The 72,089-nt window shown below is 45.8% G+C and overlaps 1 protein-coding gene across 1 annotated transcript; it reads right to left on the bottom strand.

Moving 5' to 3' along the window:
• Positions 1-19,172: 19,172 nt before the first annotated feature.
• Positions 19,173-33,707, bottom strand: LOC100276950 (F1N21.17). The gene is made up of 2 exons (NM_001150638.2): positions 33,014-33,707; positions 19,173-19,434 (listed from the first exon to the last, which is right to left on the bottom strand). The coding sequence occupies exon 1, from the start codon at positions 33,305-33,307 to the stop codon at positions 33,026-33,028; it is 282 nt and encodes a 93-aa protein (NP_001144110.1). The 5' UTR covers positions 33,308-33,707; the 3' UTR covers positions 19,173-19,434; positions 33,014-33,025.
• Between the last annotated feature and the right edge of the window lie 38,382 nt (positions 33,708-72,089).

Raw genomic sequence — 72,089 nt, forward strand, 5'->3', positions numbered from 1 at the left:
TGCCCTCCTCCTCAAGGAAGCCTTCAATTTGAGAGTTCTTGAACTCCGTCCCGTTGTCGCTTCTAATTTTCTTGATCCTTAAGCCGAATTCATTTTGAGCCCGTCTCAAGAATCCTTTTAAGGTCTCTTGGGTTTGAGATTTTTCCTGCAAAAAGAATACCCAAGTGAAGCGAGAGTAATCATCCACTATTACAAGACAATACTTACTCCTGCCGATGCTTATGTAAGCAATCGGGCCGAATAGATCCATGTGGAGTAGCTCAAGCGGCCTGTCGGTCGTCATGATGTTCTTGTGTGGATGATGGGCACCAATTTGCTTTCCTGCTTGGCATGCGCTACAAACCCTGTCTTTCTCAAAATGAACATTGGTTAGTCCTAAAATGTGCTCTCCCTTTAGAAGCTTATGAAGATTCTTCATCCCAACATGGGCTAGTCGGCGGTGCCAGAGCCAACCCATGTTAGTCTTAGCAATTCAGCAAGTGTCGAGTTCAGCTTTATCAAAATCTACCAAGTATAGCTGACCCTCCAACACTCCCTTAAATGCTATTGAATCATCACTTCTTCTAAAGACAGTGACACCTACATCAGTGAAAAGACAGTTGTAACCCATTTTGCATAATTGAGATACAGAAAGCAAATTGTAATCTAATGAATCTACAAGAAAAACATTGGAAATAGAATGGTCAGGAGATATAGCAATTTTACCCAATCCTTTGACCAAACCTTGGTTTCCATCCCCGAATGTGATCGCTCGTTGGGGATCTTGGTTTTTCTCGTAGGAGGAGAACATTTTCTTCTCCCCAGTCATGTGGTTTGTGCACCCGCTATCGATGATCCAACTTGAGCCCCCGGATGCATAAACCTACAAAACAAATTTAGTTCTTGACTTTAGGTACCCAAACGGTTTTGGGTCCTTTGGCATTAGAAACAAGAACTTTGGGTACCCAAACACAAGTCTTGGAGCCCTTGTGTTTGCCCCCAACAAACTTGGCAACTACCTTGCCGGATTTGTTAGTAAGCACATATGATGCATCAAAAGTTTTGAATGAAATGTCATGATCATTTGATGCACCTGGAGTTTTCTTCTTAGGCAACTTTGCACGGGTTGGTTGCCTAGAACTAGATGTCTCACCCTTATACATAAAAGCATAATTAGGGCCAGAGTGAGACTTCCTAGAATGAATTCTCCTAATTTTGCTCTCGGGATAACCGGCAGGGTACAAAATGTAACCCTCGTTATCCTGAGGCATGGGAGCCTTGCCCTTAACAAAATTAGACAATCTTTTAGGAGGGGCACTAAGTTTGACATTGTCTCCCCTTTGGAAACCAATGCCATCCTTGATGCCAGGGTGTCTCCCATTATAGAGCATACTTCTAGCAAATTTAAACTTTTCATTTTCTAAGTTATGCTCGGCAATTTTAGCATCTAATTTTGCTATATGATCATTTTGTTGTTTAATTAAAGCCATGTGATCATGAATAGCATTAACATCAACATCTTTACATCTAGTACAAATAGAAGTGTGCTCAACGGTAGATGTAGAGGGTTTGCAAGATTTTAATTCTACAACCTTAGCATGCAATATATCATTTTTAGTTCTAAGGTCGGAAATAGTAGTATTGCAAACATCTAATTCTTTAGCCTTAGCGATCAATTTTTCATTTTCCTTCCTAAGGCTAACAACAGATATGTTTAATTCTTCAATCTTAGCAAGTAAATCATCATTATCATTTCTAAGATTGGGAATTGAAACATTACAAGCAATAGAATCAACCCTAGCTAATAAATTAGCATTCTCATTTCTAAGGTTGTCTATAGTCTCATGGCACGTGCTTAGCTCACTAGATAATTTCTCACATTTTTCAACTTCTAGAGCATAAGCATTTTTAACTTTAACATGTTTTTTGTTTTCCTTGATTAGGAAGTCCTCTTGGGAGTCCAAGAGATCATCCTTCTCATGAATGGCACTAATCAATTCATTTAACTTTTCTTTTTGTTGCATGTTTAAGTTAGCAAAAAGAGTGCGCAAGTTATCTTCCTCATCACTAGCATTTTCATCACTAGAGGATTCATATCTAGTGGAGGATTTAGATTTAACCTTCTTCTTTTTGTCGTCTTTTGCCATGAGGCACTTGTGGCCGACGTTGGGGAAGAGAAGTCCCTTGGTGACGGCGATGTTGGCGGCGTCCTCGTCGTCGGAGGAGTCGCTAGAGCTTTCGTCGGAGTCCCACTCCCGACAAACATGGGCATCGCCGCCCCTCTTCTTGTAGTATTTCTTCTTCTCCTTTCTTCTCCCCTTCTTGTCGTCGCCCCTGTCACTGTCACTAGATATAGGACATTTTGCAATAAAATGACCGGGCTTACCACATTTGTAACACACTTTCTTGGAGCGGGGTTTGTAGTCCTTCCCCCTCCTTTGTTTGAGGATTTGGCGGAAGCTTTTGATGACGAGCGACATTTCCTCATTGTCTAGCTTGGAGGCATCGATTGGTTGTCTACTTGGTGTAGACTCATCCTTCTTCTCCTCCGTCGCCTTGAATGCAACCGGTTGAGCTTCGGACGTGGAGGGACCGTCAAGCTCGTTGATCTTCCGTGAGCCCTTAATCATAAATTCAAAGCTCACAAAATTCCCGATTACTTCCTCGGGAGTCATTAGTGTATATCTTGGGTTGCCACGAATTAATTGAACTTGAGTGGGGTTAAGGAAAATAAGAGATCTTAGAATAACCTTAACCACCTCGTGGTCATCCCACTTTTTGCTCCCGAGGTTGCGCACTTGGTTTACCAAGGTTTTGAGCCGGTTGTACATGTCTTGTGGCTCCTCCCCTTGGCGTAGACGGAAGTGACCGAGCTCCCCCTCGATCGTTTCCCGTTTGGTGATCTTGGTGAGTTCATCACCCTCGTGCGCGGTTTTGAGCACGTCCCAAACTTCCTTGGCGCTCTTCAATCCTTGCACCTTGTTATACTCCTCCCTACTTAGAGAGGCAAGGAGTATTGTTGTGGCTTGGGAGTTGAAGTGCTCGATTTAGGTCACCTCGTCCTCATCATAATCCTCATCTCCTACGGATGGTACCTATGCTCCAAACTCAACAACATTCCATATACTTTTGTGGAGTGAGGTTAGATGAAATTTCATTAAATCACTCCACCTAGCATAATCTTCACCGTCAAAGGTTGGTGGTTTGCCTAATGGAACGGAAAGTAATGGAGTATGTCTAGAAGTACGAGGATAATGTAAGGGGATCTTACTAAACTTATTACGCTCATGGCGCTTAGAAGTTATGGAGGGCGCGTCGAAGCCGGAGGTAGAAGGTGATGAAGTGTCGGTCTCGTAGTAGACCACCTTCCTCAAAATAATCACAACTACAAGTCGGGTTAGTGTTAGAAATATAATCAAGTCCGCGAGAGAGGGTGCAAAACAAATCGCAAGCAAATAAGAGGTGTGACACGCGGATTTGTTTTACCGAGGTTCGGTTCTTGCAAACCTACTCCCCATTGAGGTGGTCACAAAGACCGGGTCTTTTTCAACCCTTTCCCTCTCTCAATCAGTCGCTCGGACCGAGTGAGCTTTCTCTTCTCAATCACTTGGAACACAAAGTTCCTACAAGGACCACCACAAGATTGGTGTCTCTTGCCTCAATTACAAGTGAGTTTGATCGCAATAAAGAATCAAGAAAGAAGAAAGCAATCCAAGCGCAAGAGCTCGAAAGAACACAAGCAAATCTCTCTCACTAGTCACTAAAGCTTTGTGTGGAATTTGGGAGAGGATTTGATCTCTTGAGTGTGTCTAGAATTGAATGCCTAGCTCTTGTAAGTGGTTGGAAGTGTGAAAACTTGGACGCCTTGAATGTGGGGTGGTTGGGGGTATTTATAGCCCCAACCACCAAACTAGCCGTTTGGTGGGGCTGACTGTCGTATGGTGCACCGGACAGTCCGGTGCACACCGGACATGTCCGGTGCGCCAGCCACGTCACCAAAGCCGTTGGGATTCGACCATTGGAGCTCTGCCTTCTGGGCCCGCCTCGATGTCCGGTGGCACACCGGACATGCACTGTAGAGTGTCCGGTGCGCCAGCATGGGCGTGCCTGACTTCTGCGCGCGCTGGCGCGCATTCAATGCGCTGCAGGTAGCCGTTGGCGCCGAAGTATCCGTTGCTTCGATGGCACACCGGATAGTCCGGTGTACATCGGACATGTCCGGTGAATTATAGCGGACTAGCCGTTGTGAATTCCCGAAGCTGGCGAGTTCCTGAGGCGCCGTTCCTTGGAGCACCGGACACTGTCCGGTGTACACCGGACAGTCCGGTGAATTATAGCGGAGCGCCTCTGGATTTTCCCGAAGGTGACGAGTTCGACTTGGAGTCCTCTGGTGCACCGGACACTGTCCGGTGGTGCACCGGACAGTCCGGTGCGCCAGACCAGAGGTGCCTTCGGTTGACCCTTCGCTCTTTTGTTGAACCCAATACTTTGTCTTTTTATTGGCTAAGTGTGAACCTTTGGCACCTGTATAACTTATACACTAGAGCAAACTAGTTAGTTCAATTATTTGTGTTGGACAATTCAACCACCAAAATCAATTAGGAAATAGGTGTGAGCCTAATTCCCTTTCACCGATCCTGCCCCTGGCTCCGTTACTCCCACGGGACTTGACATCTACCCTGGGCGTCGTCTTCTATCTCTCGCTCTCTGTGTTTGTTCGAGTTCATCATTTCCCCAACGCGCTTCCCTTCCCTTCTCTCGTCAGAGATCTCCTTGCGCCGAGGGCGGATCATGCGCCGCCGCTGCTGGTGAGATCTCCTATCGTTTTCCACTTGTTACCTCTATAACCATAGGGTTTACAGCCATGGAATTCGGCATGGAATCTGTCGCTGAGCTTTGTGCCTAGAAGTTCTCCGCGGTCGTTGAAGCAGCTCGTGACACCATCAATGCTTCTACTGCCGCCTGTGTGATAGCTGGTGATCTCTGCGCCACATCATCAGTAGGCAACCATGTGGTTTTGATGCTTGATGTTCTTGAATCCGCTGTGGAGGCGGAAAAATGTGCTATGTGTTCGTATCAACATGCCAGTGTAGCCATCGTTTGTGCTCAGGAGACATTGGCCAAATACTCTCAGGTTTGTGTTCTGAAAACTTAACTGAATGAGATGGTGCTTTGTGAGGCAATTTGGGCCATAAACATGCAATGTGAATCAATCTGGTGTCTTGTGATGCAATTTGGGGCGTAATGATATAGTATGGTGCCTTCTGATATTTGTGTCATGTGGTTTGTAGCAGTCCTGTGATGGATTTTTGATAACCTGAGTGTTGTTTTAATGTTGTGACACCTGTTCTTGAGATTTGTAGCAGCCCTGTGATGTAGCAGCCCTGTTCTTAAGGCTTGTGATACATGTGAGATAGTTCATAGTTGCTTTGCCCTATGATGCTTTCTTTGAAAATATTGAACTGTATGCTACACTTGATGTTTTTTGTCAAAAATAGTTGAGGGTTGTTCTTTGCTGTGGAAAGTGATTCTATTGAGGCCAGTGATGTTACTGAGGCTAGTTATGGTGTATATGGTTGTTTGTTGCTGATTCCTTGAAAATATTCAATTGTATGGTACACTTGATGTTTTTTGTCCAAAAAACTGAGGGTTGTTCTTTTCAGTGGTAAGTGATTGTAGTGAGGCCAGCGATGGTACTGAGGCTAGTGATGGTGCATATGGCTATTTGTTGCCAGTGCATAGTGTCTGTTCTTTGTTGTGGCACTTGATGTTATTGTCCAAAAATGTTGAGGCCTGATATATGCCAGCTGCAGGTTTCCACATACAAATACACAAAACGTATTAGTTGTTCCCTATGGAATGTATGATGATATTTATGTATTTTTTTGCATATGAACAAAAAACTTACAGATGCACTCGACTATGTTGTCTCAGATGCAAGCTACAGCTAAGAAACTACAAGATATTGCCTCTTTCTGCTTCACAGATGAGGATGTTGTAGATGGTTTCATGATGACGCAAGTTGCTCGGTCAATGGATGAATTAGCTAAAATTCTAGACATCACTTCAAGCCAGTTTTCGATGATGGACCCTGCTGCTGTATTAGAAGCTGGGTATGGAAGTGAAGACAGTGGAGTGTGGGAGGACGTATTCCGTGTCCGTGAAATTATGAATCAGCCTTTAGAAGCAAAGACCCTTGGTGAGCACTGTGCTAAATGGGGACTTAGCTTCAATGAGATCTGGGATAGATCTATGTAATATCGTCATGTGTAGTTCTTTTGTGTTCACTAACTTGGACAAGTATTGTAATGCATGTGTTGGATATTGTCGGATCTTGCTATTGTAATACATGACATTTTATATTCACGTAATGAACTATCTGTTGGGTATTGTGAGTTCTCAAATTGTATGATGTTAGTATGATGGTGTTTGTGCAATATCTGGGATATCTCTTGTTTTCTATCTGTTGGCTATTGTCAGTTTTCAAAGAGAGTATGGCAATTGTTAGTTCTCACATAATAGCTGGAGACATAGAACACAATACCATAATGCCATACAGATAGAACACAAGTTCATGACACATCCACAAGTTCATGACACAAAGACCATAATGTCATACAAATGGCATACACCACACAAGTTCATCACATTGCTCAAACATTCTTCTTCCTAGGTGTGATCTTTTTAACTAGAACTCGAACTACACGTTCTTCTAGTGGCGAAGGTCTTTCAACAACAGCTACATCAGCTTGTGTCATTATGAGATGTGCTTGACTCTCTTTGACAACCTGTTGTGATGACTCAGGTACATCTTTCAGGAACCAGCCTTTAGTAGAATTTTTCCTAGGCCTTCTCTTCCTGTTTTGCAGAAATTAGCACATAGAGTAAATAACAAAAAATATCACAAATAATAACACAAGACATTCATTACCTTTTCTTTGTGCCACTAAATGGAGATTTAGAGCTTGCTTTCCTATGCCCTAATTCAACACAGTTTGGACACTTGAACTTTCCCCGAATGCTTTTCTTCCCATTCTCATTGTTAGTTTTCTTTTTACCACTGCCTCCCTCAAGGCATCCTTTGATCCTATTTTTCCTCTGTCGACCCACAACACGTTTCCCAATTGGAGCACCCACTTCTTTTGAAAAAGGAACTTCTGGCCAAAACGATTTGTCACCGATTGGCTGGACCACCCTTGAGTACGTTGTGGTGAACATAGCTACCGAGTAGTACTTGTCGACAAAATCCTCCATCCTGACATCCCTAAATTCCTGAGCTGTTATCAAGCACAGGGCATGGATACATGGTTTGCCCCGTGTGCTGCCACTCTTTGCACGAACATTCTCGTAGTTGAGCATTGACAATGTGCTTCGAATGCACATCATTGTTATCCCTTACCTCTGCAATGTAGTTGTTAGCTTTCTGTACTACTAAATGACCTAAACCTCATGTCCTGGCATGTAGGATATGCAGAACCGACGGTAAAATTCGTCCTTGCAACTTTTGTGCAATCCTCCTCCTCCTCTGAAATAGCTCCATAATTTCATCCCTTATCCTGTCAGCCAAGTCACAAACAGGCAGATCCTTCCAATCCTTAATCCAATTGTTGAAAACCTCAGCAATGGTGTTGGTTACGTAGTCGCACTTGATGTCTGTATTGAAGCCACTTTGGTACCAAAGACTGTCGTGATGCTCATTTAGCCAAGTGTTGACCTTTGGTATTTCTTGGATGCTTCTAAAGTAGTGGTCGGAGACCTCTCTCCTATACGCTCTAGCGGCTGTATACATGTACTTAGACCCACCAAACTGCTTTATGTAGTTATGTATGAGATGTTTGAAGCACTCCATTTTATCAGCATATGGGAAAACATTGTTCATAGCATTTTTAAGACCTTTGCAAGCATCTGAACACAAAGCTAACAAAGGCAGATCCCCCACAACCTTGTGCAACTGATGAAAGAACCATGCCCAGTTTTCTGTATTTTCTGCCTTAAAAATTCATATGCAATTGGATACATCCAATTCTGCCCATCAACACCTATGGCACAACAAAGGTGACCATTCCACCTTCCATTAAGAGTTGTCGAGTCAACACTAAGGTATGGTCGGCAGCCACCCTTGAAACCAGCAATGCATGGACCAAGTGCACAAAAGAATTGACTGAAGAAAGGACGACCCTCATCCATTTTTACATCAAGCTCAATGACACTATCCGGTGACTTTTGCATAACTGCTTCTCTCCAAGGCCACAGAAGCGGAAAGCTCTCTTCCCAACTACCAAATAATTCCTTCAGAGCTTTCTCTTTATCGTGCCAAACTGTGACATATGCAATGGTACAACCAAAAGTGTCCCGCAATGTAGTTTGTAGCTCCTTAGCACCCATATGAGGCTTCTTCATTAGTAATGGAAGCGCACGTGTCGTAACCCAAGCTCATGTAGGTGTAGCCGTCTTTCGTCTACCACTGGAGGTACAAGTATGTTTGTCATTCAAGACAATCACCTGAAAAATTAGGAAAAGTGTCTATTAGATTATAACCAAAATAATTAGTTTGATATTAAATAAACAACAAGATTCTGGGCTTACTTGAATTGTTGGAGCCCCTTTCATCTCTAGTCTAGCATGAATGCTCCAGGGGCAATCAGGCCCTTTACAATACCCTCTAAATCTAGTCTTGTTGGTAGCCTCAATTCCAAGCTCAAATTCTTTATTTATGGCGTATTGTCTAATTGCGAGTCTAAAGTGGTGCATTGTTGCATATAAGCTACCAGGCTCCATTACTGGATTGTTCATATCATATATCGTCCTAGTCTCATCAAGCACTAAATCTGAACATGGAATGGCTGCTCCCAATTCATCTTCACATAGAATGTTATTTCCAAAACGGGGAGCACTAGAATCATCTTCTCTTCTGTCATCTTCAGTAGCTAGTCCAAGCTGAAAGTAGAATCCTTATTCACTAGTAACATCATTTCTTCCTTCATTGCTGGTCATTTCTTCTACTATTATTAAATCCCAATCGATATCATGCATAGCATGTGCACTCCCCTAATAAACAAAATAGTTGTAATATCATATATAACTACTAAATTGCATACAAACAAATCAAACTAACTAACCAGTGTAGTGTGTGTCTCAAGATCATCATGTCCAATACAAGTCAATGCCCACTCTTGCTCTTCGACAATGCATGCATTCGTTTCATCCATGGGGAACTGCCTCATCATTCATACTATTATTCAAACTAAAGTGCACAAACCAACAACTAAATGGGGGGCTCGGCTCCTAGCAGTCAAATGTGCAACAGGTATGGTTCAACGAGATCTGGACACTGGTGTCGACCCTGCAAGAACCGGCCATACAAAACGAGCTCAATGGTGGATGTACAGGAGATTTGAATGAACCGGCCATGGATTTTACCTTGAGAACCGAGGAGAGCAGTGTCCATGGCGTCCATGACGCAGGACATCCACTCTGATGAGATCTCCAATCTCCTACCTTCACGGGCGAGATCTGCGGCGAGAGAAGGGAAGGTCGTTGGGGAAACAAACTCGAATGAACACACATAGAGAGGTAGAAGACGGCGCCCATGGGAGATAGAAGACGACACCCAGGGAGTAACGCAGCGAACGGAGCCAGGGACAGGACCGGCACGGGAAATATGCTAATGACAATCAGGATAGTCTGATGCCATTTCTTTAGTTCATGAGTGATTATAATGCCACCGTTGCAATTGCTTGGACGGCGGTGCCAATAGTGTGAAGCCCGCTAAAGAGAGTGCCATGGTTGCAAAAATCTTGTCGGAGGATGGTCTGCCTGCAGCCTGCGTGGCTAATACCTGATGCGGTGAACCGGTGACGATCTCAATCAGGACGGAGATCAAGCCCAACCAGGCCCAACATCGTACTGTTAGACGTGGGCCAGGCCTTAGTCGCCTTTCTTTCTTTTAGGGGCAATTGCGCTAGTACCTATGGGTCGGGTTTGGGTAGAAAACTCGTCCGTGATCGCACCTGTAAAATCTACCTAAATATTCCCACGATCACAACCACGGATGCAATTATAAACTCACACCCAAACCCGTCAGGTTATGGGTCACCCGTGGGTTTTACACAGTATATACTTTTAAACAATAATTCAGTTATAAACAATTAAGTACCAATAATAATAGGGTTATATTTATGGATTTTAAGCCTTCTCAAGTTAAGCAGCAACAAAACATTTCATAAATCATTAATCAAGTTACTTAATCAAAATAATTACTATTATATATTAATCATTTTGCATGAAATAAAAAATGAACCAAATTTTGAATCAGGTATGGGTCATCCACAGGTTGAAATAGAAACTCGTACCCACACCCGTGAAACATTAGGACGGGTGTGGGTTACACATGCAAATCAAAATATTCACCCGTACCTATACATCAACGAGTCAGGTAGCCGTCGGTTTGGGTTTATGGGTTAATTTGTCATCCCTACTAGCTAGTACCCCTGTTTTGGGTTGTAACTGTAGATTTGTCCCTGATTTTGACTGTGTTTGTCCCTATTTTTCGAAAACAAAGCTGTTGTATGCCTCTACAACGTTAGTTGTACTTAACGATTGATAAAAAAGACCAGAAACAACTGTAGCATAGCCCCGGTTTTTTATTGTAATTGCAGTTTTGCCCCCATTTTTTGGCTTTACATGTTATTATGACAATCCCAATTATTTCTATAACAATTTAAATTATTTTTTAGAATAATTCGATTTTTTTCAAAATATTTTGTTGAATTATTGTATGTGCATGCAAATCATCTGCATACATGTTGGCTTGGTGGGGTCCTGCATCTACTATTCACCTCGTTCAAACATGTGCCATGCATCCTGCATCTGTGCTGGGTCGCACTGGACACTGGAGTGTGATTAGACTCACAGGGCCCACCAAATTTTCAGGGCTACTTTGCAATTTATGGTGACTTTTGGTTAGTTTTCTAAACCAGCTTCGGTATAACACCATAACATATTTCTAAAAATCTATAGAGCATTCTACTCCATACTTTCTAGATTACTACCATCCATATTACTAAATTATCATGCTCTTACCCTACAATATTAGCGAAGAATGGATGAAGGTGCCCTCGGCTGAAAGCCCATGCGAAGAAGCTTGGGCTAGATGAGCGAGCAGTGAAGAGGCAAGTCACGAAGGTATAAACCGGCTTCGGCATAGAAAAGGCTTTGTATATAACACGACGAAGGAATAGAGCTCCAAAACTTGTGCAATAAAATAGAAAAAGGAAAGACAATGATGCCATTGTCGTTTTTGTAAATCGTGTGTAAACCTTATGGCATTCTTGTAATTTTATATGAAGTTAAACAACTTCCTTATAAATATGTAAACCTTATGGCATTCTTGTAATTTTAAATGAAGTTAAACAACTTCCTTATAAATATGTAAACAATGTCATACATAAATTCACCTTTCGAGGGCCCTAAGCTTCGTTTTCCTTAGCCTTCCAAGTATCTTTGAGTCGGTTTTCAGCTATAAAGCCGAAGGTACGATTGTATATTTATCTTATAAGCTGAAAAATGAAATGAAAAATACTAAGACATGGTGCAAAAGACTTGTTTGTATGTCAAATTTATATATGCTAAGACATGGTTCCCGTGTAAACCCTAACGATTGTATACTAAGACATGGTGCAAAAGAGCATGGTATGAATGCCTAAGAGATTTTCTTATCACTAATGGCTTCAAAGGCGGTAAAGCCGATTCTACTCTCTTTACTAAAACTGTTGCAAAAGACTTGTTTGTATGTCAAATTTATGTTGATTATATTATATTTGGGTCTACTAACAAGTCTACTTGTGAAGAGTTTAGTAGGATCATGATACAGAAATTTGAGATGTCAATGATGGGGGAGTTAAAGTATTTCCTAGGATTTCAAATCAAGCAACTCCAAGATGGCACCTTCATCAGCCAAACAAAGTACATTCAAGACATACTTAAGAAGTTTGGGATGAAGGATGGCAAACCCATCAAGACACCCATGGGAACAGATGGACATCTCGACCTCGACACGGGAGGTAAATCCGTAGATCAAAAGGTATATGGTCGATGATAGGATCTTTACTCTACTTATGTGCATCTCGACCGGATGTTTTACTTTCTGTATGCATGTGTGCAAGATTTCAGGCCGATCCTAAGGAAGTTCACCTTAGAGCCGTGAAGAGAATCATGAGGTATTTAGTTTACACTCCTAAGTTTTGGCTTTGGTACCCCAAGGGATCCACTTTTGATTTATTAGGATATTCCGATGTCGATTCGGCAGGGTGTAAAATTCATAGAAAGAGCACATCAGGGACTTGTTAGTTTCTGGTAAGATCCCTCGTGTCATGGGCTTCAAAGAAACAAAACTCAGTACCTCTTTCCACCGCCGAAGCCAAGTACATTGTCGCAGGCCATTGTTATGCACAATTACTTTGGATGAGGCAAACCCTCAGGGACTATGGCTACAAATTGAGCGAAGTCCCTCTCCTATGTGATAATGAGAGTGCAATCCGCATGGCGGATAATCCCATTGAACACAACCGCACTAAACACATAGATATTCGGTATCACTTTCTGAGAGATCACCAACAAAGGGGGATATCGAAATAGCTTATGTAAACACCAAGAATCAACTAGCCGATATCTTTACCAAGCCTTTAGATGAGAAAACTTTTAGCAAACTTAGAAATGAGCTAAATATACTTGATTCTCGGAATTTTGATTGAAACATTGCACACATAGCTTATTTATATACCTTTGATCATATCTCTTTCATTTTGGTACAAATGCATATTTCTTATTATTCTTGTACCAAGGCTACGACTAATATGTTTTCAAGTGTATTTCTCCACTAAGTCGTAGATTGAAAGGGAAATGGAGTCTTCGGCAAAGAACAAGGCTTCCACTTCACAACTCTGACGGTATCATCTACCCTTTGTCGTTGTTCCTCCACTCTCAATTAGTATAGTCATTCACTCTTATTTACTTGTGCCAATGGGGAGAAAGTATTAAAGGGCTCCAACGTTCTCCGTTTTTTGCGATTAATGCAAAGGGGGAGAAAATATTAAGCCCAAAGCAAAAGGACCGCACCACCATTTCAAAATTTGCGAACTAAAGTTTTAATCGATTGTATCTAACTGATGGAAATTTCTTCAACTGGTATCATTAAAAGTCAATCTTTGAATTAGTATTTCATTTTGTATCTCAAAACCCTCTTGAAAGCTAAGAGGAGAATTTCATTCAGGGGGAGTTTTGTTTAGTCAAAGGAAAAACATTTGAAACAGGGGGGAAACTTCAAATCTTGAAAATGCTTCTTGCAATTTTATTCATATACATTTGACTATTTGCAAAAATACTTTGAAAAGATTTTCCAAAAAGAATTTGCAAAAACAAAACAAGGGGTGGAAAGGTGGTCCAAAATATTAAATAAAAGAAAAAGCAAGCCATTCAAATTTAGTGAGATATTAAATTAGTTTGATTCCAAGTAACCTATGCACATTCCTAAATGCAAACTAGTTACATTTCTGCACTTATTATTTGCTTTGGTTTGTGTTGGCATCAAACACCAAAAAGGGGGAGATTAAAAGGGAAATGGGGTTAACCTTTTCCTATAATTAATTTTGGTGGTTGAATGTCCAACACAAACATATGGACTAACTAGTTTGCTCTAGAACTCATGTATTACAGGTGCATAAGGTTCAACACAAACCAATAAATATTCAAGTTAGGGACCCAATTCAAAAGGAGCAAAAATGACTTGAGTGTGATGTGGACTGGCGCACCGGACTGTCCGGTGTGCCACCGAACAGTGTCCGGTGCACTAGGGCCGTACAGGAGCCAAGCAGCCACTCTCGAGAAAACGCAGGCGGCCTCCGCTATAATTCACCGGACTGTCCGGTGTGCCACCGGACTGTCCAGTGAGCCAATGGGCAACGACTATCCAGCGCGCAACAGTCGACTCTGACAGCAGCTACAGTGTCACGACAGAAGTCAGAACAACGAGTCAGAGGGGCACCAGACTATCCAGTGCCACAAGAAGACAAAGGCACCAACGATCAACTGCTCCAGAATCCTAACGGTTGGGTGACATGGTGGCGCACCTGACTGTTCGGTGAGCCCATCGATAGCAGCCTCCCCAACGGCTATGGAAGTGGTTGGGGGCTATAAATACCCCCAACCACCTCATTCATAACCACCCAAGCATTCCAAACGTTACATTCAATACAAGAGCAAAAGACTCCACTCCAAGACACATCAAATAGATTGGATCCTCTCCAAGCCGCCAAATCAACTCAATTCCATTAGGGACTTGAGAGAGGGTTTTCTTGTGTTCTTCATTGATCTTGTTGCTTGGCTTGGCCTTTCTTTTCTTTCTCTTACTCTCAAGTGCTTTGTAAGCGAGGCAAGAGACACCAAGTGTGTGGTGGTCCTTGCGGGGTCTTAGTGACCCGTGAGATTAAGGAAGAAGGTTCACTCGGTCTAAGTGACCATTTGAGAGAGGGAAAGGGTTGAAATAGAGCCGGTCTTTGTGACCTCCTCAACAGGGACTAGGTTCTTTGGAACCGAACCTCGGTAAAAACAAATCACCATGTTCATCCGCTTGATTCTCATTTGATTTGTTTTCCCCTCTCTCCCGGACTTGATTTTAGTTCTAACGCTAACCCCGACTTATAGTGTGTTTAAAGTTGTAAATTTCAGATTACGCCTATTCACCCCCCCCCCCCCCCCTCTAGGCAACTTTCAACCACTCAACTCCCTATTGCAATGACGGTGAAAATAAGAGGGGGAGAAGTATGGACACAAATTGGGATTAAAATGCTTGCAAACAGCTGAAGGGTAGACCTTCTGAGATAGTAAATGCAGACCAACAATTTGTTGGTAACCAACCTAGCGTTGGTGGACACCTAGAGGATATGTGTTATCCCATGAATGGAAGACATTCATAACCTAGCTCAGTACACACTGATGAGGCTGGGTTATCTGAATCCCTTGATTCTCGTTTTGGGATTTCACGAGGAATCATAAGGGTGCATAAGAAAATGACTTTATGTCAACTAGAGAATTGTGTTATTTGAAAGCTACAAGTGTCGACACATACATCTCAGCAATTGTATATGCGCTGCAAGTGATCCAAAAGACTATGGCCATAGCAGAGCACGAGTATGCTCAAACTGGATCTTGTTGAGTGATACAATGTTGCAGAGATAGCCTTGCTCACCGGAAAGAAGTGTTGAATTATTTCCACTTCATGGTATCTTACTATGGATACAACTATACAAGTTTGTTTTCATGGACTTGGAAACAATGAGGTGGTGAGAAAGCATGGCTAGTAGCAAATGGGTTTATACGCAAACCCAAGCATTATTTGTGAGTAGTAAAATTCCGATACAATAATATGGGCAGTAAATCATCTATCTGTGCATTTGATAGATGTAGTGACAACATATACATATGTAGTCACTGTATTATAGTATTTGTGTAGTCTTGAAGGATTCCAAATACCTAATCACCAATCACAAATTTGTAATACTTGGAAAGTCTTTGTGACTTAGAGCATCCCGGTCAAATATGGTACAATCGACCTAGTGAATCCTTCCTTCCGAAGGGATACACGAAGAATGGTATGTTTAGTGTAAATATGTGCATCATATTTCTAAACATACATTTCTTATCAACCGAGTTCAAGATAGAGGATATGAATTGAAAGAGATTTTCAATTCAAAATAAACTCTCTTGAGTATCTTGGATACAAAGTTGTCTATATCCAATATATATTGAAGAAATTTAATATGAGGGAATCATTATTATTTGATTCTTTCGGATCATGAGATGTGCTATTGTATATTGCAAGAGCATCCGACCGGATATTGCTTTGCAATGATTTGCTAGCTAACAGCACATGAGATCGAGTTATGTTCTCTATGAGTACTCATGATCTGGTTACAGTTGGATATACTGATCTTGGATATCTATAGAAGATCCCTAGGTACAAGATCAATGACATACTTCAAATAAGTTGGACCTATTGTTTGATAAATGTCGATCAACAGAAATTAATAGTCACTTATACTAATCATTCTATAGCACACTTCGTGGGATAGTACAGAATGATATACTACATACTGGGGGTATGTGGTGGTCATGATTTTAATATCACTAACCTTATTATCTATGAAGATAATTACATTTTGTGTTGTTTAGATGAAAAACAAGTTACGAACTAAGTCTCTACCTTACTCCACATTTTTAAATGTGTTTGAGAGCAGGTATGAGATGACTTAGTGATTTGCAAAGATCAGGGGGAGTTTCCTCTTGATCGGAAGAACTTGTTTCTACATCATGTTATACTCTTTTCTTTACATGAGTTTTTCCCTATTTGGGTTTCTCATTCAAAGTTTTTAATGAGGCAACATCAACACAAGGCATATGTCCTACCATCTATTTTTCCCATAGCGGTTTTCAAGGATGATACATTATGACATAGATGTTGTTATATTTGAACTAGGTTATGAGTATCCCTATAGTTCAAATGGATCAACAATAGAGTATGACTACTCTCCTTATTTTTGCTGTTGGGTTTTTAAGGACACTCAGCTGATATGTTGATTTCTCAGATTTTCTGACAAAATTACTTTGGAGAAATACCTGAGTTATATGTCTCATCATTTGTTTTCCCCACAGGGTATTTTTGAGATGATGACTTTAGACATATTATTGTTCTTTAGACGAGAGGTCCATAGGAGAACAATATCGTACCATGGTTCAATTGAATCACCGACCATTATCTATAAGGATAATTGAGCTTGTGTTGTTCAGATGGAAACATGTCATATCAGGAGCAGCATTAATAAACATATTGCTCCTAAATTGTTTTATCCTCATGAACTTCAGGAAAATGGAGATATAAACATCTTGCAAACAAAGTCTTGTGATAATCTTGCTGATTTATTCACAAAATCTCTTGCAAGGATCAGAGTAGGTAATTCTCCGTGATATTTAACCTGTTTTAGACCATCATATTACACTCTTTTTCTTTGTATGGGTTTTGCCTTGCTGAGGTATTCAGATCCAGAATTTTTAACGAGGTAATATCAACTAAGCTATATGCCTCATCATTGATTTTCTCCACGTGGTTTTTTTAGGAATGATGATTACAGACATAATTTTCTTTTGGATGTCAGTATGACTTCTACTCATGATCCAAAAGCATTGTGTACTCGTTATTTTTTCCACAGGGTTTTTAAGGAGATAATATCTTGATAAACAACTGACAGATGATTAAATAAAGTTGGATTGATCAAGGTGGAGTGTTACAAAATATTGTATACTGTATATGTGACCAGGGCCGTTCCTGACTTTTGAGGGGCCCGGGACAAGATTATAAACACAGGCCCCAACACCATAAAAACTATTTTTTACTATTATATATATCAACTAATCATACTTGATGTACCACAGAAAGACTTGAGCAGTAAAAAATAGAAGTAAGATTATTACCTCAAATATATTGTAGAGATCAACTTAAAAATGTCTTCTAACATTTCTAGATGCAAAATCATCAATGATGGCTTCAATATTGACATCATCTAATAATTTCTTCTCAATACATAAAATTGCTAGCCCGTCTAACCTTCCTTGAGACATTGTAGACCTTCAATAATTCTTCAATAACTTAAGCTTTGAGAAGCTCCTTTCAGCTGATGCCACAGTTATTAGTATAGTAAATAATATCTGATAAGCAACAAATATATTGAGATAGCAATCCATTCTCCTAACAAACTCAAAAATATATTGTTATAGTAAATAATATCTGTTTCTATCCTATATTCTTATTGGACTTTGTGTGCGGTGTGGCCCCTGGGAGATTGGGGCCCAGGTCGACCGCCCCTCCCGCCCTACCTCAGGCACGGCCCTGTATGTGACCAATCCAAGGTGTGCGACAGATTCTCCTTAAGGGATACTCCCCTTAGGGATACTCCCTTAGGGATGCACCTTTTCATATGTATATAAACAAAATCTCTCCTACAATAAAGATAACTGTCATTCTCTCATATCTCGTTACCACTGACTACAACACTTTTTAAGTGTTTCTAAAACAGAACTAGGAAAAACTCACGACATATGACCTCATGCAAATGTATCAATCTATATGAGCAAAAGAGGCACTATAGATTGTTTAAACAAAAGGATTTGGCCCCTCTTGAATCTTGATAGTACGGCCATATAACCTATGAAACCGGTCAATCTTTCTCCTCTAATTATCTTTTGTTCGATAGAAAAGAATCAACCGTCATAAGGGGATACTTCATTGCATTCTTCATTAGGGATATCATTCTTAAACAGTTTATCCTACCCTTATATTTCTTCACACTAACACCAAACATGGAGTCTCCAACATTCGCATGACAAGACTGGACCGGATGCGCATCCAATCACGCTGCGCATGCTCACCACTGGATCTCTGTACCGACTCGAGGGATGCCCAACGGGGGCCTCTCATGGTCATGGAGATGGGAGCCAACAATGCACCAAACCGGCGCTCCTATTGGAGAGTTGCAAATACCATCTACTAGTACTCTTGGCTCTCTGGCCTCGCAGGGGTATCTCGTTCTTTTCCATCGGGTCCGATAGTAACCGTGTGCAGTGATACATACGGTGATACTGAAACGCAGGTCTGTCCAGTGCTTGTACTCCAATGGTTTATCAGAATCCACACATAAACATGGACCACAAGCTGGACGACCCATGACCAAGGTTTTAAATAGCCGGCTATAACGGCCGATATATCCCGATATATTCTTTTTAGCAGCGAAAAGTTAAGTCGTTTAACCCGATATATCTAGCTATATCGCAATATATCCCGATATTTACAGTTTTTAGAAGTTTAGGGATAAATTCATTTTCCCGCTATTTAAAACACTGCCCATGACTCAGCCGCCTCCGGACTCACCTGATCATTGGCCCTTCACAAAAACTGAAATCTGCAACCATGGGGACTGGTATCCAAAATAGCAAGGGAAATGGGTAGTACTACTCAGTAAAGGTCACTGAAGCAATTCATAGGGGCTGTTTGTTTGAGATTATAATCTGCTCATATTATATAATCTAACTTATTTAAGTTAGATTATATAATATAAGCAGATTATAATTCCAAACAAACACTCACATAGTACAGAGCAAAACCGAGCACAGAACCACCTTTGGATCCACGACCATACATCAAAAACTGCTGATTATTGGAAACATTTCATAATACAAAGACAACAACTTGAGAATAGAAGTACACAACTTATACTTCCATGCCAAACTGGAACAGGAAATAGGGTAGTTTGGTGACAACATTTTCCAGACAGAAGAGGATGGAACCACAATCAGTTTGAGGGGAAAGAGTTTCTTATTGATGCCCAAGTAGACCTTCTGGGCAAAGATCTGTAGGGAAATAAAGAAACCATCAGGCCATCTGGAAATTCAAAATAAAGGAATTTGAGGAGCACACATGTACGTCAGATTCTTGATAAAAACATATGTTTTGCATGTTCACGCTGACTAGTTAATAAAAAGATTGTAGGCGGCTTCCAGTCTGTTAGGCACGATAAAGAGATACCATGAATGGCTGAACAGGATATTCCATAATTAGCCTAGGAACAACAAGGAAAAGGTCCATTTTACTACTTCAAACTATTCACTTTGCTTTTTTGAACCCCTATACGAAATATAGGCCCCACTCACCCCATCCCCCCAAGGTGGTGTTCGGTTTCTCTTGCAACCAAGGAGAATGGGAGGGGTTGATGGGGACTAAATCCCAAACAAGTCAAAATCCTCCTAATCCCCTCCAATCCCCATCAACTCCATGGTTTAGGAATGAAACAAAAAGTTCTAAAAAAACTTTCCAGGCCAGATTAAATATGGTATCTGTAATGATCTCGACTTCTGAGGTTGTATGAGTGGGTAGTAGGGCGAGGCCTTGAGGATTGAAGGCGAGAGGGAGCCGTGCGCCAGCACGGCTGAGACAAAATGTGGCAAGGAGCAATACTCTTCTTAGATTGATCTTTGCTAATCCTCCTAGGTACAAACTAAGGACTTTATATAGTCCAGTACAGGCGCACATAAACTGCTGCTGCCCCTATTTATTCTCTAACAAACTCCTACTATTTTTCCTTTGATATCTAATCTAAACAAACTTATCCTTATCCCTCTAATCTTGATCTCCTAGCGTGGCCTGGCCTATGGGCTGCTTGGGCCGCCTTTCATATGTTTTACCCACCATAACATCTCTCCCCTCCTCCGAGAACAGCTCGTCCTCGAGCTGAAAATGGGGGTAGGAAGACGTGAACTGTTGCAATGGCGTGGCCGCGCTGAGGGAAGTACAGGTCTTCGTCTTGTGTGCGCTGTTGTAGGGGTGGGCCGTGTTGCAGGCCGAGGTGGCCTTCGCGCTGCATGAGCGCGATCTCTTGTTCGAGCTCCTGAGCCTTCTGCTCTTCGTCGCGTATCATCTGTCGCACCTTAGCTTGTGCAGACACACGTTGGCGCTTGGCCTCAAGGATCTCTTTTTGCTTCTGGAGGTTGCGGTTCTTGATGCGCAAGGCGCGCAGCTGTAGCTGCTCCTCCGCTGAGACGCTGATGACTTCGTCGTCCTCGATGACGTTCGCGCCCTCCGGTGGAGCGAAGCCTGGGGGAAGTTGCGGTTGTCCTCCAGAGCTGCAGGTGCGGAGACTGCCTTCGGAAGTGGGTTGTTCATTGCGCTGCCTCTTGCTGAGTGCGTCGTCTTCGGTGGCCTCTTGGTGCGTGGTGTCGACGAGGGCCTTGCCCTTTTTCTCGGCCAGCAGTGCTGCCTTCGCAGCCTCGTCAGCCTTCGAGCTAGCTCTCTTGGGTGCCATCGCGGGTGGTTTTTCCGTAGCACGAACGGTAGGCGCCAAATGTTGGAACTTGCTCTCCTGGGCAAGTTGATCCAACGGGGGAGAGAAAGTAACGTAGACAGGGTTTTAACTTGAGATGGCAATAGCTCTGTTAATCTAGCCTCTCAAGGGCACTGTGCGGGGGTATTTATAGGTACCTGAGTGCCCAGCGTCCTGAGTTAAGGACGCATGTGCCCTCAGGCGCCTAGGTTATCCCCGGAATATTCTCATAAAGCAGGGTTACAGATTGTAATTACAGGGAAACCTTTACAAATTAGGCCCGTAATGCGCGGCGGCCACGCAGGGCCTGTTACAATGGGCCGGATCACGCGTGGGCCTCCATGCTTGACGAGGCCGCGGGATGGGACGACCTTGTCATGGGCCTTCGTCCAGCGACGCGTGGGGCGAAGGGTAAGTCTGCCAGTCGTCTTGTCTTCGTTGGTGCGGCGTGGCTGGCGAAGGCATCGAGCGAAGGGTGGCGTCTTCGCCTTCACCCCAACACTTCTATCGGCCGTGTTCCACTCCATTGTACCTGAACATGCCAGACACCTCGTTGTATTCTTGCTTTGAGCACCTTCTCTGGTGAGGGCAGCAGTCGACCATTCTCCATTGCTGGAAGAGCAGGAGGTAGCACTGGTGGGACGCCTCTATATGGTTTGAGGAGACCAACGTGAAAGACGTCATGGATGCGTGCTCCCGTTGGGAGTTCCAGGCGGTAGGCGACCTCACTGATTCGTTCCGTGATACGGAAGGGTCTAGCATCGCGAGGTCCCAACTTGCCTTTGGGTCGGCGCACCAGGGACTGAGCTTGACGGTTGAGCAGACGGAGCCAAACCCAGTCGTCCACTGAGAACTCCAAGTCTCGATGATGTGCATCATAGAATCGCCGAGCATGTTCTTGTGCTTGCAGCAGCCTGTCTCGAACTTCACTAAGGAATAGATCACGTTCACTAAGCATTTCATCAACTGTCTGGTTTGCTGTTGAGCCCGGCTGGTAGGTAAGCACTGGAGGAGGATCCCTGCCATAAACTACTCGAAATGGGGTAGTGTGCAATGCTGAGTGATAAGCTGTGTTGTAGCAGTATTCTGCCCATGGTAGCCACTCAACCCATGCCCGTGGACAGTCTCCTGTGATGCACCGGAGGTACATTGCGATGGTTTTATTAACAACTTCTGATTGTCCATCTGTTTGTGGATGGAAGGTTGTACTCATCCGAAGTTTGACACCTGATAGTTTGAACAGTTCTCCAAACGTTCCCAGTGAAGACGGGGTCACGGTCACTGACAATAGACTGGGGAAAACCGTGAAGGCGAACCACCCCTTCAAAGAAAGCTCGGGCTACACTTGTTGCTGTATAGGGGTGGCTTAACGCAATGAAGTGCGAGTATTTGGAAAATCGATCTACTATTGTCAAGATAACTGATTTTCCATGCACCTTTGGAAGCCCTTCTATGAAGTCCATGGATATGTCTGACCAAATCTGGGAGGGTACCTCAAGAGGTTGCAGCAGCCCGGCTGGGTGGAGAGCTTCGATTTTGTTTTGTTGGCAGACTGAACATGCCCTAACCTAATCCCTTACCAAGGCTCTATCTTTGGGAACAAAAAAATCGGCCCGTAGTCGGTGTAATGTTTTCTGGATTCCACCATGACCAGCCGAGTGGGCTGTACCGAGTATGGCCGGCAGTAGGGATGAATTTGGCGGCACAAAGATTTGTTGGCCATGCAGAATGAGCCCATCGACCATCCGCCATGGTTCAATGAGGGTGCCGTCTTTGATCTGAGTACAAATGCGTTGACAGTCTTGGTTAGAGGTGCACTCCTGACGCAACTCTTCATACAAATGGAAGGTGGGGCTAGACAACGTGGCGATCATGCCGTCGTGACAAGGCATCTGCCACTGTGTTGAATCGGCCTGCTCTGTATTCCACGACAAAGTCAAACCCAAATAGTTTGTTGATCCACTGATGCTGAGGCACTGTTGACAATCTCTGGTCGAGCATGAATTTTAGACTGAAGTGATATGTGCGCACTGTGAATCGACGACCCCAGAGATATGGTCGCCAGTGACGAACTGCCTGAACGAGACCAATGAGTTCACGCTCATAAGCTGCGAGCTTGACATGACGGGCTGCAAACGGTCTACTAAAGAATGCCAGGGGCCCAGATCCTTGATGCAGGACCGCCCCAAATCCAGAACCAGAAGCATCACAGTCCACAATGAACATTTGATCAAAGTTGGGCAGCTGCAACACTGGGGCTGTAGAAAGAGCCTTTTTGAGTTCCTGGAATGCCGTGTCAGCAGCCAAACCCCACTTGAAACCTTCTTTCTTCAGTAGTGCTATTAATGGTGCTGCAATAGACCCAAAATCTTTGATGAATTTTCTGTAGTAGCCTGCCAATCCCAAGAAGCCACATAATCCACGTGTTGATTGGGGAACCGGCCATGAGGAGACCGCTTCCAATTTGCTATTGTCCATGGCTACCCCGTCTGCTGAAATCACATGACCCAAGTAAGCAACTGAGGTGGCTCCAAAGGAACACTTGGACTGTTTGACAAAAAGCTGGTTACTGCGCAATGTTTCGAGTACCGCCTTGACATGTCGAAGGTGTTCAGACCAGGATGCACTGTAGATGAGGATATCATCAAAAAATACCAATACACAACGACGGAGGTACGACCCCAGGACTTCATTCATAAGGGCTTGGAAGGTTGATGGCGCATTTGAAAGTCCAAATGGCATGACCAGGAATTCAAAATGGCCGTGGTGTGTCCGAAAAGCTGTCTTATGAATATCATCCGAATGAACCCGTACCTGATGGTATCCTGAGCGCAGATCTAGTTTGGTGAAGAACTTGGCCCCGTTGAGTTCATCAAGGAGCTCATCAACTACTGGTATAGGGTACTTGTCTTTCACTGTGCGCTCATTAAGGGCTCTGTAGTCAATGCAGAAGCGCCAAGAATTATCTGCCTTCTTAACCAATAGGACTGGAGCGGAGAAGGCTGATGTACTATGTCGGATTGTTCCCTGTTTCAGCATTGCTGCACACTGCGCCTCCAGTTCATCTTTCTGCAGCTGAGGGTATCTATAAGGACGTACCGCCACTGGTGCTGTGCCTGGCATTAGGTGGATGCGGTGGTCACATGGTCGTGTTGGAGGGAGACCCGTTGGGGATGAGAAAACATCATCAAATTGCTAGACTAGGGAGTCCATCATTGGTGTCGGGTTTGATGTTGAAACACGTGCTGAAAGTGGCCTGTGCATCATGCTGCGAGTAGAATTCAACACTTTCCACAAAACTTGGTAACCATTCTTCCAGAACGCCATGCTCATGTTGGCTAAGTCCCAAAGGATGGGACCAAGAGTGCGTAGGAACTGAACCCCTAAGATGATGTCAAAGGAATCCAGTGGAATAGCATAAGCATCCATGGTGAAAATATCTGGACCCACACATAGTCTGAGACTGTTGGCAAGGCCATGACAGTCGATCTTGTCGCCATTTGCTACAGCTACCCGACCTCGGCTTGAGCAGACTTCCAATTGCAATGACAAGGCTGTGTTGAGGTTGACAAAATTGTGTGTGGAGCCTGTATCCAGTAATGCAGTGAGCAATTTATCATTTATTTTTACTTGAATCTGCATGGTGTCCTCTGATCTGATGCCTGTCAGAGCATGTAGAGAGATAACTGGTTCTGGCTCCTCATCAACTTCCTCTGTGGCAGTATCCTCTTCGAAGTCAGCTACTTCCAAATAGAATAACCGGGGGCACCGATGGCCGCGAAGGCGCGAACATATTGTTCATCACAGTTGTAACAAAGCCCTAGCTTTCGGCGTTCTGCCATCTCTCCAGATGTGAGCTTCTTGAATGGTCGCTGCTGCGCTGCATTGCCTGTGGCTGGCACTGTTGGCTGTGTTGCTGGGATTGGAACTGATGGTCGTTGGGGCGGTCTCACTGGCTTGGTGGGTGCTGCTATGACGTTGCCATCAAGCACTTGAGAACGTCGTTCATATGCGCGTGCCAAGCTTAATGCGTGATTAAGGTCCCGTGGTGCCATCAACTCGACATCAATTTTGATGCGTTCTGGGAGGCCTGCAGTGAATAGCTGGACTTTTTGTTCCTGGGTGAGGGGCGTCGTGTGGTCAAGAAGGTCCCAAAACCTTTCCTGGTAGTCTTCTACGGTTGTCCGTGTTAGCATGCTGTATAGGCCCATGGGCCTTTAGGGTGTTCAGTTGGCCCAGGAGGGTGGTCGGCTGCAACCCTAGAGCAGTGGCGGCTGCAGCCCCTCTCCCCTTTTTGGTAGTATTGGATCTGATTGGCAAGGTGTCCCTAGATTAGCACTTTCCTGATTCTCTAGATTAGCACTTTCCTATTTCTGGGACATCCTTGCCTATATGTACTGAGCCTTGGGCTCCCTCAATAATTAATCCAATAATCATTTCCCAGCCATCCTCTTTCATGGTATCACGAGACCGGGACTAGTCCTTTCCCTCTCACTCTTCCGCTGCACCTCTGCGCATCCTCCCTGCGCGCCGGTATGGTTGGGACACCTCCACTCTCCCTCGTCGATCCTGCCGACCCCCACCGCCAAGACGACGATCCACCCCCGCAGCCCGACGCCGAGGCTCGCCGCGCCCTCCGCGAGGCCGCCCTGGCCGTCGCCCAGGCCGCCGAGCAGGACGCCGCCAACGCCTCCAACGAGCGCGACGCCGCCGCAGAGCGCGTCCGCGCTGCCCTTGCTCGGGCGGCCAAGGCCCGGGCCGACGCCGCCGCCGCCGCAGATCCCGCCGACCAGCAACGCGCGGACGGCGAGATGAGCGTCCCCCACGCCATGCTTCTCCACGAGGCCGCTGCTATCCTCAATCTCCACGCCCAGGCAGTCTCCGTGCAGAACGCACGCAACCTGGTGCCGACGGTACTCGACACCGCTGGCAACTACCCCCGTTGGCGCGAGCAATTCCTCCTCGCCGTCACCAAGTACTCGCTTCTGGACCACGTCCGCAGCGACTCCATCTCAGCCCTCGCTGACTGGACTCGGATGGACGCCGTCGTCAAGTCATGGCTCTACAGCACTGTCTCCGCTGACCTCGCCGACGCCGTGATCGACCACCGCGCATCCGCCCGTGAGGCCTGGCTCGCCATCGAGGACCACTTCCTTGGCAACCAGGAGACTCGCGCCCTCCACCTCGACGCTCAATTTCGCGCCTTTGCTCAAGGAGACCTCTCCATCACCGAGTATTGCAAGCGCTTCAAGAAGATGGCCGACGACCTCGCTGACCTCAACGAACACGTCACTGACCGCACCTTGGTCCTCAACGTGCTTCGTGGGCTCAACGAGCGCTACAAGGACATCGGCGTCCATCTCCGGCGCGGGCGCCCGTTCCCCTCCTTCGCCGCCGTCCGCAACGAACTCCTCCTCGAGGAAATCAACATGGTACACCACCCTGTTGTCCCCTCCACTGCTCTTGTCGCCACTGGTTCTTCTCGCCAGCCTGCAGCGACCAACAGTGGCTCTCCGCGGATCGGCGGTGGCGGCCCCAAGCCAAAGCACAAGAAAAAGAAGGACCGCAGGGCTGGCAGCACCCCTGCTCAAGGCCCCAGCGCTCCCTCAGCTCACTCTTCCGCCCCTGGAGCTCCTGCTGGGTCCGGCGCGACCTGGCCCTCCGTCTACAATCCGTGGACCGGGTCCATTCAAATGTGGCCCGGCACCCGGACCCCTCCACTGTCCCCGCTTCCCCAGGGACGCGCCGGCCCTCAACAGCAGGCCCTGCAGCAAGCTCTGCTGGCCCAGCAGATGCATCTTCCTCAGCAGACTTACCCGCCCTCCGTCCAGCAGGCCTTCCAGCCGCAGCAGCTGGCACCACTGCAATACCAGCCTATGGTTGGCACTTCGGTTTGGGACCAAAACTCGCTGGCCTCTACATTCAGCACCATGACGCTCACTCCACCGGTGAACAACGACTGGTACCTTGACACCAGTGCTTCCTCTCACATGACCTCTCATGACGGTACCCTCTCTCACTCCTCCCCTCCTCGATTTCCTTCTCCCACATCAATTGTTGTCGGTAATGGTTCCCTCCTGCCCGTCACTGCCACCGGCAAGGCGCAACTTGGTCCTCTTATTTTAAATAATGTTCTTGTTTCACCTCCTCTTATCAAGAACCTTATTTCTGTTCGACAATTTACTATCGATAACCATTGCTCTGTGGAATTTGACCCTTATGGTTGTTCTGTGAAGGATCTTCTCTCGCGGAACGTGATCATCAGGTGCAATAGCTCCGGTCCGCTCTACCCCTTGCAGCTGCCTGTCGCTCACTCCCTTGTCGCCAGTGCTGCACCATCCCACCTATGGCACCGTCGCCTCGGCCATCCCGGTCGCGAGGCCCTCTCCAAACTAGCTTCTGCCATTCCGGCGTGTAATAAAAGTTTGGATCCTATATGTCATGCGTGTCAGTTAGGACGACATGTTCGTCTTCCCTTTGGTACTTCAGTATCTCGGGCGTCAAATAACTTTGATCTTATCTGCTCCCCACAAACTTGCACCCCGTTCTGCTCTTTGCATCTTCATCGGCTACTCTGCTCACCATAAGGGATACCGATGTCTTGACCCTACCACCAATAGAATCATCATCTCTCGTCATGTTATCTTCGACGAGTCCACCTTCCCTTTCGCCGAGCAGCCCTCACCGCCCGCAGCTGCGGACTTCACCTTTTTAGATGAAATCCCTAACCTGACAGTCCCCCCTATAGGACTGCCAACCATGTCTTCTGCAGGATCTCCAGGCTCCCGTGGCGCTGTTCTTCCTGCGCCTCCAGTTCCCCCGGGGTTCCACGTACCTCCACGTGCGGGACCTGCGCCCTGCGCGGCTCCCTCTTCACCGACCGGGGTGCCACCTCCGACCGCCTCCGCGCCACGCGCGGCCACGCCTGCGGGACAGACCGCGCCACGCGCGGCCACGCCTGCGGGACAGCAGGACATTGCCGCGTTGCCACACGCGGCACCATCTCCACCCAGCGCGCAGCATCCAGTTCTGCGCGTCTACTCCAGGCGCCCAGTGCCGGCCACCGCAGCACCACCTGAAGCAGTTCCGGCCGGGCAGGCTGCTCCACAACCCGGCCCTCTACCGCGAGGTGCTGTCGCCGTTCCTCCCACGGTTAACCATCATCGCATGGTGACCCGGGCCAAGGACGGTTTCCGCGTGCCGGTCCTCTATCACGTTGTGCCCTTATCTCCGGTGCCGAAGACCTTCCGCAGCGCCCTGGCCGATCCAAATTGGCGGGCCGCTATGGAGGAGGAACATACGGCGCTTCTTCAGAACAAGACTTGGGACTTGGTTCCTCGTCCTAGTCACGCCAACACTGTCACCGGGAAGTGGATCTTCAAGCATAAGTTTCATGCCGATGGTTCCCTGGAACGCTACAAGGCACGCTGGGTACTTCGGGGCTTCACCCAGCGCCCTGGCATTGACTTCGCCGAAACCTTCAGTCCCGTCGTCAAGCCTGCAACTGTTCGCACAGTACTCTCTCTGGCGCTCTCCCGTAAATGGCCTGTTCACCAGCTCGATGTCAAGAATGCATTCCTACACGGCACCCTGACAGAGACAGTGTTCGCTGCTCAACCCTCCGGATTCGAGGACCCTGCTCACCCGGACTTTGTCTGCCGTCTGAACAAGTCACTATATGGGTTAAAACGGGCTCCTCGTGCTTGGTACAGCCGCTTCGCCACATACCTGGTATCCCTGAACTTCGTAGAAGCCAAGTCAGACACTTCGTTGTTCGTCTTCCACCAAGGTTCAGACACTGCCTATCTACTACTTTACGTCGATGATATTGTTCTCACTGCCTCTTCGACACATCTACTGCGGAAAGTCATCCTGGCTCTCCAGCGGGAATTTGCTATGAAGGATTTGGGAGCACTTCATCACTTCTTGGGGATGCAGGTCCAGCGCACTTCTGATGGTATGGTTCTCTCTCAGCGGCAGTATATGTTGGATATCTTGGACCGTGCTGGCATGGCGGAATGCAAACCTTGTACCACGCCCGTTGACACCAGTCCCAAGATCTCTGCCGACTCTGGCGCTCCAGTCACTGACCCGTCAGATTACCGCAGTCTTGCCGGTGCCCTACAGTATTTGACCTTCACACGGCCCGACATTGCTTACGTCGTGCAGCAGGTCTGCCTTCATATGCATGATCCGCGAGAGCCTCACCTGGCTGCTCTCAAGCGCATTCTTCGGTACGTTCGGGGCACTCTTCACCTGGGTCTTCATCTCCGACCGTCGACTCAAGATGACTTGGTGGTTTACTCTGATGCTGACTGGGCTGGCTGTCCCGATACGCGTAAGTCCACGTCAGGCTACACTGTGTTCCTCGGCGACAACTTGGTCTCCTGGTCCTCCAAACGTCAAAATACTGTTTCTCGCTCCAGTGCAGAAGCCGAGTATCGCGCTGTCGCCAATGGTGTTGCTGAGGCTTCTTGGCTACGACAGCTCCTCCACGAGCTACACATCCCGCTTCGCAGTGCCACTATTGTCTACTGTGACAATGTCAGCGCAGTCTACATGTCATCCAACCCGGTACAACATCAACGAACGAAGCACATCGAGATAGATCTTCACTTCATCCGTGAAAAGGTCGCCATGGGTGCCGTGCGGGTTCTCCATGTTCCCACGACATCTCAGTTCGCCGACGTCTTCACAAAGGGGCTACCTTCTTCGGTGTTCACTGAATTTCGGTCCAGTCTGAATGTCCGTGGCTAAGCACCGACGTTCACACTGCGGGGGCGTGTTAGCATGCTGTATAGGCCCATGGGCCTTTAGGGTGTTCGGTTGGCCCAGGAGGGTGGTCGCCTGCAACCCTAGAGCAGTGGCGGCTGCAGCCCCTCTCCCCTTTTTGGTAGTATTGGATCTGATTGGCAAGGTGTCCCTAGATTAGCACTTTCCTGATTCTCTAGATTAGCACTTTCCTATTTCTGGGACATCCTTGCCTATATGTACTGAGCCTTGGGCTCCCTCAATAATTAATCCAATAATCATTTCCCAGCCATCCTCTTTCAGTCCGGAAGGGAAGCCGGGCCAATTCACCGAGAGGGTTGCTGCGCAGCGGAGGACCAAACCGTTGCTGGCAGGACTGCTTGAAAGAATTCCATGACAATGGTGGCTCGTCGCGCTGGAGTTGACAGTACCAAGTCAGAGCGACTCCCGTCATGTGATATGAGGCAAGCCACACCTTCTCTTCTTCCAGCGTACGCTGTCCTTCAAAGAATTGCTCGCATCTGTTGATCCATCCAATGGGGTCTTCTTTACCATCAAACAATGAAAACTCCAGTCGATGAAAGCGAGGAACACTCGTCGCTAGTTGCGAGAATGGTGCTCCTGAATATTCCGGTGGTGGTGAGGGGAATGATGGTAGTGGTGATGGGGAATGAGGAAGGGGTAGACGATGGATTGGAAGGGGGGTTGTGGGGTTAGGATGTGTCGTGACCGGCAAAGGATTGGTGTTCACCGGTACCTTGGGGATGCCGCCGTATCCAGGCAGGCCATAGGGAATGTCCTGCGGAGTGGCTGGCGTGGATGCAGATGGACATGCCTCGACGGCCGCAACATGGGAGGAGATGGAGGACATCTGCTGGGCAAAGTCGCAGAGCTGACGTTGGACTTCACCTAGGGTCACGACGATGGACGCCAGGGACGGCTAGAGGGCAGTGGCTGCCGTGCTATCTTCCTCATCGTGGCCTGACATATCTGATACTAGATTGTAATGATCTCGACTTCTGAGGTTGTATGAGTGGGTAGTAGGGCGAGGCCTTGAGGATTGAAGGCGAGAGGGAGCCGTGCTGGCGCACGGCTGAGACAGAATGTGGCAAGGAGCAATACTCTTCTTAGATTGATCTTTGCTAATCCTCCTAGGTACAAACTAAGGACTTTATATAGTCCAGTACAGGCGCACATAAACTGCTGCCGCCCCTATTTATTCTCTAACAAACTCCTATTATTTCTCCTTTGATATCTAATCTAAACAAACTTATCCTTATCCCTCTAATCTTGATCTCCTGGCGTGGCCTGGCCTATGGGCTGCTTGGGCCGCCTTTCATATGTTTTACCCACCATAACAGTATGTCTTTTTTTCCCTTCTACTAGTTCTATTGAGTTTTAGGAACACATTTTGTGGAGTGGCAGCTGATGTTGTAGCATATGTAACAAAACACATTTCATGTTTTTTTTCGCAATTAGTTTCATGACTACAGACCTAGCCCTTGAGATATGAAGATGTTAAAAGAAACGGACATAAAATTATCAAAATGTCATAGAACATGATGCAATGTATCATCCCAAAATAAAAATAGAAACACAACTTGTACAGGAAGAATTGGACTAATTTGAATAGTTTGAAGAACTAGATCAAGTCAATATTTTGTATAGGGTGTCAAATGGGGAAAGAGATTTGTTGAGGGTAGCAAAATGGACTTTTTCCAAATAACAGTGACTCAATCACTCAAACTGTTCTGTGTGTGGGGGAGGGGGGGCATAATTTCATTAAGTCGCTGCAAGTGTGTTTTTGGCACACAGCACACATATACTGGTGTGCACATGGTGCAACCATATATGGTCATGCTGACATTACACTTCAAACAGAAAACTACAGTCAAAGCAACACACATTAGGCTCAAAACCTCCATCTAGCATGGGTATAGCGCCACAGACTGACAGTCAACTTTAAGCCATTAGCAATTATAGCAAATATATTACAAGAAGACTGCATAAGAAACAAGAAAAAGTAGTGGACAGAGATTGCCTCTGTACCAGTGCACACAGAGTGCCCACAATTGCCACAGGCTCTAGATAACCCACATGCCACATAACCTAAAATTCCCCTGTAACTTCTACTCTTTTGTTTATTTTTGTCTTTACATCCATGTGTGGTGTAGTCTTCTAGTTAGGATAGACAGACATACATAATCATGCCTTTTTTTAAAAAAAACAATAAGTTTATCAGTCGCATACTGAGAAGTAGTTATGAGAATATGACCGATTCCAGTTTGTTTGAAAGCGTCCCAGCTGACACAACGAACATCTGGAGTATAAATCACAAACGTGAAGAGATCATTTACTTCCAACATTGATTACAACTTAAGTGCCCCATCGTCATGTATAAACTCAGCCTCTGAAAATTCAAATGCAACCATCTGATTTCCCAGACAGCATACTGAAAAACCACCAATTCACCAAAGATACTTACTAGTCAAGGATTACTTTTTCCATAACAGTCAAAATTACATAGTTCCACAGTTTAATTTGTCAGCAATTAATAAAGCTAAACTTGTAAACATAATGTTGATTAGAGCAGTCAAATTCAAACTTCAAAGCAGCCATTTCTATGTCAACTAAAGGTCCAAGGTATAAAAGCATGATTACTCCATCATGTAGTACATGTCTACAAATGTATTCATAAGTAGAATTTAGTTCCTGAAGTGCATCATTCAGGCACCTGGGTTATTGGACAAACTTAATCCCAGTATTTTAAGCAAACTATGGCAGCCTACTGAGAAATGCAAACTGTTGAGAATAAACATAACTTCATGTTCAAAAGAAAGACACAGAAGAGCACTGAAAAATAACAAGTCTACATGGTTTAACGTAATGCATACTACTGAGGAAACGCAAAGATACATAAATATCTACTTTAAACTCGCTGCCAACACCAAAGAGACAGCATAAGGGATAAGATAACTAACATAAACTGCTCCCGCTTCATTGCATTAGAGCAACCTCCAATCTAACACTTACCTAACCTACGAAACTCGTCGATAGTTGAACCAAATGTAATCCGCCCCGAATTTTTACCGGCCAAATCAAAATCAGCAGAGCTCTCGACCAACGACCAACAGCGAGATAAATAAACCCTAGATAGAACCAGCGCACAATTCGTCTAAATACAACTCTCAGCAGAAGGCTCTATCTATTGTCGCCAAATAACAAGCGCATCCTGCAGGAACCCATCCGACCATCTCAGCAATTGAGACCAACCAAACCGTCATGTCCCTAATCAATTTGCCCAAATTCCTATGACGACGGGACAGCATCGAAATCTATCCAGCAGAAAAACAGGAGCGCACCGGAACGGGTGTTCAGGAAGACGGCGGCGAGCCAGAGTGGCGGGCGATGAGGTCGTCGTAGGGGTCCCGACGGCCGGCGGCCTGGCTGATCTGGGGATCCCAGGAGAGCTGCGAGTTGAAGCGGTCGAAGGTCCAGAAGCCGTAGGGGCGCAGAGGGAGGCTCCACGCCGCCTTAGTGCGCTCGCACCGCTCCTTCATCTTGTAGACATGCTCCCGCCGAACCTGGTCGCGCTTGTCCGGGTCCTCCATCAGACGGAGGATCAGATTCTCCGCGAAGTCCATGATGAAACCCATCGCCGCCTTCGGTCGCCCTCTTCCCCCTCTCCGGTGAGCTTGGGATCTGCCGGCGCGTCGGTCTCTCTGTCGATCTTGCCGTATCGAGTCGGTGACTTAGGTGGAGACTTTTGGGATTATAAAACACGACAGATTTGGCTTCGTCGAAACGGAGATGTAGACGAGGGTTTCGATAATATGAAAATACAGAGAACGCGAAGCCGCTGAAATAGACTCATAATCGTTATTAGCCGTTGAGGAGAACCATTAATCATCCTTCGTCGTTGTCCATCCGCGCGCCGTTCTCTTCTCCCGTCAGAGCCGGTGTCGCCGCCGCTACTGTGGTTTCCTGTGAGGTCTCTCCTCTCTTCCTTCCAGATCTCCTCTTTCTTCATTCTCCATTTCCCTCTCGTTGGCTTCTGTAGACCCTGAGCGCCGGCCTCAAGGTACGTGGTGGGCATCGGGCCTTGGAAGGACACGGTGGTGCCGCCGACCAAGGACAACCGGCTCGCCACGCCGTCGGACCTCGTCGCAATGGCGCACGCGAGGGGGCTACAGGTGCACCCCCTACATGTACCGCAACGAGAACAAGTTCCTGCACTTCTCCTTCCGGCAGGACCCCGTCATCCAAGCAATTGCAACGATAGTATTATAATCTCTCGCGAACTGAAGAACTAGCATAGGGCTGTTCTAATTGTCATTAGCATATTTCCCGTGCCGGTCCTGCCCTGGCTACGTTCTTTGCGGCTCCGTTACTCCCACGGTATGACTTGACATCTCCCCTAGGCGTTGTCTTCTATCTCTCGTTCTCTGTGTTCGTTCGAGTTCGTCATTTCCCCAACGCGCTTCCATTCCCTTCTCTCGCCGAAGATCTCCTTGCGCCGAGGGCGGATCATGTGTTGCCGCCGCTGGTGAGATCTCCTATCGTCTTCCACTTGTTAGCTCTGTAACCCTAGGGTTTACAGCCATGGATTCCGGCATGGAATCTGCCGCTGAGCTTTGTGCCTAGAAGTTCTCCGCGACCGTTGAAGCAGCATGTGACACCATCAATGCTTCTGTTGCCGCCTGTGTGATAGCTGGCGATCTCTGCGCCACAGCATCAGCAGGTAACCATGTGGTTTTGATGCTTGATGTTCTTGAATCCGCTGTGGAGGCGGAAAAATGTGATATGTGTTCGTATCAACAAGCCAGTGCAGCCGTCATTTGTGCTCAGCAGACATTGGCCAAATACTCTCAGGTTTGTGTTCTGAAAACTTAACTGAATGAAATGGTGCCTTGTGAGGCAATTTGGGCCGTAAACATGCAATGTGAATCAATCTGGTGCCATGTGATGCAATTTGGGGTGTAATGATATAGTATGGTGCTTTCTGATATTTGTGTCATGTGGTTTGTAGGAGCCCTGTGATGGATTTTTGATAACCTGAGTGTTGTTTTAATGTTGTGACACCTGTTCTTGAGATTTGTAGCAACACTGTTCTTGAGGCTTGTGATACATGTGAGATAGTTCATAGTTGCTTTGCCCTATGATGCTTTCTTTGAAAATATTGAAGTGTATGCTACACTTGATGTTTTTTTCAAAAATAGCTGAGGGTTGTTCTTTGCTGTGGCAAGTGATTGTATTGAGGCCAGTGATGTTACCGAGGCTAGTTATGGTGTATATGGTTGTTTGTTGCTGGTTCTTTGAAAATATTCAATTGTATGGTACACTTGATGTTTTTTGTCCAAAAAATTGAGGGTTGTTCTTTTCGGTGGTAAGTGATTGTAGTGAGGCCAGCGATGGTACTGAGGCTAGTGATGGTGCATATGGCTATTTGTTGCCAGTTCATAGTGCAGGTTCTTTGTTGTGGCACTTGATGTTATTGTCCAAAAAAGTCGAGGCCTGATATATGCCAGCTGCAGATTTCCACATACAAATACACAAAACGTAGTAGTTGTTCCCTATGCAATGTATGATGATATTTGTGTAATTTTTTGCAGATGAACAAAAAACTTGCAGATGCACTCGACTATGTTATGTCTCAAATGCAAGCTACAACTAAGAAACTACAAGATATTGCATCTTTCTGCTACATAGATGAGGATGTTGTAGATGGTTTCATGATGACGCAAGTTGCTCGGTCAATGGATGAATTGGTTGAAATTCTAGATATCACTTCAATGGACTGCCAGTTTTCGATGATGGACCCTGCTGTTGTATTAGAAGCTGGGTATGGAACGTATTCCGTGTCCGAGAAATTATGAATCGGCCTTTAGAAGCAGAGACGCTTGGTGAGCACTGTGCTAAATGGGAGCTTAGCTTCAATGAGATATGGGATAGATCTATGTAATATCGTCATGTGTAGTTCTTTTGTGTTCACTAAGTTGGACAAGTATTGTAATGCATGTGTTGGATATTGTCGGATCTGGCTATTGTAAGACATGACATTTTATATTCACGTAATGAACTATCTGTTGGGTATTGTGAGTTCTCAAATTGTATGTTGTTGGTATGATGGTGTTTGTGCAATATCTGGGATATATCTTGTTTTCTATCTGTTGGCTATTGTCAGTTTTCAAAGAGAGCATGACAATTCTCAGTTCTCACATAATAGCTGGAGACATAGAACACAATAGAACACAATACCATAATGCCATACAGATAGAACACAAGTTCATGACACATCCACAAGTTCATGACACAAAGACCATAATGTCATACAAATGGCATACACCACACAAGTTCATCACATTACTCAAACATTCTTCTTCCTAGGTGTGATCTTTTTAACTAGAACTCAAACTATACGTTCTTCTGGTGGTGAAGGTCTTTCAACAACTGCTACATCAGCTTGTGTCATTGTGAGATGTGCTTGACTCTCTTTGACAACCTATTGTGATGACTCAGATACATCTTTCGGGAGCCAGCCTTTAGTAGAATTTTTCCTAGGCCTTCTCTTCCTGTTTTACAAAAATTAGCACATAGAGTAAATAATAGAAAATATCACAAATAATAACACAATACATCCATTACCTTTTCTTTGTGCCATTAAATGGACATTTGTAGCTTGCTTTCCTGTGCCCTAATTCACCACAGTTTGGACACTTGAACTTTCCCCGAATACTTTTCTTCCCATTCTCATTGTTAGTTTTCTTTTTGAAAGGGAATTAGGCTTACACCTAGTTCCTAAATAATTTTGGTGGTTGAATTGCCCAACACAAATAAATTGGACTAACTAGTTTGCTCTAGTGTATAAGTTATACAGGTGCCAAAGGTTCACACTTAGCCAATAAAAAGACCAAGTATTGGGTTCAACAAAAGAGCAAAGGGATAACCGAAGTGTGCCCTGGTCTGGCGCACCGGATTGTCCGGTGTGCCACCGGACAGTGTCCGGTGCACCAGGGGACTTCACGCTGAACTCTTCACCTTCGGGAAAATCCAGAGGCGCTCCGCTATAATTCACCGGACAGTGTCCGGTGCCCCAGGGAAGAGCGGCTCTGGAACTCACCGGCTTCGGGAATTTGCTCCGCTATAATTCACCGGACTGTCCGGTGAACCAGCAGAGCAACAGCTACTTCGCGCCAACGGTCACCTGCAGGCGCATTTAATGCGCGCCAGAAGCACGCAGAAGTCAGGCACGCGCGAGATGGTGCACCGGACAATCTATAGTACCTGTCCGGTGTACACCGGACATCCAGGCGGGCCCAGAAGACAGAGCTCCAACGGTCGGAACCCAACGGCCTTGGTGACGTGGCTGGCGCACCGGACATGTACGGTGTGCACCGGACTGTCCGGTGCACCATACGACAGTCAGCCACCACCAAACGGCTAGTTTGGTGGTTGGGGCTATAAATATCCCCAACCACCCCACATTCAAGTTATCCAAGTTTTCCCACTTCAACTACTTACAAGAGCTCTAGCATTCAATTCTAGACACACCTAAGTGATCAAATCCTCTCCAAACTCCACACAACGCCCTAGTGATTAGTGAGAGAGATTTGCTTGTGTTCTTTCGAGCTCTTGCGTTTGGATTGCTTTCTTCTTTCTTTGATTCTTTATTGCGATCAAATTCACTTGTAATTGAGGCAAGAGACACCAATCTTGTGGTGGTCCTTGTGGGAACTTTGTGTTCCAAGTGATTGAGAAGAAAAGCTCACTCGGTCCGAGGGACCGTTTGAGAGAGGGAAAGGGTTGAAAGAGACCCGGTCTTTGTGACCACCTCAACGGGGAGTAGGTTTGTGAGAACCGAACCTCGGTAAAACAAATCCACGTGTCTCACTCCTTATTCGCTTGCGATTTGTTTTGCACCCTCTCTCGCGGACTCGATTATATTTCTAACGCTAACCCGGCTTGTAGTTGTGATTATTTTTGAGAATTTCAGTTTAGCCCTATTCACCCCCCCCTCTAGGCGACTTTCAATTGGTATCAGAGCCCGGTGCTTCATTAGAGCCTAACCGCTCGAAGTGATGTCGGGAGAACTCGCCAAGAAGGAGATGGAGACCGGCGACAAGCCCGCTACAAGCCACGGGAAGGCTTCATCGGGAGAGTCCCACAACAAGGAGAAGAAGAAGGAGAAGAAGACTTCTTCTCACAAATCGCATCGGAGTGGCGACAAAATAAAAAGGATGAGGAAGGTGGTCTACTACGAGACCGACACTTCATCACCTTCTACCTCCGGCTCCGACGCGCCCTCCATAACTTCTAAGCGTCATGAGCGTAAGAAGTTTAGTAAGATCCCCTTACATTATCCTCGTACTTCTAGACATACTCCATTACTTTCCGTTCCATTAGGCAAACCGCCAACCTTTGACGGTGAAGATTATGCTAGGTGGAGTGATTTAATGAAATTTCATCTAACCTCACTCCACAAGAGTATATGGAATGTTGTTGAGTTTGGAGCACAGATACCATCCGTAGGGGATGAGGATTATGATGAGGACGAAGTGGCCCAAATCGAGCACTTCAACTCCCAAGCCACAACCATACTCCTCACCTCTCTAAGTAGGGAGGAGTACAACAAGGTGCAAGGACTAAAAAGCGCCAAGGAAGTTTGGGACGTGCTCAAGACGGCGCACGAGGGTGATGACCTCACCAAAATCACCAAGCGGGAAACGATCGAGGGGGAGCTCGGTCGCTTCCGTCTACGCCAAGGGGAGGAGCCACAAGACATGTACAACCGGCTCAAAACCTTGGTGAACCAAGTGCGCAACCTCAGGAGCAAAAAGTGGGATGCCCACGAGGTGGTTAAGGTTATTCTAAATCTCTTATTTTCCTTAACCCTACTCAAGTACAATTAATTCGTGGCAATCCAAGATATACACTAATGACTCCCGAGGAAGTAATCGGGAATTTTGTGATCTTTGAATTTATGATCAAGGGCTCACGAAAGATCAACGAGCTTGACGGTCCCTCCACATCCGAAGCCCAACCGGTTGCATTCAAGGCGACGGAGGAGAAGGAGGAGTCTACACCAAGTAGACAACCAATCGATGCCTCCAAGCTCGACAATGAGGAAATGGCGCTCGTCATCAAGAGCTTCCGCCAAATCCTCAAACAAAGAAGGGGGAAGGACTACAAACCCCGCTCTAAGAAAGTGTGTTACAAATGTGGTAAGCCCGGTCATTTTATTGCAAAATGTCCTATATCTAGTGACAGTGACAGGGGCGACGACAAGAAGGGAAGGAGAAAGGAGAAGAAGAGATACTACAAGAAGAAGGGCGGCGATGCCCATGTTTGTCGAGAGTGGGACTCCGACGAAAGCTCTAGCGACTCCTCCGACGACGAGGACGCCGCCAACATCGCCGTCACCAAGGGACTTCTCTTCCCCAACGTCGGCCACAAGTGCCTCATGGCAAAGGACGGCAAAAAGAAGAAGGTTAAATCTAAATCCTCCACTAGATATGAATCCTCTAGTGATGAAAATGCTAGTGATGAGGAAGATAACTTGCGCACTCTTTTTGCCAACTTAAACATGCAACAAAAGGAGAAATTAAATGAATTAATTAGTGCCATCCATGAGAAGGATGATCTCTTGGACTCCCAAGAGGACTTCCTTATTAAAGAAAACAAGAAGCATGTTAGAGTTAAAAATGCTTATGCTCTAGAAGTTGAGAAATGTGAAAAATTATCTAGTGAGCTAAGCACTTGCCATGAGACCATTGACAACCTTAGAAATGAAAATGCTAGTTTAAATGCTAAGGTTGATTCTCATGTTTGTGATGTTTCAATTCCCAATCCTAGAAATGATAATAATGATTTGCTTGCTAGGATTGAAGAATTAAACATTTCTCTTACTAGCCTTAGGATTGAGAATGAAAAATTGCTTGCTAAGGCTAAGGATTTTGATGTCTGCAATGTTACTATTTCCGACCTTAGAACTAAAAATGATATTCTACATGCTAAGGTTGTAGAATTAAAATCTTGCAAACCCTCTACATCTACCGTTGAGCACACTTCTATTTGTACTAGATGTAGAGATGTTGATGTTAATGCTATTCATGATCACATGGCTTTAATTAAACAACAAAATGATCATATAGCAAAACTAGATGCTAAGATTGCCGAGCATGACTTAGAAAATGAAAAATTTAAATTTGCTAGAAGCATGCTCTATAGAGGGAGACACCCTGGCATTAAGGATGGCATTGGCTTCCAACAGGGAGGCAATGTCAAAATTAATGCCCCTCCTAAGAAGTTATCTAATTTTGTTAAGGGCAAAGCTCCCATGCCTCAGGATAACGAGGGTTACATTTTGTACCCTGCCGGCTACCCTGAGAGCAAAATTAGGAGAATTCATTCTAGGAAGTCTCACTCTGGCCCTAACCATGCTTTCATGTATAAGGGTGAGACATCTAGCTCTAGGCAACCAACCCATGCTAAGTTGCCTAAGAAGAAAACTCCTAGTGCATCAAATGACCATGACATCTCATTTAAAACTTTGGATGCATCTTATGTTTTGACTAACAAATCCGGCAAGGTAGTTGCCAAGTATGTTGGGGGCAAACACAAGGGGTCAAAGACTTGTGTTTGGGTACCCAAAGTTCTTGTTTCTAATGCCAAAGGACCCAAAACCATTTGGGTACCTAAAGTCAAGAACTAAACTTGTTTTGTAGGTTTATGCATCCGGGGGCTCAAGTTGGATTATCGACAGCGGGGGCACTAACCACATGACAGGGGAGAAGAAGATGTTCTCCTCCTACGAGAAAAACCAAGATCCCCAACGAACTATCACATTCGGGGATGGAAATCAAGGTTTGGTCAAAGGATTGGGTAAAATTGCTATATCACCTGACCATTCCATTTCCAATGTTTTTCTTGTAGATTCTTTAGATTACAATTTGCTTTTTGTATCTCAATTATGCAAAATGGGCTACAACTGTCTCTTTACTGATGTAGGTGTCACTGTCTTTAGAAGAAGTGATGATTCAATAGCATTTAAGGGTGTGTTAGAGAGTCAGCTATACTTAGTAGATTTTGATAGAGCTGAACTCGACACATGCTTAATTGCTAAGACTAACATGGGTTGGCTCTGGCACCGCCGACTAGCACATGTTGGGATGAAGAATCTTCATAAGCTTCTAAAGGGGGAACACATTTTAGGATTAACAAATGTTCATTTTGAGAAAGACAGGATTTGTAGCGCATGCCAAGCAGGGAAGCAAGTTGGTGCCCATCATCCACACAAGAACATCATGACGACCGACAGGCCACTGGAGCTCCTACACATGGACCTATTCGGCCCGATTGCTTACATAAGCATCGGCGGGAGTAAGTACTGTCTAGTTATTGTGGATGATTATTCTCGCTTCACTTGGGTGTTCTTTTTGCAAGAAAAATCTCATACCCAAGAGACCTTAAAGGGATTCTTGAGACGGGCTCAAAACGAGTTCGGCTTAAGGATCAAGAAAATTAGAAGCGACAACGGGACAGAGTTCAAGAACGCACAAATCGAAGGCTTCCTTGAAGAGGAGGGCATCGAGCATGAGTTCTCTTATCCCTACACCCCACAACAAAATGGTGTAGTGGAGAGGAAGAATAGAACTCTATTGGACATGGCAAGAACCATGCTTGATGAGTACAAGACTTCGGATCGGTTTTGGGCCAAGGCAGTCAACACCGCTTGCTACGCCATCAACCGGTTATATCTTCACCGAATCCTCAAGAAGACATCATACGAACTCCTAACTGGTAAAAAGCCCAATATTTCATATTTTAGAGTCTTTGGTAGCAAATGCTTTATTCTTGTTAAAAGAGGAAGAAAATCTAAATTTGCTCCTAAGATTGTAGAAGGCTTTTTACTAGGATATGATTCAAACACAAGGGCATATAGAGTCTTTAACAAGTCCTCTGGACAAGTTGAAGTTTCTTGTGACGTTGTGTTTGATGAGACTAACGGCTCTCAAGTAGAGCAAGTTGATCTTGATGAGATAGATATTGAAGAGGCACCGTGCATCGCGCTAAGGAACATGTCCATTGGGGATGTGTGTCCTAAAGAATCCGAAGAGCCTCCCAATGCACAAGATCAACCATCCTCCTCCACGCAAGCATCCCCACCAACTCAAAATGAGGATGAGGCTCAAGTTGATGAAGGAGAAGATCAATCAAATGAGCCACCTCAAGATGACGGCAATGATCAAGGGGGAGATGCAAATGATCAAGACAAGGAGGATGAAGAACAAAGGCCGCCACACCCAAGAGTCCACCAAGCAATCCAACGAGATCACCCCGTCGACACCATCCTTGGCGATATTCATAAGGGGGTAACCACTAGATCTCGTGTTGCACATTTTTGTGAGCATTACTCTTTTGTTTCCTCTATTGAGCCACACAGGGTAGAGGAAGCACTTCAAGATTCGGATTGGGTGGTGGCGATGCAAGAGGAGCTCAACAACTTCACTAGGAATGAGGTATGGCATTTGGTTCCACGTCCTAATCAAAATGTTGTAGGAACCAAATGGGTTTTCCGCAACAAGCAAGATGAGCATGGTGTGGTGACAAGGAACAAAGCTCGACTTGTGGCCAAGGGATACTCCCAAGTCGAAGGTTTGGATTTCGGTGAAACCTATGCACCCGTAGCTAGGCTTGAGTCAATTCGTATATTATTGGCCTATGCTACTTACCATGGCTTCAAGCTTTATCAAATGGATGTGAAGAGTGCCTTTCTCAATGGACCAATCAAGGAAGAGGTCTATGTTGAGCAACCTCCCAGCTTTGAAGATAGTGAGTACCCTAACCATGTATATAAACTCTCTAAGGCGCTTTATGGGCTCAAGCAAGCCCCAAGAGCATGGTATGAATGCCTTAGAGATTTCCTTATCACTAATGGATTCAAAGTCGAAAAAGCTGATCCTACTTTATTCACTAAAACTCTTGAAAATGACTTGTTTGTATGCCAAATTTATGTTGATGATATTATATTTGGGTCTACTAACGAGTCTACATGTGAAGAATTTAGTAGGATCATGACACAAAAATTCGAGATGTCTATGATGGGGGAGTTGAAGTATTTCTTAGGATTTCAAGTGAAGCAACTCCAAGAGGGCACCTTCCTAAGCCAAACGAAGTATACTCAAGATATTCTAAGCAAGTTTGGAATGAAGGATGCCAAACCCATCAAGACACCCATGGGAACCAATGGGCATCTCGACCTCGACACGGAAGGTAAATCCGTCGATCAAAAGGTATACCGGTCGATGATAGGCTCCTTGCTATATTTATGTGCATCTCGACCGGATATTATGCTTTCCATATGCATGTGTGCAAGATTCCAAGCCGACCCTAAGGAAGCTCACCTTACGGCCGTAAAACGAATCTTGAGATATTTAGTTTATACTCCTAAGTTTGGGCTTTGGTATCCTAGGGGATCCACATTTGATTTAATTGGTTATTCGGATGCCGATTGGGCGGGGTGTAAAATCAATAGAAAGAGCACATCGGGGACTTGCCAGTTCTTGGGAAGATCCTTGGTGTCTTGGGCTTCAAAGAAGCAAAATTCTGTAGCTCTTTCTACCGCCGAAGCCGAGTACATTGCTGCAGGTCATTGTTGCGCGCAACTACTTTGGATGAGGCAAACCCTTAGGGACTATGGTTACAAATTAACCAAAGTTCCTCTTCTATGTGATAATGAGAGTGCAATCTGCATGGCGGATAATCCCGTTGAGCATAGCCGCACTAAACACATAGCCATTCGGTATCATTTTCTAAGGGATCACCAACAAAAGGGAGATATCGAGATTTCATATATTAACACTAAAGATCAATTAGCCGATATCTTTACCAAGCCACTAGATGAACAAACTTTTAACAAACTTAGGCATGAGCTAAATATTCTTGATTCTAGGAACTTCTTTTGTTAAATTGCACTCATAGCTCATTTATATACCTTTGATCATGTCTCTTTTATGTACTATGACTAATGTGTTTTCAAGTCTATTTCAAACCAAGTCATAGGTATATTGAAAGGGAATTAGAGTCTTCGGCGAAGACAAAGGCTTCCACTCCGTAACTCATCCTTCGCCGACACTCCGAGCAACTCTCCATCTTTGGGGAGGAAAAGAACTCCGTCTTTGGTATAATATTCACTCATTTGTTTATGACCAAAGGGGGAGAAAGTAATTCAAAGGGCTCTAATGATTCTGTTTTTTGGCGATTCATGCCAAAGGGGGACAGAGTATGAGCCCAAAGCAAAAGGACCGCACCACCACCTAATTTTAAAAAGAGTTTTTCAATTGGTATGATTCTCAATTGATAAATTTAACATTGGTATCTTATTGTGTTCAAAAGGGGGAGAAAGTAATTTTTCAAATTTGATATATCAAAACCCTCTTGAACACTAAGAGGAGAATTTTATTTGGGGGGAGTGTTGAGCCTCAAATTGAGCGAGCGGACGGTCCGGCCCTGAGGCCGGACGGTCCGCGGTCCGGACAGTCCGCGCCTGTGGGCCGGACGGTCCGCGCATGCGCAGAGCAGTTTAGGGTTCCGAGTTTTGTGCTATGTTTGTTGGCTAGATTTGCGGAATTAGCTCGGAATCCAGTCGTGTAAAGGGTCCAGCCCCCCTCCTCTATAAAAAGAGAGGTCTACGGCCGATTTGTAATCAACAATCGAATCAATACAACTTCTATTCGCATTTTTTCCAGTACAATTAGGAGTAGTTCTAGTCTAGTTCTAGTTTAGCCTCTCAATCCCCAAATTCTTCGCCTCTCTTCGACTCTACGCCGATTAGAGGAGTCTAGGTCGGCCGGCCCGAGCCTAGACAACCCCTAGGATCTCTCCTCCCCGACGGGGTCCCTCCCGGGAGCGAGATCCAGGCGCCGCCGGCGATCTTCTGCCGCCCCTGCACACACGCGGACCGTCCGGCCCCAGGGCGCGGACCGTCCGGGCGTCAGGCAGGAAAACCTAGCCCCTGCGCCAGGTCGCGGACCGTCCGGCCCCAGACCGCGGACCGTCCGCGCCTGACCAGAGAGCACCGCCGCCGGTTCTTCTTGAGTATTTGGCGCTCCGAAAAGGCGTCAACATACTTTTTGGCGACTCCGCTGGGGACAACATATCTAAGCTTATCAAATCGGCCCTCAATGGCCGGTTCAAGGGATAGCTCTGATATTTCTCCAAGCAACATCATAGAGCCGACTTGGGAAACCTTGCCGGCTGACGAGCAGCTCCAGTTTGAGGAGCACAAGGAGCGGATGATCCAGGAGGCGAAAGCAAAGTTCTTGGCCAACTTCAAAGTGGACAGGAACAACAAGGTCGTCCGACATCGGGCGACGGATCCGGCTTCGCTCCAACCCACGCCAGATATCCCCAATGTAAGTAATACCAACGATCTGCAATCTCTTAGAAATTATGTAGAAGATCAGCGTGAACAAATGCAGAACATCATAGGGGGTATGCAAAGCGATCTTAAGAGACTAGTACGTGCATTTGATAAATCTAGTACCGCAAATTTTCCTTCGCACGAGGTTGAGTTAGGAGATAACGCGTGTAACACATCGGCTACAGGTTGTCACGACCAGTCACAACCCCTTTATGGGATGCCGATGGACACATACCCTAAGCAACCGCAAATCGGCAGCAAACCAGCCGATCTGCACATGCCCGGACCGTCCGCACGTGAGCGCGGACCGTCCGGGCCAGCAACAGTCGGGCCTATTTTTAATGAGTTACCTAGATATGCGCCCGAGCCACCACACACGGCACAGAACCCAAACTACCCAGTCGGACGGTCCGCATACAACGACGGATGGTCCGCATATAACCACGGACGGTCCGGGTACGTATCCGGACAGTCCGCGCATGAGTCTTTTGAGGAGGATTATTACATGAATCCTTGCCCATCCCAGCAACACTTCCCATCACACTATGCGATGCACCAGCCCATTAATTCAGGATCCAAAGCCCAAGAAAGCTTTCCGGCCCCACCTAGAAGGCCGGAAAGAAAAGATCAAACCTATGACCCATATAGGGCAAATGAAAATGCACCACGTAACTCAAACCAATGGGGGGAAAGACAACGTGCTAATGTCCAGCCAAACCCACCTATGTTTGACCAGAGAGCCGGTGGTCTCGCACCGGCTGCCATTGATATAGTAAGGGAAGAAATAGCCAGGGCGTTTCGAGATAAGCTCGGAGTAAGCATGGTCCCTGGGGGGCAATCATATCGGAAACCTTATGACAGCCGATTTGATCACCACCCATACCCACAGGGAACCAGGATACCCGAATTCGCAAAATTTTCGGGTGATCAAGGGAAAAACACACGTGAACATATAGGCCAGTTCTTAGCACAATTGGGAGGATTGGCCGACACAGAGGCATTTCGCGTACGTTTATTTTCATTATCGCTAACAGGAACCGCGTTTGCATGGTATGCCACTTTACCTCCTAATTCCATTTCATCATGGGGGGATCTAGAACAAAAATTTCATGATCATTTTTTCTCCGGTGACTATGAGTTGGATTTGGTAGATTTAGTGTCGCTGCGACAGACAAAAGATGAATCGGTTAATGATTACATCCGGAGATTCCGAGATACAAGAAACCGATGCCTTCAAATTCATTTAGCAGAGAAACAGTTAGTAGGATTAGCCTTTAATGGTCTGCGATATTATTTAAAAGAAAGATTAGAAGGCATCCAATTCTTTACACTAGCACAATTACACCAGAGAGCTTTGGCTTGTGAAAGCTGAAGCAAAGAAACTGCTAAAACAATTCGTCACAACGTACATGTAGTAGAATACGACCAAAGTAGCTCAGAAGACGAATCAGCAGAGGTGTATGCTGCTGAAATGGTTTGGCCAAAGCAGGCCAAATCTTCGGCTTGTGCCTCCTTACAGCCGGTTCAAAAGAAACGGCAAGAGGAGGTTAAGTTTACATTTAATGTTGGTAAGTGTGATAGAATATTTGATGAATTACTTAAAAATGGCAACATTAAAATAAATCACACTGTTCCATCCGCCGACGAGCTAAAACGTCATGCATATTGCAAGTGGCATAACTCATTTTCTCATGCCACTAATGATTGTAATGTATTCCGTCGACAGATTCAATCGGCCATTAACGAAGGACGATTGAAATTTCAGGAAATGCAGGTGGATATAGAGCCCTTTCCGATGAACATGATTGACTTCGAGGGCAAGAAAGTCCTAGTTCGGCCAAACACAGCCGATAAAGACAAAGGCAAAGAGACAATCATCGGCAATGCTAAAGAGGCCGATGGGGATCGTAAAGTTTCTTGCAGGAAAGTGGTGGCCGAGAAGACTCCCGATGGAGGGGAGACCCTAAAGGTGACCATCACAGCCTCCAGTACTGGGGGGCAAGCGTAGACAGGGAGACAGATGCAGGAGCCCGTGCTGCGTATCCCGGACGGTCCGGCACGTAGGCGCGGACGGTCCGGGACCCCACCGGACGGTCCGGAGAGCTCCGGCGGACAGTCCGGCCGTACTCAGGATTCACAACGTCCACGTACTTTCAAACCACGACGACCAGAGATAGGTACGTGGAAAACAAATACATTCAAAGCAGCCAGTCGGTTGGTTAAAGCCGGCCCAACTTTTGATCAATTATTGTCTAAATACGTAAAAAAGAAGGCCGGCCCCAGTGACCGGCCAGCAAAGCGACCCCGCTCACCCACTCATGAGCAGCGCCAGGTCAGGCCGATTGGATCACCCCACCAATCGGAAGAAATGAAAGGTCATACTATACAAGTGAGACCTAACATACCTGCATGGACACCTCCACCTCCATATCCACCTATGCCATATCCGTACACATATTTACCTCCGCCATATGTCCCAAATCAAATGTGGGGCATGCCACCATATCCATTTGGGATGCCGCAGTACCCCGCCTGGGGGGCACCCCAAACATCTGTTTTCAACAGGTTGACGCCACCAGTACAAGACCGATTGAGCACTGCTCAATCCGGTCACCAGGCACAAACCCAACAGGATTGCCGGACTACTCGGCCTTCAAGGCTGACCAATCCGGCAGGGGGGCATATGCCTGCAGCAACTCAAAAAACAACAAAAAAGGACATCATCAAAATAGGCATTGCAGATGTTGTCATACAAGAAGATAATAAAGGGCCGATGATTTTCGGCAAATCGGCCAACACAACCGAAAAGGATACGGCTACCATCAAAACAGCCGATCCAAAGTACTCCATGCCTCGATGGTGCCCAGCGGGATTGACACGATCCCAAAAGAGAAAATTACAGCGCCTAAGAGCAAAGGAGAGCCAGGAGAAGGAGGCGGAAAAGACATTTAATGACACACATCCATTATACCCGCCACCGCAAAAGAAATGGAGACCAAAGGCCGTTGAGAAAAAACAAACGGCCACAGAAATAGAAAGTCAATCTGCACCAGGCGCGGACCATCCGGCCCCTACGCGCGGACCGTCCGCCATTCACCAGGAAGCCTCCAACGACACGACAACATCAATGGAAGAGGATGACCTGCTGGGAGAAGACCTGGTCGACTACGAGGCTTCTCCAGAACGCCCAGGTATGGATGTAAATATTATTACATTTTCTGCCGATTGTACTATTATCGGCGACGATGAACCTGTTGTTGCCCAGTTTGATTTTGGTCCTAAAGAAGCCGCCTTTACTAAACCAAAAGAATCGGTAAATCATTTAAAGCCGCTCTTCGTGCGCGGCCACATTGATGGGATACCGATTGCTAAGATGTTGGTAGATGGAGGGGCGGCTGTAAATCTAATGCCTTATTCATTATACAGAAAATTAGGTAAACAAGATGACGAACTTGTCAAGACCAACATGACCCTCAGCGGTGTTGGAACTGATAGTTCGATCAAAGCCAGGGGAGTCACGTCCGTTGAATTAACCATCGGGACTAAGACCCTTGCTGCTGCATTCTTCGTCGCTGATGTAGAAGGAAATTACAGTTTAATTCTAGGCAGAGATTGGATTCACGCCAATCAATGTGTACCTTCCACATTACATCAAATGCTAATACAATGGGTAGGCGATGACATAGAACAAGTACATGCTGATGTATCGGCCTGCATCGCTGTGGCCGATGCCCCTGTACTCTGGACTTATGAGACTGCTACATGTCTCACAGGAGTAGATTTTTCTGATTACCAATTCATAAGTATAGATAAGAAAGGCTTCATTCCTGTAATGCTAGAGCCGATGGAGAATCGGCTAAATCCTAAATAAAGTTTAAATGATGAATACACACAAAATTCATGAGTCTCTGGCCACGGACAGTTCAGCTTCCAAGGCCGGATGGTCTGGTCTTTCACAAAAGGGTTCGGACTTTAAGACCGAACATATATCACAGCAAAAGGACAGTATTACGGATGATCCGGTCCCCGAGACCGGAGAGTCCACCGTCGCACAAAGATCTTCTAATTCCTCTGTGGGGAACATGATAGAGGAATTCAGAGATCTTGATAAACTAGGACAGGGGTTTACATCGGCCGATCCTTTGGAGGAGATTGACATAGGAGATGGTAAAACTCCAAGGCCGACTTTTGTAAACAAGACCCTGGAGACCGATCCTAGAGATGAGATGATCGGTCTATTAAAGGAATATTCAGATTGCTTTGCTTGGAATTATACTGAGATGCCTGGATTAAGCCGAGAGATCGTAGAGCATCGGCTGCCCATTAAATCTGGTTTCAGACCTTTTAAGCAAAGAGCTAGAACATTTCGTCCAGATCTTCTCCCACGCATCAAGGACGAAATCCACCGGCTGCTAGAAGCTGATTTTATCAGACCTTGCAGATACGCAGAGTGGGTCTCCAATATTGTGCCGGTGGAGAAGAAGGAGTCAGGTAAACTTAGAGTATGCATTGATTTTCGCAATTTAAATAGAGCAACTCCAAAAGACGAATATCCCATGCCCATAGCCGACACATTAATCAATAATGCATCAGGAAATAGAATTATTAGCTTCCTTGATGGTAATGCCGGATATAATCAGATTTTCATGGCCGAAGAAGATGCGTCTAAAACGGCCTTTATATGTCCAGGCTTCATTGGTTTATTTGAGTGGGTTGTCATGACATTTGGTTTGAAAAATGCTGGTGCTACTTATCAGAGGGCTATGAATTTGATCTTCCATGAATTGTTAGGGAACACTGTGGAAGTTTACATTGATGATATTGTAGTCAAATCGGCTGAGTTTAGTTCTCATATAGCTGATTTGCGCAAAGCCTTTGATAAAATGCGTCAGTATGGTTTGAAAATGAACCCACGTAAATGTGCTTTTGGAGTGTCGGCTGGTAAGTTTTTAGGATTTGTCATACATGAACATGGTATAGAGATAGACCCTGACCGAATCAAGTCTATTCGGAATGTGGGACCTCCGACCTGTAAGGTCGAGGTACAGAGGTTTCTCGGCAAGGTGAATTATTTACGAAGGTTTATTTCTAACCTAGCCGGGAAGATTGATGCATTCACCCCTATTCTTCGGCTTAAGAATGACGCCGAATTCGCTTGGGGGGCAGAACAGCAAGAAGCATTTGATCTTATCAAAAAATACTTATCTTCGGCCCCCGTATTAAAAGCACCACGAGCAGGAGTACCATTCCGATTATACATTGCAGCTGAGGATAAGGTCATTGGGGCTGTTTTGACACAAGAAACTGAGGGGAAGGAGCATGTGGTGAAATATCTAAGCCGAAGGTTGGTGGATGCTGAAACAAGGTACACTTTTATTGAAAAGTTATGCTTATGCTTGTTTTTTGCATGCACCAAATGTAGATGTTATTTACTGTCTAGTCATTGCACTGTTTCTGGTCAAGCCGATGTGATCAAATACATGTTGCATAACCCAATTATGAGTGGTAGAATTGGTAAATGGGCTTATGCACTCATATAATATGACTTGGCCTATGAACCATTGAAATCTATGAAAGGCCAAGTCATAGCGGATTTCATTGTAGAACATCGGGTTAATGATATTCATGAACTAGACATGTCATACCTCACTATTACTCCTTGGACTTTATATTTTGATGGATCGGTTTGCAATGAAGGGCAAGGAATTGGCATTGTGCTTGTTTCACCAAGTAATGTCTCCTTTGACTTCTCTAGCCGATTGAAAACTTATTGCACTAATAATCAAGCTGAATATGAGGCCCTCATATTCGGCTTAGAACTTTTAAATGGTATGGGAGTAAAACATGTGAAGGTATTTGGTGATTCTCAGCTGGTTGTCCAACAAGTGTTAGAAGAATATCAATGTTTTGATGGTACTCTAAATAGTTACCTTGAGAAATGTTGGAGCATAATTCATTCTTTTGACGAATTCAGTATTCGGCATATCTCTAGAGTTGAGAATCATAGAGCTAACGATTTGGCACAAGATGCATCAGGTTATCGGATAAAGAGAGGGAAGTTTCACAAAACTGAAAATCTAATAACCAGTGCAGAGCCAAATTCCCAGGTCGCGGACCGTCCGCATGATGGCACCGGACCGTCCGGGGTTACCAAAAATGTTCTCTTAATCGATTCGGCTGACCATGAAGCCGATGCAAGAGATTGGAGGACACCTATACTTAATTATTTACGAAATCCCAATATCAAAACAGATAAGAACATTCGGCGAACAACTTTCAAGTATGTTTTGATGAGTGACGAACTTTACCGCCGAACAGTCAATGACATCCTGCTTAAGTGCTTGGGCCCAGATGATGCTATATTAGCCATGGCCGAAGTACATGAAGGGATTTGTGGTACTCATCAATCAGCTCCAAAGATGAAGTGGTTGTTGCGAAGGTCCGGTTTTTATTGGCCTAGTATGATAGCTGATTGTTTCAAGTACTACAAGGGTTGCCAAGTGTGTCAAAAATTCGGCGACCTACAGTTGGTCCCTGCAGCCGAATTACATCCTATTATTAAGCCTTGGCCGTTCAGAGGATGGGGATTAGACTTTATTGGAGAAATTCATCCTTCATCATCAAAGGGGCATCGATTTGTGTTAGTTGCCACTGACTACTTCACCAAATGGACTGAAGCCGTTGCTCTAAAGAACATGACACATAAGGAGGTAATCGAGTTTATAACTAAGCATATTATTCATAGATTCGACATTCCCCAGACCTTAACTACAGATCAAGGTACTTCTTTTATGTCAAAGGAGGTACGTGAATTTGCTGAATTATACAAAATTAAGCTGCTTAATTCATCTCCATATTATGCTCAGGCCAATGGTCAGGCCGAGTCTAGCAATATGACATTAATTAATTTGATAAAAAAGAAGATATCTGATAATCCTAAACATTGGCATAAGATTTTGTCTGAAGCTTTATGGGCTCATAGGATATCTAAACATAGGGCTACTAAAGTATCTCCTTTTGAGCTTGTCTATGGGCAGGAAGCAGTGTTGCCTGTGGAAATAAGTTTGAATGCTGTCAGGTTCGCCAGACAAAATGATCTAACTGCTACTGATTATTATGATTCAATGATTGATAATATTGATGAGGTGACCGACAAGAGGATGATAGCTTTGGGAGCAATAGAAAAGGACAAGATCATGGTAGCCAGGGCCTACAACAAGAAGGTCAAGGCAAAATCATTTCAAGTAGGGGACCTGGTGTGGAAGACCATTCTGCCTCTAAGGAATAAAGACCGGAAGTTCGGGAAATGGTCACCAAGCTGGGAAGGTCCTTATAAAGTAAAACAGGTGATGTCTGGCAACGCCTATTTACTACAAACATTACAAGGCAAGGACTTGCCTAAGGCTTTGAATGGGCGTTTCCTCAAACAGTACCATCCTAGTATGTGGCAAGATGCCTAAGAAAACCGATGTAATCACATCGAGTTAGTTGCTTTTGGTTTGCTCAGCTCCACCAAAAGGCAGGGGGGCATATGTTGAGCCTCAAATTGAGCGAGCGGACGGTCCGGCCCTGAGGCCGGACGGTCCGCGGTCCGAACAGTCCGCGCCTGTGGGCCGGACGGTCCGCGCATGCGCAGAGCAGTTTAGGGTTCCGAGTTTTGTGCTATGTTTGTTGGCTAGATTTGCGGAATTAGCTCGGAATCCAGTCATGTAAAGGGTCCAGCCCCCCTCCTCTATAAAAAGAGAGGTCTACGGCCGATTTGTAATCAACAATCGAATCAATACAACTTCTATTCGCATTTATTTCCAGTACAATTAGGAGTAGTTCTAGTCTAGTTCTAGTTTAGCCTCTCAATCCCCAAATTCTTCGCCTCTCTTCGACTCTACGCCGATTAGAGGAGTCTAGGTCGGCCGGCCCAAGCCTAGACAACCCCTAGGATCTCTCCTCCCCGACGGGGTCCCTCCCGGGAGCGAGATCCAGGCGCCGCTGGCGATCTTCCGCCGCCCCTGCACACACGCGGACCGTCCGGCCCCAGGGCGCGGACCGTCCGGACGTCAGGCAGGAAAACCTAGCCCCTGCGCCAGGTCGCGGACCGTCCGGCCCCAGGTCGCGGACCGTCCGCGCCTGACCAGAGAGCACCGCCGCCGGTTCTTCTTGAGTATTTGGCGCTCCGAAAAGGCGTCAACAGGGAGTTTTGTTTAAGTCAAAGGAAAAGCATTTGAAACAGGGGGAGAATTTCAAATCTTGAAAATGCTTATCAAAATCTTATTCATTTACCTTTGACTATTTGCAAAAAGAACTTTGAAAAGGATTTACAAAAGAATTTGCAAAAACAAAACATGTGGTGCAAGCGTGGTCCAAAATATCAAAAATAAAGAAACAATCCATGCACATCTTATAAGTATTTATATTGGCTCAATTCCAAGCAACCTTTGCACTTACATTATGCAAACTAGTTCAATTATGCATTTGCTTTGGTTTGTGTTGGCATCAATCACCAAAAAGGGGGAGATTGAAAGGGAATTAGGCTTACACCTAGTTCCTAAATAATTTTGGTGGTTGAATTGCCCAACACAAATAAATTGGACTAACTAGTTTGCTCTAGTGTATAAGTTATACAGGTGCCAAAGGTTCACACTTAGCCAATAAAAAGACCAAGTATTGGGTTCAACAAAAGAGCAAAGGGATAACCGAAGTGTGCCCTGGTCTGGCGCACCGGACTGTCCGGTGTGCCACCGGACAGTGTCCGGTGCACCAGGGGACTTCACGCTGAACTCTTCACCTTCGGGAAAATCCAGAGGCGCTCCGCTATAATTCACCGGACTGTCCGGTGTACACCGGACAGTGTCCGGTGCCCTAGGGAAGAGCGGCTCTGGAACTCACCAGCTTCGGGAATTTGCTCCGCTATAATTCACCGGACATGTCCGGTGTACACCAGACTGTCCGGTGAACCAGCAGAGCAACGACTACTTCGCGCTATAGATGTCCAAACAGTGCGGGCCGCCCGTTTGGCCCGTGACCCGGCACGATTCTGGCCCGGTCCAAGCACGGTCCGGCACGGTTAGTAACGGGTTCGGGTCGGCACGGCCCGTTAAGCGGGCCGGGTTTGGACGGCTACGGAGGCTCGCGTGCTATGGCCCGACCCGGCACGAGCTGCAGGCCGGCACGGTGGCGGCCCGTAAGCCAGCCACAGACAGCCTAGCCCTGCGCTTGCACTCGTGGTTGACGACGCCGCCGGCTGTTACTGTCGGCGGCAAGAAGTACGTACGTACACGGCTGCCGCCTTCTTCGCTGTCGCCGCATCTGAAGTCTAAACAATCAATCAAGTCGACGTACACGACCAGTCGATCGAGTGCTCTAGCCTGACTTGATTTGGTGGCTGCGCAGCAGAGAGCACGCAGCAGCCGTCACCACCACCGCGACCTACAAATTGAAGAGCTAGGCACCATGGCTGGCTGCACTGCACACCTCCACGAAAGACAGACACTAGCTTTGGTTTCTCACGAGATGGCGACGCGGGCCCCATGCATGTCGTGCTGCCTCACGAGATGGCGACATCGCACACCATGCTCTGGAACGGCCGCGCAGACGACGGCGGAGAGGGCGATGACCACGGGCGAGCAGAACACCTGCAGGGAGTAGCGCTGCTCCTGACGCCACCGGTCTCGAAACAGTGCGGGCCAATGTTGGACACGGCCCGTTAGACACGGTGGGCTTTCGGGCCAGCCCGGCACGATCTAGACATGGACGTGCCGTGTTTGGGCACACGGCTGAGCACGTGGGCCGGCACGGCCCGACCCGATCCATTAACGGGTCGTGCCTGGCCCGGCACTATTTGGACCGGGCCGAATCGGGTTCGGGTCGGGCCCGTGCCGGGTGGCCCGTTTGGACATCTATACTTCGCGCCAACGGTCACCTGCAGGCGCATTTAATGCGCGCCAGAAGCACGCAGAAGTCAGGCACGCGCGAGATGGTGCACCGGACAATCTACAGTACCTGTCCGGTGTACACTGGACATCCAGGCGGGCCCAGAAGACAAAGCTCCAACGGTCGGAACCCAACGGCCTTGGTGACGTGGCTGGCGCACCGGACATGTCCAGTGTGCACCGGACTGTCCGGTGCACCATACGACAGTCAGCCACCACCAAACGGCTAGTTTGGTGGTTGGGGCTACAAATACCCCCAACCACCCAACATTCAAGTTATCCAAGTTTTCCCACTTCAACTACTTACAAGAGCTCTAGCATTCAATTCTAGACACACCCAAGTGATCAAATCCTCTCCAAACTCCACACAACGCCCTAGTGATTAGTGAGAGAGATTTGCTTGTGTTCTTTCGAGCTCTTGCGCTTGGATTGCTTTCTTCTTTCTTTGATTCTTTATTGCGATCAAATTCACTTGTAATTGAGGCAAGAGACACCAATCTTGTGGTGGTCCTTGTGGGAACTTTGTGTTCCAAGTGATTGAGAAGAAAAGCTCACTCGGTCCGAGGGACCGTTTGAGAGAGGGAAAGGGTTGAAAGAGACCCGGTCTTTGTGACCACCTCAACGGGGAGTAGGTTTGCGAGAACCGAACCTCGGTAAAACAAATCCACGTGTCTCACTCCTTATTCGCTTGCGATTTGTTTTGCACCCTCTCTCGCGGACTCGATTATATTTCTAACGCTAACCCGGCTTGTAGTTGTGATTATTTTTGAGAATTTCAGTTTAGCCCTATTCACCCCCCCTCTAGGCGACTTTCACTTTTTACCACTGCCTCCCTCAAGGCATCCTTTGATCCTATTTTTCCTCTGTCGACCCACAACATGTTTCCCAATTGGAGCACCCACTTCTTTCGCAAAAGGAACATCTGGCCAAAACGATTTGTCACCGATTGGCTGGACCACCCTTGAGTACGTTGTGGTGAACATAGCTAGCGAGTAGTACTCGTCGACAAAATCCTCCATCCTGACATCCCTAAATTCCGGAGTTGTTATCAAGCACAGGGCATGGATACATGGTTTGCCCTGTGTGCGGCCACTCTTTGCACGAACATTCCCACAGCTAAGCATTGACAATGTGCTTCGAATGCACATCATTGTTATTCCTTACCTCTGCAATGTAGTTGTCAGCTTTCCGTACTGCTAAATGACCTAAACCTCTTGTCCTGGCGTGTAGGATATGGAGAACCGATGGTAAAATCCGTCCTTGCAACTTTTGTGCAATCCTCCTCCTCCTGTGAAACAACTCCATAATTTCCTCCCTGATCCTGTCAGCCAAGTCACAAACAGGCAGATCTTTCCAATCCTTAATCCAATTGTTGAAAACCTCAGCAATGTTGTTGGTTACGTAGTCGCACTTGATGTTCGTATTGAAGCCACTTCGGTACCAAAGACTGTCGTGATGCTCATTTAGCCAAGTGCTGACCTTTGGTATTTCTTGGATGCTTCTAAAGTAGTGGTCGAAGACCTCTCTCCTATACGCTCTAGCGGTTGGATACATGTACTTAGACCTACCAAACTGCTTTATGTAGTTCTGTATCAGATGTTTGAAGCACTCCCTTTTCTCGGCATATGGGAAGACATTGTTCATAGCATTTTTAAGACCTTTGCAAACATCTGAACACAAAGCTAACAAAGGCAGATCCCCCAAAAACCTTGTGCAACTAATGAAAGAACCATGTCCAGTTTTCTGTATTTTTCTACCTCAAAAATTCCATTTGCAACTGAAAGTCGCCTAGAGGGGGGTGAATAGGAGTAATCTGAAAATTTACAACTTAAAACACAAGCTACGAGCCGGGGTTAGCGTTAGAATTAAATCTGAGTTCGGTAGAGAGGGGGAAAACAAATCAACCAAGAAATAAAGCGGAGGAACACGGTGATTTGTTTTACCGAGGTTCGGTTCTAAAGAACCTAGTCCCCGTTGAGGTGGTCACAAAGACCGAGTCTCTTTCAACCATTTCCCTATCTCAAACGGTCACTTAGACCGAGTGAGCCTTCTTCCTTAATCTCACGGGTCACTTAGACCCCGTAAGAGCCACCACACAATTGATGTCTCTTGCCTTGCTTACAAAGCAATTAAGAGTAAGAATTGAAAAGAAAAAGAAGTCCAAGCCAAGCAAACAAGAGCAACAAATGAACACAAGAGATCCTCTCACAAGTCCTAATGCACTAGAGTTGATTTGGGGACTTTGCGTGGATCGATCGCTTTGATTGTGTCTTGGAGTGGAGTCTATTGCTCTTGTATTGAATGCAATGTTCAGAATGCTTGGGTGCTTGGTGTTGTGGTGGTTGGGAGGTATTTATAGCCCTCAACCACCAAGTGGCCGTTAGGGAAGGCTGTTGTCGATGGGCGCACCGGACAGTCCGGTGCGCCACCGGATAGGCACTGTAGGCTGTCCGGTGCGCCGTCACCTCACCCAACTGTTAGGGTTCGAGAGCAGTCGACCGTTGGAGGCTTTGTCCACATGCGGCACCGTGAGAGCACCTAGAGGGGGGTGAATAGGTGATCCTGTAAAATTCAAACACTAATAGCCACAAAACTTAGTTATGAGTGTTAGTACGGCTAAATAACTTGAAGCGAGTTCTTGTGAACACAAATAATCACAGAGAGATCAACACAAGACACGCGATTTTTATCCCGTGGTTCGGCCAAGTAACACTTGCCTACTTCCATGTTGTGGCGTCCCAATGGACGAGGGTTGCACTCAACCCCTTTCAAGTGATTCGATGATCAACTTGAATACCACGGTTTTTCCTTTAGATGATTATTCCCGTTTGCGAGGAATCTCCACAAGATTGGAGTCTCTCGCCCTTACAACAAAGATCACAATGAAAGCACGGAGTAAGGTTGGGATGAGCAACACACACAAGACACAAATCGCAGCACACCCACGCACACAAGAGAAGACTTGAGCTCAAATGACAACACAGGGAGTCCTCGACTCAAATAGAGCTCAAATCTATAACACAACGAAACGAATGCGCGGGAATAGAGTTTGGATGCCTTAGTATGCTTAGTGAATGCTTTAGTCCCTCCTCCATACGACTAGGGGTCCCTTTTATAGCCCCAAGGCAGCTAGGAGCCGTTGGAGGCCAACTTGGAAGGCCAAACTTGCCTTCTGTCGGTTGGTGCACCGGACAGTCCGGTGCACCACCGGACAGTCACTGTAGCTATCTGGTGCGCGATCTCCTTCCTTTTCTAGCGCATCCGACCGTTGGTCCTCGGGGTCAGTTGGTGCACCGGACACTGTCCGGTGTGCCCAACCGACCGTTGTTGCGGGCCACGCGTCGCCCACGGATTGCGCGACAGACCATTGCGCTGGCGACCGTTGGTTCACCGGACAGTCCGGTGAATTATAGCTGTACGCCGCTGATCTTTTCCCGAGAGCGGCCTTTTCACCGGAGACCAGCCTGGCGCACCGGACACTGTCCGGTGCACCACCGGACAGTCCGGTGTGCCAGACTGAGCTGAGTTTTTGGCTGCACCGAGCCAAGTCTCTTTGATTTCTTTTCTTCTTCTTTTCTCACTGTGTCTAGTACTTAGACAAAATATGTTAGTACTCAAAACAATGTACTAAGTCTAGAAATGTACCTTGTTACATGATTTGCACTTCTTGCTTATTTGGCACATAGCTAATCACTTACTATGTGTTGGACACTTAATCACCAAAATATTATAGAAATGGCCCAAGGGCACATTTCCCTTTCAATCCCCCCCTTTTTGGTGATTTATGCCAACACATCAAAAAGCAACCAAAATAAGTGCAACATCAATGCAAATGAGGACCAAATTGTATTTGACTGTAATTTGGCATATTTGGATCGCTCTTTGCCACCACTTGGTTTGTTTTTGCAAATCAAATTCATTTTCCTATCTCTAAGTCAAACACACTTGTTTGGGCACAAGGAGAGATATCCCAAGAGAAAAATTGATCAAGTGCCAAAAACTCCCCCTTTTTCCCATAATCAAAATTCTCCCCCACAAGAGACCAAATTTTGCAGTTCTAACTCTATTGTTTTCAAAATTCACAAGTGGTAGCTGACCCATTTGCTTTGGCCTTAATTTCTCCCCTTTGGCATTAAGCACCAAAACAGGATCATTCTTGGCCCTTTAACCCCATTGCCTCACCAAAAATGTCAATTAAGAGCAAAAGGCAATGAGAGCTTAAGAATGAACTTGGAAGTGAGTACACTAATACTGGAGTGCAGTGGAAGTCTTTGTATGGTCCAAGTTCACCTTTCCCTCTCAATGCACCTTTGAGACTACATCAGGTATACTCAAACACACAGGTTAGTCTCAAAGGGCCAAGTTGTAGCACTTCTCCCCCTAAATATGTGCATCATTCACACATGGACTTGTGAGGTCCGGAGATCCCTTGCACAACATGAGCACCACAAATAAACAATAATGGATTTAAATGCACAAAGTAACATGATCAAAGGCATAGAACACATGTATGCTATAGATCAATCCAAGTTATGCGAATCTAAGTCATTTAGCTCACTACGCAACCTGCAAAAGGTTTTCTCATCCAACGGCTTGGTAAAGATATCAGCTAGCTGGTTCTCGGTGCTAATGTGGTACACCTCGATATCTCCCTTTTGCTGGTGGTCTCTCAGAAAGTGATGCAGGATGTCTATGTGCTTAGTGCGGCTGTGTTCAACAGGATTATCCGCCATGCGGATTGCACTCTCATTGTCACATAGGAGTGGGACTTTGCTCAGATTGTAGCCAAAGTCCCGGAGGGTTTGCCTCACCCAAAGTAGTTGCACGCAACACTGTCCTGTGGTAACATACTCGACCTTAGCGGTGGATAGGGCAACAGATGTTTGTTTCTTTGAATTCCAAGACACCAGGGACCTTCCTAGGAATTGGCACGTCCCTGATGTACTCTTCCTATCAACCTTGCATCCAGCATAATTGGAGTCTGAATATCCAATCAAGTCAAAGGTAGACCCCTTTGGATACCAGATCCCGAAGCAAGGCGTAGAAACTAAATATCTAAGAATCCACTTAACGGCCACAAGGTGACATTCTCTTGGGTCGGATTGATATCTAGCACACATGCATACGCTAAGCATAATATCCGGTCTACTAGCACATAAATAAAGTAATGACCCTATCATAGACCGGTATGCCTTTTGATCAACGGACTTACCTCCTTTGTTGAGGTCGACATGTCCGTTGGTTCCCATCGGTGTCTTCGCGGGCTTGGCGTCCTTCATCCCAACCCGCTTGAGAAGATCTTGAGTGTACTTCGTTTGGGATATGAAGGTGCCGTCCTTGAGTTGCTTCACTTAGAACCCAAGGAAGTAGTTCAACTCACCCATCATCGACATCTCAAACTTTTGAGTCATCATCCTGCTAAACTCCTCACAAGACTTTTGATTAGTAGAACCAAATATTATGTCATCGACATAAATTTGGCACACAAAAAGATCACCATCACAAGTCTTAGTGAAAAGAGTGGGATTGGCTTTCCCAACCTTGAAAGCATTAGCAATTAAGAAATCTCTAAGGCATTCATACCATGCTCTTGGGGCTTGCTTAAGTCCATAGAGCGCCTTAGAGAGTTTGAACACATGGTCGGGATACCTATCATCCTCAAAGCCAGGGGGTTGTTCCACGTACACCTCCTCCTTGATTGGCCCGTTGAGGAATGTGCTCTTCACATCCATTTGAAACAACTCGAAAGAGTGGTGAGCGGCATAGGCTAATAGTATTCGAATGGACTCTAGCCTAGCCACAGGAGCAAAAGTCTCCTCGAAATCCAAACCTGCAACTTGGGCATATCCTTTTGCCACAAGTCGAGCCTTGTTTCTTGTCACCACCCCGTGCTCGTCTTGCTTGTTGCGGAACACCCACTTGGTTCCCACAACATTTTGCTTGGAACGTGGCACCAGGCTCCAAACTTCATTCCTCTTGAAGTTGTTGAGCTCTTCCTTCATGGCCAACACCCAGTCCGGATCCTGCAAGGCCTCTTCTACCGTGAAAGGCTCAATAGAAGAGACAAACGAGTAATGCTCACAAAAATTTTATAAATGTGAGCGAGTCGTTACTCCCTTGATGGTATCACCTAGAATCTGATCGATGGGGTGATTTCTTTGGATCGTCGCTCAGACTTGAGTTGGAGGGGCCAGTGTTGCTTATTCCTCCATAACTTGTTCTTCTTGTGCTCCCCCTTGATCACGCGCCTCTTCTTGAGGAACATGTCCATCATCTTGAGTTGGGGGATGCACCATTGTAGAGGAAGATGGTTGATCTTGCTCCTGTTGTTCCTGTGGTCGCACCTCTCCTATTGCCATCGTGCACATTGCGGCCGTCAGAACATCATCTTCATCTATGTCATCAAGATCAACTTGCTCTCTTGGAGAGCCATTAGTCTCATCAAATACAACGTCGCTAGAGACTCCAACCAAACCCGATGATTTGTTGAAGACTCTATACGCCTTTGTATTTGAGTCATACCCTAGTAAAAACCCTTCTACTGCCTTGGGAGCAAATTTAGAATGTCTACCTTTCTTCACCAGAATGTAACATTTGCTCCAAAATACACGAAAGTAAGAAACATTGGGTTTGTTACCGGTAAGAAGTTCATACGAGGTCTTCTTGAGGAGGCGATGCAGATAGAGATGGTTTATGGCGTGGCAAGCTGTGTTCACAGCTTCCAACCAAAACCGCTCGGGCGTCTTGAACTCTCTAAGCATCGTCCTCGCCATGTCGATAAGCGTCCTGTTCTTCCTCTCTACCACACCATTTTGCTGTGGTGTGTAGGGACGGAGAACTCGTGCTTGACGCCTTCCTCCTCAAGATACTCCTCAACTTGTAGGTTCTTAAACTCGGACCCGTTGTCACTCCTTATCCTTTTCACCTTTAGCTCAAATTCGTTGAGCCCTCCTTAGAAAGCGCTTTAGGGTCCCTTGGGTTTCTGATTTATCCTGCAAAAAGAACACCCAAGTGAAGCGGGAAAAGTCATCAACAATTACAAGACCATACTTACTTCCCCTGATGCTAAGGTAGGCGACGGGTCCGAAGAGGTCCATGTGAAGAAGCTCTAGTGGTCTTAATGTTGTCATCACATTCTTGCTGTGATGAGAGCTTCCCACCTGTTTCCCTGCCTGACAAGCTACACAAGGTCTATCTTTCTCGAAGCAAACATTGGTTAGTCCTAACACATGTTCTCCCTTTAGAAGTTTATGAAGGTTCTTCATCCTAACATGTGCTAGATGGCGATGCCACAGCCAGCCCATACTAGTCTTAGCTATTAAGCATGCATCTAGATCGGGCTCCTCTTTCGAAAAATCAACTAAGTAGAGTTTGTCGTCTAATACACCCTTAAAAGCTAATGAACCATCACTCCTTCTAAAGACAGATACATCTATATTGGTAAATAGACAATTATAACCCATGTTACATAATTGACTCACAAACAATAAGTTGTACCCGAGCGATTCAACTAAGAACACATTGGAGATAGAATGCTCGGATGTAATGGTTATCTTCCCCAATCCTTTAACCTTGCCTTGGTTCCCATCTCCAAAGATGATCGAATCCTGGGAATCCTTGTTCTTGACGTAGGAGGTGAGCATCTTCTTCTCCCCCATCATGTGGTTTGTGCATCCACTGTCGATAATCCAGCTTGAGCCGTCGGATGCATAAACCTGCAAGGCAATTTACACTTGGGTTTTAGGTACCCAACTCTTGTTGGGTCCTACAAGGTTAGTCACAATAGCCTTTGGAACCCAAATACAAGTCTTGTCTCCCTTGCATTTGGATCCCAACTTTCTAGCAACTACTTTTTCATTCTTACATAAAAGCGCAAATGAAGTATTGCAAGCATGGTAAATGGCAGTAGATTCATTACACTTTCCTAGGCACATGATGCACTACATGATTTCTTCTAGGCCTACCATGCACAAAAGTAGAGCTAGAGGCATACATAGCATGTAAATTAAAGGCATCATGATCATAACTCCTATTATAATGAGCATTCCTAGAAAAATTTCTATCATAAATGTCGGCATGACACATTTGAGAACTACTAGCCATAGGAGCATTCCCTTTCTCCTTGTTGAGAACGGGAGCCTTTTGGCTTGTTAAGTTCTTGGTTTCCTTTCGAAAACCAAGTTCATCCTTAATAGAGGGGTGTCTACCAATAGTGTAGGCATCCCTAGCAAATTTTAATTTATCATAATCAATTTTGCAAGTCTTAAGTTGAGCATTAAGACTTGCCACCTCATCATTTAGTTTAGCAATAGAAATAAGGTGTTCATCACAAGAATTAACATCAAAGTCCTTGCATCTATTGCAAATAACAACATGCTCTACACATGAACTAGATTTATTAGCTTCCTCTAGCTTAGCATTTAAATCATCATTCAAAATCATTAAACTAGAGATAGATTCATGGCAAGCAGATAACTCAGAAGATAGCATTTCATTTCTTTTAGTTTCTAAAGCAAGAGATTTTTGTACACTAACAAATTTGTCATGTTCTTCATATAAAATGTCCTCTTGCTTCTCTAGCAATCTATCTTTTTCATTTAGAGCATCAATTAGCTCATTGATTTTATCTACTTTAGCTCTATCTAAACCCTTAAATAAATCAGTATAATCTACTTCATCATCACTAGAATCATCATCGCTAGAAGTAGTATACTTAGAGGTATCTCGAACACTTACCTTCTTCTCCTTGGCCATGAGGCAAGTGTGGCATTCGTTGGGGAAGAGAGAAGACTTGTTGAAGGCCAAGGCTGCCAGTCCTTGATCGTCGGAGTCGGATGAAGAGCAGTCTGAATCCCATTCTTTTCCAAGGTGCGCCTCGCCCTTCGCCTTTTTGTAAACCTTCTTCTTGTCCCTCTTCCCATACTTTTCTTGTTCCTGGTCATTATCATTATCGGGGCATTGAGCTATAAAATGATCAGTATTACCGCATTTGAAGCAGGAGCGCTTTCCCTTTAAAGGACCAGTATTCCCACGAGCTCAGGAACCTTGGTTGTCGAACCTGCTGCAATGGTGGAGGATGCTGACGGTAGATATCCATTATCCTGAAGGAACACCAAATATTCTTCCTCGAACCAAAACCTATCACATGTCCCCTGCATCCAAATTTCAGCAAAGTCAACCACTGCAAACAAGAATGAAATTTGGGCAATGCAAATTATTCAACCACTTCACTGACATTTCTACGGTTCTTCCTAGGACACTTGAAAAATCTCTTTCCAACATTATTGGTGTACGTGGTATTAGCAGCAAACACCCTCACATCCTTGCAATCTGGGCACATTATCAACGGCAACCCGGTCACATCATCGATCGACGCCTCCAGATCGACGCCAATGGGCACAGTTCTTGCAGCAACAACAGCAAGGGGTCTGGGTTCTATGACATCCCTAGCTGTGCTTTGCCACCGAGAGCACGCAGTTGATGACCAGGCCTGCGACATGACCCCTGATTGATGCACATGGGAATGATTAGCAACTGTGATTCCAATTGAAAGATGAACAGGGAGGGGATGAGGCCATGAGGGCACCGCTGTCAACCAAATCCAAGGGGACAAGGAAGGGATTGACGACACCAGTGCCCACCACGAGCAAGTGGGGAGTAGGAGCACGCCACCTACCAACCTGATTTAGTCGCGGCGGTCACTGGAGATCCACGCACCTCCGGGCGGCCTGGCAGCGGAGCTCGCGTTGCCTCCGCCCAGGCTACTGCGCCGTCACCTAGGGAGACGGGGAGGCAGCTACGCCCGAAGCCTGCCCAACACCGGCCGTGCACAGCCCAGACGCCACCAGCCGCACGACGCTCGCCCACCGCTCGCCGTCCTCCGCACCGCCACAGGCCGCCCTCCGCTCGTTTCCGTCTTCGGTGGTGTGGGGGAGATGGGAAAGTGAATGCGGTCAACAGAAAGTGGTACGGTCCTTTTTTGGAAAAAACATAAAGTGACGCCGCCAAATCATCACATAAAAGGCACATCTAAGCGTCATAAAAGTAAAACCGTCTGCCGGCTCTTGGCGCCTGACAATATATGACGAATCTTCGTACCCTTATGTGACAACAAAAAACTATCGTCATAAAATCTTCATGGCCTCATGAAATTATGACAACTCAAAAAAATCCATCATATTATGTGACATTATATGACGATAACTGACCTTGTCATTAGGTATTTTGTCATAAAAGGACAAATTTCTTGTAGTGTTTGTTTTATCCTTGGAGGGGTATTCTTTGCGTCCTTTGAGCGCGGTCTTGAAGCGCTTGATGATAAGCGCTAGGGGTGGGCGTTCGGGTTACCCGAAATTTTCGGGTCGGGTAATTCGGGTTTTTAAAATTTCCGGTTTTGAGAATCGATAGCCGAAATTACAACGGGTTTTTCAATACCCGAAAATTCGGGTACCCGGAATTTCGGGTTCGGGTATTCCCGAACTACCCGAACTATTGTGTTGGCTTCATAAAAACACATACACCCTATTAAATTAGTATAAAAATATAGTTTGAATAATGATATACATGGACATATAAAACACAAGCAATCTACAATCACAAGTTATGCACACTTACACATAATTATAGATGTACAAATTAATAATTAAGCATGACATGAGTACATGACACATGAAAGTTCGGGTAATTCAGGTATTTCGGGTACCCGATTGTGATACCCGAATTATCCGAAATAATTTCGGGTTTTGCAAGTTGCTACCCGAAATTCCCGAACAAAATTCGGGTTTCAGGTATTTTGGGTTCGGGTTCGGGTATTCCGGGTCCGGGTTTCGGGTTACGGGTTTTTTGCCCAGCCCTAATAAGCGCCATCTCATCTTCATTGAGTCCGACAGCCTCCACTTGAGCTACCTTGCTTGGTAGCGCCTCCTTGCTGCTTGTTGCTTTGAGAGCAACGAGCTGCAGCTCGTAGATGGGTAGTGGACCGTTCAAGGCGTCATCCACGCATCGTGCCTCCTTTACCATCATGCGCCCGCTCACGAATTTTCCGGGTATCTCCTCGGGCGTCATCTTGGTGTACCTAGGGTTTTCACGAATAAGATTGACAAGATGGGGGTCAATTACCGTGAATGACCTTAGCATAAGTCGGATGACGTCGTGGTCCGTCCATCTTGTGCTTCCATAGCTTCTAATCTTGTTGATGAGGGTCTTGATCCTGTTGTAGGTCTGAGTTGGCTCCTCTCCCCTGATCATTGCAAATCTTCCCAGCTCGCCTTCCACCAACTCCATTTTGGTGATCATGGTGGCGTCGTTTCCCTCATGAAATATCTTGAGGGTGTCCCATATTTGCTTGGCGTTGTCCAAGCCACTCACCTTATTATATTCATCCCTGCAAAGTGAAGCTAGCAAGACAGTAGTAGCTTGTGCATTTTTATGAATTTGCTCATTTATGAAAACGGGATTATCGGTACTATCAAAATGCATTCTGTTTTCAACAATCTCCCAAATACTAGGATGGAGAGAAAATAAGTGACTACGCATTTTGTGACTCCAAAAAGAGTAGTCTTCTCCATCAAAGTGTAAAGGTTTCCCAAGTGGAATTGATAGCAAATGAGCATTAGAATTGAATGGAATACGAGAATAATCAAATGAATAGTTTTGATTAACCGGTTTCTTCTTTGACGAGGAGTCATCGTCGTCGTCGTGTGGTGAAGAAGACGAGGCATCACTATCGTAGTAGATGATCTTCTTGATGCACCTCTTCTTCTTCCCGTCTCTTTTCTTGTGACTCGAGCCTGAGTCGGTTGGCTTGTCATCTCTAGGCTCGTTGAGGAATGACTCCTTTTCCTTGTCATTGACCACCATCCCCTTTCCCTTAGGATCCATCTCTCCGGGCGATTAGTCCCTTAAATGAAGAGTACGGCTCCGATACCAATTGAGAGCACCTAGAGGGGGTGAATAGGTGATCCTGTAAAATTCAAACACTAATAGCCACAAAACTTAGTTATGAGTGTTAGTACGGCTAAATAACTTGAAGCGAGTTCTTGTGAACACAAATAATCTCAGAGAGATCAACACAAGACACGCGATTTTTATCCCGTGGTTCGGCCAAGTAACACTTGCCTACTTCCACGTTGTGGCGTCCTAATGGACGAGGGTTGCACTCAACCCCTTTCAAGTGATCCGATGATCAACTTGAATACCACAGTTTTTCCTTCAGATGATTATTCCCGTTTGCGAGGAATCTCCACAAGATTGGAGTCTCTCGCCCTTACAACAAAGATCACAATGAAAGCACGGAGTAAGGTTGGGATGAGCAACACACACAAGACACAAATCGCAGCACACCCACGCACACAAGAGAAGACTTGAGCTCAAATGACAACAAAGGAAGTCCTCGACTCGAATAGAGCTCAAATCTCTAACACAACGAAACGAATGCGCGGGAATAGAGTCTGGATGCCTTAGGATGCTTAGTGAACGCTTTAGTCCCTCCTCCATGCCTCTAGGGGTCCCTTTTATAGCCCCAAGGAAGCTAGGAGCCGTTGGAGGCCAACTTGGAAGGCCAAACTTGCCTTCTGTCGGTTGGTGCACCGGACAGTCCGGTGCACCACCGGACAATCATTGTAGCTGTCTGATGTGCGATCTCCTTCCTTTTCTGGCGCATCCAACCATTGGTCCTCGGGGTCCGTTGGCGCACCGGACAGTCCGGTGCACACCGGACACTCCGGTGTGCCCAACCGACCGTTGCTGCGGGCCACGCGTTGCCCGCGGATTGCGTGGCTGACCGTTGGCTCACCGGACAGTCTGGTGAATTATAGCCGTATGCCGCTGATCTTTTCCCGAGAGCAGCCTTTTCACAGGAGACTAGCCTGGCGCACCGGACACTGTCCGGTGCACCACCGGACAGTCCGGTGTGCCAGACTGAGCTGAGTTTTGGCTGCACCGAGCCAAGTCTCATTGGTTTCTTTTCTTCTTCTTTTCTCACTGTTTCTAGTACTTAGACAAAATATGTTAGTACTCAAAACAATGTACTAAGTCTAGAAACGTACCTTATTACATGATTTGCACTTCTTGCTTATTTGGCACATAGCTAATCACTTACTATGTGTTGGACACTTAATCACCAAAATATTATAGCAATGGCCCAAGGGCACATTTTCCTTTCACACCGGACAGTCCAGTGCGCCTCTGACTTCTACTCTGACTTCTGGCGCGCACAGTTTGCGTACTATTCACCCATCAGAGTCGACCATTGGCGCTGGAGAGTCATTGCCCGCTGACTCATTGGACAGTCCGGTGGCACACCGAACAGTCCGATGAATTATAGCGGAGCGCGCCTTTAGAAACCCGAGAGTGGCTGGTTTGAGTTGTACTGTCCGGTGGTGCACCGGACACTGTCCGGTGGTGCACCAGACAGTCCGGTGCCCCGTTCCTCAGCACACTCAAGTTTCTTTTGCTCCTTTGAATTTGATCCCCAACTTGAATATTTATTGGGTTGAGTTGAACCTTTTTGCACCTGTACATGTATTCTAGAGCAAACTAGTTAGTCCATATATTTGTGTTGGGCATTCAACCACCAAAATTAATTGTAGGAAAAGGTTAACCCTATTTCCCTTTCAGCAACTGGATACATCCAATTCTGCCCATCAACACCTATGGCACAACAAAGGTGGCCATTCCACCTTCCATTAAGAGTTGTCGAGTCAACACTAAGGTATGGTCGACAGCCACCCTTGAAACCAGTAATGCATGGATCAAGTGCACAAAAGAATTGACTGAAGAAAGGACGAGCCTCATCCATTTTTACATCAAACTCAATGACACTATCCGGTGACTTTTGCATAACTTCTTCTCTCCAAGGCCATAGAAGCTGAAAACTCTCTTCACAACTACCAAATAATTCCTTCAGAGCTTTCTCTTTACCGTGCCAAACTGTGTCATATGCAATGGTACAACCAAAAGTGTCATGCAATGTAGTTTGTAGCTCCTTAGCACCCTTATGAGGCTTCTTCATTAGTAATGGAAGTGCACGTGTCGCAACCCAAGCTCATGTAGGTGTAGCCGTCTTTCGTCTACCACTGGAGGTACAAGTATGTTTGTCATTCAAGACAATCACCTGAAAAATTAGGAAAAGTGTCTATTAGATTATAACCAAAATAATTAGTTTGGTATTAAATAAACAACAAGATTCTGGGCTTACTTGAATTGTTGGAGCTCCTTTCGTCTCCGGTTTAGCATGAATGCTCCAGGGCAATCAGGCCCTTTACAATACCCTCTAAATCTAGTCTTGTTGGTAGCCTCAATTCCAAGCTCAAATTCTTTATCTATGGCGTATTGTCTAATTGCGAGTCTAAAGTGATGCATTGTTGCATATAAGCTACCAGGCTCCATTACTGGATTGTTCATATCATATATGGTCCTAGTCTCATCAAGCACTAAATCTGAACATGGAATGGATGCTCCCAATTCATCTTCACATAGAATGCTATTTCCAAAACGGGGAGCACTAGAATCATCTTCTTTTCCATCATCTTCAGTAGCTAGTCCTAGCTGAAAGTAGAGGCCTTGTTCACTAGTAACATCATTTCTTCCTTCTTCGTTGGTCATTTCTTCTACTATTGTTGAATCCCAATCAATATCATGCATAGCATGTGTGAAAGTCGCCTAAAGGGGGGTGGATAGGCGAAAACTGAAATTTACAAACTTTAAGCACACTTCAAGCCGGGGTTAGCGTAAGAATAAAATCTAAGTCCGGGAGAGAGGGGAAAACAAATCAACCAAGAAAGTAAAGCGGATGAACACAGTGATTTGTTTTACCGAGGTTCGGTTCCAAAGAACCTAGTCCCCATTGAGGTGGTCACAAAGACCGGGTATCTTTCAACCCTTTCCCTCTCTCAAACGGTCACCTAGAACGAGTGAGCTTTCTCCTTAATCAAACGGGTCACTTAGACCCCGCAAGGACCACTACAAACTTAGTGTCTCTTGCTTTGATTACAAGTCACTTAGAGAACAAGAATGAGGAAGAAGAAAGCGATCCAAGAACAAGAGGTTAAAGAACACGAGCAAAACACTCTCTCTAGTCACTAGTTGTTTGGAGTGGATTTGGGACTTGGAGAGGCTTTGAATCTATTGAATTGTGTCTTGTATTGATTGCACTAGCTCTTGTATTGAATGGGATGTCTGAAAAACTTGGATGCTTGGAGTGGTGGTGGTTGGGGGATATTTATAGCCCCAACTACCAATTCAACCGTTGGGAGGCTGTCTGTCGATGGGCGCACCGGGCAGTCCGGTGCGCCACCGAACACTGTCCGGTGGGCCAGCCACGTCACCCAATTGTTAGGGTTCTGACGGTTTCGACCGTTGGAGCTCTGACTTCTTGGGGCATCGGACAGTACGGTGCCGCACTGGACAGGTTTTGTTCATTGTCCGGTGCGCCTTCTGGTGCTGCTCTGACTCTGCGCGAACTGTTCGCGCACTGTTCACGTTGCACGTGACCGTTGGAGTCGACCGTTGCGCTCGCTAGGCGTCGTTCCGCTGGCACACCGGACAGTCCGGTGCCACACCAGATAGTCCAGTGAATTATAGCAGAGCGGCTCTCCAGAAACTCGAAGGTGGCAAGTTTGAAGGAGTGCGGCCCTAGGCACCGGACAGTCCGGTGCGCCAGACCAGGGTTCTCTTCGGTTTCTTTTGCTCCTGTCTTTTGAACCCCTAACTTGATCTTTTTATTGGTTTGTGTTGAACCTTTAGCACCTGTAGAATATATAATCTAGAGCAAACTAGTTAGTCCAATTATTTGTGTTGGGCATTCAACCACCAAAATCATTTATAGGAAAAGGTTAAACCCTATTTCCCTTTCAATGTGCACTCCCCTAATAAACAAAATAGTTGTAATATCATATATAACTACTAAATTGCATACAAACAAATCAAACTAACTAACCAGTGTAGTGTGTGTCTCAAGATCATCATGTCCAATACAAGTCAATGCCCACTCTTGCACTTCGACAATGCATGCATTCATTTCATCCAAGTGGGAACTGCCTCATGGTTCATACTATTATTTAAACTAAAGTGCAGAAACCAATAGCTAAATGGGGGGCTTGGCTCCTGGCAGTCAAATGTGCAACAGGTAGGATTCAACGAGACCTGGACACTGGTGTCGACCCCCTACAAGAACCGGCCATACAAATCGAGCTCAATGGTGGATGTACAGGAGATTTGAATGAACCGACCATGGATTTTACCTTGAGAACCGAGGAGAGCAGTGTCCAATGGCATCCGCGACGCATGACATTCACTCCATTGAGATCTCCAATCTCCAACCTTCACAGGCGAGATCTATGGCGAGAGAAGGGAAGGGAAGGTCGTTGGGGAAACAAACTCGAATGAACACAGAGAGTGAGAGGTAGAAGACGGCGCTCAGGGGAGATAGAAGACGACACCCAGGGAGTAATGCAGTGAATGGAGCCAGGGATAGGACTGGCACGGGAAATACGCTAATGACAATCAGGACAACCTAATGCCATTTCTTCAGTTCATGAGAGATTATAATGCCACTGTTGCAATTGCTTGGATGGCGGTGCCAATAGTGTGAAGCCCGCCAAAGAGAGTGCCATGGTTGCAAAAATCTCGTCGAAGGATGGTCTGCCTGCAGCCTGCGTGGCTGATACCTGATGCGGTGAACCGGTGACGATCTCAATCAGGACGGAGATCAAGCCCAACCAGGCCCAACATCGTATTGTTAGACGTGGGCCAGACCTTAGTCACCTTTCTTTTCTTTTAGGCGCAACTGCGCTAGTACCTATGGGTCAGGTTTGGGTAGAAAACCCGTCCGCGATCGCACCCGTAAAATCTACCTAAATATGCCCACGATCACAACCACGGATGCAATTATAAACTCACACCCAAACCCGTCAGGTTACGGGTCACCCGTCGGTTTTACACAGTATACACTTTTAAATAAAAATTCAGTTATAAACAATTAAGTGCCAATAATAATAGGGTTATATCTATGGATTTTAAGCCTTCTCAAGTTGAGCAGCAACAAAACATTTCATAAATCATTAATCAATTTACTTAATCAAAATAATTACT

Source organism: Zea mays, chromosome 1 (genome assembly GCF_902167145.1).
Source record: "Zea mays cultivar B73 chromosome 1, Zm-B73-REFERENCE-NAM-5.0, whole genome shotgun sequence".
Taxonomy (NCBI): Eukaryota; Viridiplantae; Streptophyta; class Magnoliopsida; order Poales; family Poaceae; genus Zea; species Zea mays.

Coding starts and splice junctions, on each gene's coding strand:
- LOC100276950 (NM_001150638.2), bottom strand. CDS start 33,307: ATGGGTTTCATCATGGACTTCGCGGAGAATCTGATCCTCCGTCTGATG.